Genomic DNA, 72,089 nt, shown 5'->3' with positions numbered 1-72,089 from the left:
GTGAGAAATGTCACTTGTGACACGAAAAACAAACAAGACAAGAGTTTATATACTTTTTTCAGAACACGTTTATTGAATGTTTTTTTTCAAACATGAATACGAAAGACAAAAATACATAAAAGCCAAAGGCTTAAGTACAAGGATAAAAGGCACATGATAACTATGAACGTGGAATAAACACAAGTGTCTGTACAACAACCACATCTTTTGGGTAATGTTCTAACCAGTTCTATAGTAGGGGGTAAGGTCACACAAGTGTCCTCCCGAAAGGGTCTTTCAGGTCTGTCCACGACAGTTCTGTCCTGGGCGACGGGTTCTTCTGGCACCGTCACTAACACGGGTTGAAAAGTAACTTTTTTCCTTGAACAACTCTCGTGCATACTGGGCCACTTCTTGGGTCCAAGCCTCAAAACCCCATTCTTTCCAGGCACGGACATCTGTCCAATGGGGATGTAAGTCACAAGCTACACACACATCGTCATACACGTCTTGGGTAGCTAAAAGTTGACGAATCTTTTTTTTCCTGTTGAGGTCGAGAAGTATCCAGATGAAACCGCAAGGCTTTGAGCAAAAGGAGTTTTTCGTGACCATTTAAGGCCATGGAGGTGCTAAATACTGATCGTAAAGAGTCCACAAAGAATCGGCTGGTAAACGAAATCCCAGAAAACAAGTCACTAAGACACACACCACTTGTCGTCCCAAATTGAACGGATACAGTTCTTGTAATAATTGATGGTAATGATCCACGGTTTGAATATGGTCATTGAGTTCCTTCCACGGAATCTGTTGAATGATATGTGACATAATCCGTGGCATGGCAACTTGATTTTATAGTGTCTTTGTTTCGGAAGCAATAAAGGTAATTTCTAACCAAACACGTTCGTTCTCCAGTAGGGAATTTAAATGTTACATACTGTAACTGAAACGTCAGAGTTTGTCTAGATGTTTCGTCTTTTTCTAAGCAGATTCCATGTAACAAATGTTGGTAATCCTTTAACTCGTCTTCCTCAATACGTTGCAGTAAGTGAATCTCCAAGTAACCAAAATTACGAACGTCTGGCCCATCCTCATTCATATACTGAAAGTATTCAACAAGGTCTGACCAGTGAAAAAATTTCTGACGAATCAGTCCTCTTATACCATTCAGGTACCAGTGGTTAAAGATCTGGTGACGTAACGGATGCAATTGTTCTTTACGTTTCACTTGTATTTTGACCAGCTCTCGATAAATCCTTTCTCTCAACTCCTCAGGCAAGCCCAAAATGTTCTCTTGTAAAGTATCCATAAGTATATACACTGTTTTTGGAATCGTTGGGTGGTGGCCAATAGCCTCGTTTAACTTTGTGCCTGATGTAATATCCACTCATAATCAGTCTTCTTGTATTTTGAAACATAGCATAATTTAAAAACGGACGAATCACTTTGAGTTTGCGTTTCACTTGTATTTTGATCAGTTCTCGGTAAATGCGTTCTCTCAACTCCACAGGCAAAGCACGAATGTTCTCTAGCAAAGTATCCATGAATAGGTCATACTAAATCCTCTTTGGTCTGACACAAGAAATGTACTGTTTGCACAAACATGGTTTTAATTCATTGTCGAATCTAAATCGTTTCACCACTAATTTACACATTACAATTCGTTCAGAAGTTTCCTCTTTCACCAAGTTGACATCGCGTGAAAGATGTTGGTAATTCGTTAACTCTTCCTCTGGAATTCGATGCAGTACGTTTACAATGTAGTAGATAGAATCGTCAATACCAAACCATTCCTTTTTATAACCAGGAGGTCGTTGATCAATGTCTGTCCAATGGAACACTTTCAACTCAATCAGTCCTTGTATAGCCTGAAGGTACCAGTGGTTCAAACACCGGTGACGTAACGGATGCAATTGTTCTTTACGTTTCACTTGTATTTTGACCAGCTCTCGGTAAATGCGTTCTCTCAACTCCACAGGCAAAGCACGAATGTTCTCTTGTAAAGTATCCATGAACAGATTATTATGGTAAGAAGTTACTTCAATGTCTCGGTCCCACTAAAGGTAAGTAATGACAATTCGGTGACCATCGAGCATGTTCAACGTAGGCTGAATCTTGCGGTTCCCAGTGGTGAAGTGACACACCGCAACTGAAGCACTTGACTTTATCTCCTTCGCCCAAGTAGAAAAATCCGGCTCTGGCTAATTCTTCGGGGGTCGGTCCTCCCAGATACTTAGGCCATTTTCCTTTGAACGATTGAAGACGATTTTCAAAGTCGCAGTATTCCGACAAACGCACAGGGAACGAATATTCGTCTTTCACAGGTTCGTTTCGATGAGGGTTGAGTGACATGGGTAGGAGTTTGCTCAGGGCTGGATGACATCCGTAGGGGGGTAGACGTGAAGGTGAACATTCCCCTTTAAAACGAAACCCAGTAAAATGTCCAAGAGGACGAGCGGCATCACTTTCGCATCCCACAGGTTTGACACGCACAGCATCACTTTCCATGATAGGGGTAGGGGCACTAAAGTTCCCATGATGCTTTACGGCATCGCTCAGGTCACAAGGTACAGCATCGTACCCATCGCAAGGCTCACAATCGCATTCCACTTCCGAAACCTCACACTTGAATTGTGCCCTTCTAAACAACTTGTTCTGTGTTTCTCTGAAAGTATTCATCTTGTTCGCTCGGTCTTGGTAGTCACAATGAACTATCGATCTTGACCATAGCCCCCTTTTTATACTAGTCGCAATGCAGTCTCCAGCTTGTACATCTTTCCTTTTTTACGTTTTTTATGTCCTGTTCTGGAAGGCACCATCTCTAAGGTACCGTCAACATTGTACCGTAGTGTGATGGGTGGAAAGGCCATAGAAAGGTAAGGACAGTGCGGAGACCATCGAGTATGTTCCAGAATAGCTGAATCTTTATAGATACATAGATCCATTCGTAACTTCAGTCCGCAAGCGAAACACTGTACCTCGTATCCCAATCCTGACTCAGGTCCCAAGTAGACAAATCCTGTTCTAGCTAAAACATGCGAAGAAGGTAATCCTTCCCTATCCGTAGGCCATTTCTGAAACGTGTCCAATCGACGGGCACAATCACAATAGTCAGGTAAGAAGACTGGAAAATGGTAGGGTTTGAACTTGGAGTTCTCATCGGGTTTCTCACTCGATTCTTGCTGTGGCGAAGTCATCTTTCTAGTGGGGTAACTATCCTCTTACAACCAATGTTTTATACCAACGTGTCCATACGGTAAGGTGAAATGATTGGGAAGTCGAACTCGCTTCTGGTACACGATTTGATAGACTTTTTCCAGGGGTCGACTGACGATGTGGTGAGTGGGTAAACGTACAATCTTGTTCGGTTGGTGAGTGGTCACTTTAAAGTTTCCATCCTCTCCCGATTGCAAGGCTTCTTTCAATACCCCAAAGTTGACCACACGACTGGTACGATAATTCAGAGTCAGTCCTTTCACTTTGCACGTCGTGTGCACTTCTCCTTGTTTGTCCCGGTATTCGTAGCCGTAATTTTTGGGACCGCCACTGACGAAACTTAGAATCTTGTCGTCGGGATGCTCGTCTGTCCAGGCTCCTAAACGGTCTCCTTCGATGTTAGGGTGATGTTGAATCGGGTGATGGATGTAAATGCAACTGTCCGTGTCAAAGTACAGGACGCGTTCTTCTAACAGTTCTAAAGCTTCGTACAATTTTAAGCGAGCATGGGCTGTCACGTAAGCCGCAATGATGACATTTCCAAAAGGGTCGTCTTGTACAAAGTCCAGATCTTCTTCGTAATTGACCAAGATCAAATTCTCTCGAACGACGTCCACGTGTTTCATGTATTTGGTTTTGTCGTGAATCATGTGGAAGTAGCGGGAAGGTTCTGTCAAATATTCCGTCTTGGGTAAACACGGTCGTTGTGCCATTTTACCCCACAAGCAATTTAACATCACTTTGGCAAACGATCGCCTGCCTTCGTTTTTCTCGATGTGGTCTAAAGTGATGCCTTCTTGTTCGTAGTATTTCTCTTTGAATTGTATTTGGTCTTCGGGAGTGTGACACCAGGAAGGATAGCCGCTGCCTTCTTGCTTCAGTTTCAAAAAGGCATCCACGTAGTCGGCGAAAATGCCTTTCTGAGTAGGGTCACCCTTGCGGTATTGTTGTGTCTTGGGAAAGTGGCAAATTTCGTACACTTCTAACAGTTGGTATCCCATGTCCAAAGCTTTGAACAATTCTACGCTGACCCAGGTTCCCGTCAAGGCCCGTTCTTCCTGGCTGTGCTGACAAGCTTGGTCTTGGTTGCACGTTTCGGCACAAGTACGGCACAAGGGAAACATCAGTTTGCCTTGACAATGGTGAGGTAAGACGGGATGGTATAGGTTCGTGGGAGGCAAAACTTTACACTTGATCAAGCCTTCGTATTGTCGAATGTTTTTCAGGTCGATGTGTTCCGTGAACAATTGCGGGTGCCCTACGGGAAAGCGACAATATTTGCACACGTAGGGATACAGCGAACACACGTCCAAGTATTTGATTTCTTCTCCTTTCTCTTCGTCGGCTTGGTACAGCAAACAGGTGGCATTGGTCCTTCCTCCGTACAAACTATCCCTCGGGTTCAGCGGGTCCATGAACTGGTAACTTTCCACGAGGCGTTTAAACTCGGGATCGGTTTTCATACGTTGATCGTACTCGTGTTCCCACATTTCCACCACTTGGTATCCTTGCTGTTCTAACTTTAGGCGTCGCTGACAAGTGTCCTGGTACAAGTCTTCCATGGTTCGTTGTAAAAACTGATTTTTAGTGCCACGGTCAGGGTAACAGACGGGACATCCGTGAAATAAGCAACCGTTAAACTCGTACACGATCTTGGGGTTTTCTAAGTCCCAGCCATCGACCGAATACGTTCCGATGGTCTTTTCGCCCCCTCCGTTGCGGGCATGCTGAATCCACTTGTCTTCCTTGTCGCACAAGTAATGTAACCAGCGTAAGGCTTTGACCGAGTATTGACGTTTGACAAAGTGGGTCGTTTGAGGGCTGATGACAGCCACGGTGTTTTCAGGCATGAATCGTTGTCGATACACTAGGGAACACGCTTTGGCAATGGTGCAAGCTTCTTTCAAAGGATCGACCCCTCCGTGTTCCATGAACAGTTCTCGAAATTTTCCACAGCAACGCCGTAAAATGTCCACGTCGGAACGACAATACTTTAGCATTTCTTCCTGAAAGTCGAAAGGGTCCGAGGCGTGAATCTGGTACCAAGCGTAGAAAGCTTCTCGTTGTTCGGTACGCATGTTGTCGGGGTCGTAATAGTGAGCCTCAGGCAAATGGGGTAGAACGGCATGTTGATTGGCTTCCGTATTGAAAAAGTGTGGAAAGTACCCTTTAGCCATTTCTGTCATTCCAAACGTTTTAGGCATTCGACTCAAAGGCATGGCCAAATAGCTCATCGAATCTTTAAACTGCACTTGTCCCACTTGCATGAAAATGATTTTGGCTCCGTTCAAAGTCACTTTAGGACGCTCGGTGCCTTGTTCCGTATAGTATCTGAGAAGAAACTGTCCATCGTATCCGGAAAAATTGTGAGCCATCACTGTGGCATGACGATGACAATCTCCGTAACGTTCGATGTCCTCTTGGCTCCACGTCTTGTCGACGGGGTCTAAGACCCATTGGGCAAAATCGGCTAACGTGTTTGGTCCCCGAAAGATTTTTTCACGCCCTCCGGGAATCTTGCTGCAGTGAGGGCAATGACTGAAGATAGGTTCTTGAATGCACTTCTCGCACGCTCGATGAGCCACGCAGAAATTAGGAATGTGAATGCCAGTCTCTTGCATGCATTCGAAATCGAAAAAGATGAAATTGCCTTTCTTCTTGTGACCGTCCTCTTTCTCTGTTGGGGGTTGGTATTTTTGCACGTAACATTCGTGTTCCAAGTCCACGATGTGGTGACAAATGTGACATTTTTTCTTTCCTGAACATACGTGTGCCTTGGTATTATTGGTACGTATGACTTGTTCACACGTAGAGCACAATCTCAGGAGTTGACAAGCGCATTTTTTCTGTGAACCTTGCGTCTTCAAATGTTGTTGGTAACAGGTAGGGCTGACAAACGTGCGCAGACAAGTTGAACAAGGCACTGGTTCTTCGCTCAGACAGGGTGAAGAGGCCAAACATCCTGTGCATTTCGATCCACAATGCTTGTGTTGCTCTCGATTGTTATAACCATGGTCACATTTCTCACAGTAATAACCGTATCCCAGGAATCCGGTGATACTGGTAATGGTATCGAAATGGTCATCGTGATGATAAACATGAATGTATTTTCCGTCCTTAAAATCTTGGCCTCGAAACAATAGAGGCCCGCGCATTTCTTGAGGGTGCACTTTCAAGGTGTATCGTGGAGCTAGGACATCTTGCAATTTTTGCATCTCAGGAATGCCACAGGGTGTGTCTTTGGACAGTCCGGATTGTTGTAACAGGAGTTCTGCTTCGTTTCGTTGTTTGGCTCGGTCGGAACGTTGAATAGTGTCCCAGGTTCTTTTCCATTCTACCGTGTCGTTCTTGTTGGCATAGGTTCGTCCCACCACGATGGCACGGGCTAAACACATCTGGTCATGAGGGTTGTTAATTCGGACGAGACTCTTTTTGGTGTTGCGAAGGTCGTCCACCAATAACATCTTTTTGCGTCCTGTCCCTTGAGGAGGAGAGACGTGGGTCATGTCCAGTGAGGCTTTACCATCGGTGATGTCAAACTGATCATTAGATTGTTGTACGTGTTGAATCTTGTCCATGACTTTGGAAGCAGTCAATTCTGCAGGGGTGCTAAATTCGATCCAAACAGGGGATTTCAAACCGTCGTGTTGTATGGAAAGTCTCAAGCGATCGTCTTCTTTGGGTTGACATTGTCGCTTGAGTGCAGTGAGCAAAGAATCCCACACCTCAGTGATGAACACTTCTGCTTTCTCTAACGACACTTCAGCCTTGAAATCTTTAAACTTCACTGTGTATTTGTAAGCCGTGGTTCTAAATTTTCTAGAGGAGCGCTTTTCCGTCTCTCGAATGGAATAGTACTTTTCAGGGTTGACTAAGGGTGGTGAACTTGGTTTAGAGGGTTCGGATTCTGGTTCACTCATGTCCTCTTCAAAATCACTGGCATGAATTTGTGCCAAGATTTCAGCCCTGGTACGAGGCGATAGATCACGTTTCTGCCTCTTACTTTCTTCTTCTTCTTCTTTCTTCTCGAATGAATGCGATCGTTTCATCTTGAAAGCAAAAAGTCAAATGACTCAAGTTCAAACACCATGAGCTACTTTATAGTCATGGCAGACCAGCGTATATAAAAGGGTGTGTGTCTTGTCCTTTCACTATTCATTTCACTCTCAAGCCGAGCACAACGATGGAAGAGACTAACCAGATGGAACGTTTCGTCAGAGCTTTGCGAGGGGTCATTAGAAAATTCTCTTCAGACCAGCCTACGGACTACTCTCCTTCCTTTAGAGATAAAAGTCAAGATACTTGCTATATCTGTCAGAAGAAAGGGCATTGGTCTTCAGAGTGTCCAGACCGTCAAAAAAGAACAAAAACAGGGACTAAAAAAGACAAAAGTCAAGATACCTGTTATTATTGTAAAGAAAAAGGACATTGGTCTCCAGATTGCCCAAAAAAGAAACAAGAGGAGTCAGAAGAAAAGAGGGATTCTTCAGAAGAAGAGAGGGATTCTTCGGAAGAAGAGAGGGATTCTTGAGAGGAAGAAGAGGAAGAAAAAAGACAATTCTATTTACAAGAGGCAAAGAAACAGGAGAAGAAGAAAAGAAGAAGGGAAGAAAATGAGGAAAAGACGGTGAAGAAATTCAAAAAACAGAGAGACTAAACAAGGAGAAAGAAGAAGTCAATGAACTTTTTATTAAAGTGTTGTGTTGAGAATTGTGAATTGGATTGTAAAAAAAAATGGATAAAAGAATAAATTAATGATATAAGGTAAGAGTCTTTTAGTTATGATTTTAAAATAAGAACGTACACTCACGCACTCATACACAGACAGGTACTATAAGGGTAAAACGGGTGGGTTTTTTGAGTTATTGGCAAATTGAAATTGTATTTCTTTTCGAGAAATGTGGGTGGCCCTGAAAAGGGCCTTTTTTATTTATGGTGTAGGGGTGAGTTTAAGCAATCAATTTTAACTGCCTTATGCCTTTGCCACGGCCAAGGCCTACTTCTGAACTGCGTAATGTTGATGATGATTGGGTTGAAATCACTAAGGGTGGTACGGTAGGCTTAGTCACAGGGTTGACGTGTTTGGCTCGGGAAGGTCGTATTCTCTTCGGTCGTGATAAAGAAGTCTGATACATTTGTTTCAGACTTCTTAACTCCGCTAAAATGTCCAACAGTACCGTGACCGTTTGATTTTCACCCTCTTGTTTCTTTGCTGCTACTTCTTCTTGCTGTTGTTGCTGTTGTTTTTTTCTTACCTCTTCTTCTTGCTGCTGTAGGAGAAAAGCTTGTTCCGCTTCCTTTTGTCGTTGTATAAATTTCTCCAATTCTTCTTTCTGTCTCTGTCTAAAATTCTCCACTTGCGGTAATGAAGAAGGTAACGAAGGTTCCGGAACAAATTCTTGCGAGGAGAGAAAATCCACAAAATCCCAATTCACCTCTTCTGAAAGTAAGTCCGGGTTCCCTTGGGTGGTCTCCCCTGTTGGTGCACCCCATTGGATCGTTTTCTGAGTTTCCGTCATGTTGAATCACTGTCGCATATATTGACTACACACAAGCGCTAGCGAATCTATATAGACTATGTGACGTCAAAGACTGCTCTCTTCGGATTGGATGAGGGCTGACTGAATTTTGTAACGCGTGTTCGGATTGGTGAATGAACTCAATCCGTTTCAATCCTACCTCTGCCTATAAATAAGCGCAGTTCAGTGCATTGATTCACCTGTTCTCGTCGCTTCAAGATGTGGACCACAGTTGAGTCATCCACCCTTGTGTCTTCCATGATGTTTCGGACAGACTTGCTCATGTATGTCCGATCCAAGTGGACCGTTGTCCACAGGACAAACACCAGCCTGTGGATACGTAGGATCTACGTTGAAAGACAAGGATGCCTGAAAAGAGTGCTAATTTACGGGCCAACAGTGAGACGCAGCCTAAGGACAAGAAGAAGACCAATGCGGTGCCATTTATGTTAATGAATACATTAACATAAACCCAAAAGGCCCTTTTCAGGGCCAACCATATTTCTCGAGAAGAGATAGCCTTTCATTGCCTACCCTTTTTTTAAATTTAAATTTAAAAATTTAAATTTAAAAATTTTTTTTAAAATTTAAAAAAAAATCCCATGTTAAATTCCCCTTGTACGTATATTGACCCACGATTTATTCCCATGTTAAATTCCCCTTGTACGTATAGTATCCCACGATTTATTCCGATGTTAAATTCCCCTTGTACGTATATGTTCCCACGATTTTTCGCCATGTTAAATTTCCATTGTACGTATATGTTCCCAAGGGGGTCTGTAATGCTAATTTCCATTGTACGTAATGTATCCCCCTTCACTACTGGCGTTATGTGAGCTGTGAGAGTCGGCAACTGACAGTTTATACCACGATAAACTAAGAAAAAATTAAAGTTAAACTCATATAATTGAAATTTCAATTATTCGTTATGTTATTTTGTTTGCATCATTATAAAACAGAAATCTTAGTTGAGCGTAGTAATACATGTTTAGGGTTTTCTGTTACGTAGCTATTCATAGCACTTGGGATTGTCCTGTTTATCGTAATTAGGTCATCATAATACCAGTCCTTCAACCATTGAAAACCAAATTATTCAATTTTTTAAAAAAATTGTTAGAATGTTCTTTTCTTTTAATGCTTACTTCGTGTCTGCCTTCACTGGCAGTGTTTATCTTATGCTGTACACGTGACTCTATTTATAGAAGTGGGTATTCTCTGAAAAGTAGTTCTCATTACAGTCCATACAGAAATAAACGCAATTCATTTTGATCACGTGGTAACATTCTGACCAATGGAAATGTTACTTTCCTTTACCAGCTACTGGCATTGCAATTATATAATAGTTAGGTTTATTTTATACTTAATTCATAATACTGAAAGATCCTCTTAAATTTGTATTTTATAACTTAGATAATTAAATTATTTTTTAAGTAGGCCTATTACAAAAGTTGTAGGTTTAGCATCTTTATGTTTCTTAGTTTTAGACCATGGGTGTGTGTGAGTGTGATTTTGATTTTTAACGTAGCTTTAACAATTTTTCAGTCATGTCGCTACAATGTCTGCAATGTGGCAGTTTATAGTGATGTCTAGCACTGGGGCATCATGCTGCAGACATCTAGCATGATACCCCACCCAGTCACATTATCCTGACACCAGGCCGACCAGTCCTAACACTAACCTCTTAATGCTGAACGGCAAGCAAGGCAGCTGTTAGTACCATTTTTGTAAGTCTCTGGTATGACTTGGCCGGGGATCGAACCCACGACCTCCCGCATCCGAGACAGACGTTCTAACCACTAGGCCACCGGAGCGGTTTTAGACCATGGAGTCGAAACACAGGTTAATGACACGTCTCGGAATTTTCTTCCGTGCTATGCATTTCTGGAAGTCAAAGTAAATCTCATACATTCTGATAACAACTCCGCATACGACGACAACGACAAACTCGGATTTGTTAATAACGGCTTCATGTCGTTGTTCAGCGACGCACGTTATTTAGCGACGGAAAGAAAATTTAAGCAATTCTCATCAACGTCTACGTCGCTACAATTATCAGACTCACAAATTACATTGGCGATTACACACGGTCTGCTGGCCGTTCCATGTTGTTCATCAAAGACACGAGCGAACGCCGCTATGCAGTACACGTCAGAAACGTGACAGGAGATGGACCAACACCCATCGTAACTGCCATCAATCGCACCATGGCTTGGTAATATGTCGAGGTGAGCTTAATGCGCTCGGTGAGTTTTTCTGCAACATCCCACTCGCATATTCGGATTTTAAGTGTCTTTCTTAAGATTATTTTCGGGTCAAAACTCATAACCGTGTTAAACCGTATGGGCATCGCCAACGATGGAATTTCTTGTGATATAGATGTCGTTCCTCGTATAGCTGAGTTATATTGATTTACGTTTTAGACTCGTTGAGTCCATTGCAATGACCACCTACGCAAAGCGGTGTCCCATGAGAATTTCTGCGTCAAATGTATACCCAATAACACGTCAGGGTTCCGCGTTATCTGCTTGTTGAATAATGTGAACAATCAACTCATCCTTAGCGTTTGGTGGTTGTAAGCATTTTGCATGGTTTTTAAGTTTAATGCTAGCACGAGCACATAATACTATTCCAGATGAAAGAAGTCAGGCTTATGTCTGATAGATGCTATGGTTACCAGCGATGATGGGTTCTTAAAAGATAGTGATTGTTTGCCTGCTTTTGCCCCTGCGTTCCTCAGACTTGTGCTGCTTGCTTGTCCCCTGACGATGAAAAGATTTAAGCTACCACAAAACAGAACGCCACAGAAAATAAGGTGACATCAAATATATCTGCTCCTCTTGTGTTGCAGTACTTGCATGTGTATCGACAGTCTCCACTTTTTTCCCACATCGACTTTGTTTCGTCATCTTGACAAGTCTTTTACCGGGAAAAACTCTACCTTCATGTATAACCCTAGTGACCCATGCCACATCCTGCATCCATCATCAGCTGTGTTATTAATTTCTTGTTGTTGCAAGTGTTTTGGTGTCCGAATTAAGGAGACGTACATCCTGGTAACTCACTTGCCCCCAAGCATAGATCTAGTGTGGAACGCCATCAATTGTCACCAACACCTTGTTGATAACATTGTTAAACTTTCGATATAATGAGTGAATTCAGGCTCTTGGTAGCATGTGCAAAGAGCGAAACCGTCGAGGTGATTCATTTTACCGTTGTGTTCAGGTTGATGTTCCATACCGATTCGCTCTTTTTCAGCACCATCTTGCGATGCTACAGTACTCGGAGGTAATATATAGCCACGTTTGCCATATAGTGATGAGTTTTTGCTGGCCATAACATCAAACAACAGAGGTATGCTAGAGATGGTAGAGCTGGCCCCATTATTAGTACTCTGGATTAACATGTAATCGTTACACGTCACCACAAAAGGGAGTTGGTCTAAAAGACCAGACCTGTAGTATGTTTTGTGATTGTTTAACAACTCACAGTCGAGCTGCACATAAAAACATCTGAGCATCAGCAACGGCATTGCCAGAGACGACATATATGGCTGCAATATTGGTGTTTTTGTATACTCGGATAGGCTGTGTTAGTCCGCTCTTTGTGTCGGTTGGCCAGAGATCTTTGCTCACACTCCAGACATCGGCATCATCAGTACAGGCCACATTGTTCCCCTCAAACCTTCCGGGGAAGTTTGTTTTACGATGATGTATCCTGTATCTTTCACGACTGTGCGCTTGGCGTTTGTCAGCGCCGAGGTGCTGTTTAGACCAAAAATAAACACCAACTTAGCAGATGTCGGACACAATGACATCCTTGCTGAAAAGATTTGCAAATCTGACGAAAAACAGCTGCTTTTTGTCTATGGTGCTAGGGTTATTAATCACAACGACGATGCTTCTCATTTCCTTCGCTCTGAGCGCAGGAGGAATACGAGAAGGGGTCTGTACTATGCATGGTTTAGCATATTGTAGTTCACGTATCCTTTCTTTAGTATGTTAAGACCTGTTGTGCCACATGTGTGTTGGCTAAAACAAGGATGTAGACTTAAAAATGGCCGACTTTGCTGGTCATGAAGGTGTTCTCTCGAAGGAAAAAGAAGATATCAGATTCATCGAACGTGGCGAGGCAGAAGAGTTACCGACGAAAAGTCCTTCTTGGGCAGGCAGATATTAGGTGCCATTTGGGTAGAGAAAATAATATTTATCATAGTAAGGGGACTAGATCATCATATATCCGAATTCGAAGAGTACCACATAAGAAGAGGCTTTGCTGAAGAACGCACCAGCCGGCTTAATTTCAAAACGACTCAGCCCGGTGCCATCATAATAACGTGGAGATGGCACTGGATCCTGCTAATTCATAAAAACAACCTGATTAAATTCTTTACCCCATTGAGACTCGAGTTCGTTAGCTTTTATTTTCTCCGTACAATAGGGCTCGAAGCACGAAGGCGGTTTAAATAAAAAGATACCGTCCAACGCAAGTTCGCTAACAGATATCAAGCTCTTTATGCCAGTATCGGAAGACATGGAAATCAAGAAGCGGCAGCACAGGTACCTGGTAGCTTCTTGATAAGAAAGATCCTGTGCATCAACGCGAAGCTTCAAAGGACTCGTGGCGAATTTGTAAATAACTTCTGAAAGCTTACAACGCTCGATAGAAGAAAGGAGCTGATTGAAGACGACCAGTCGTGCCATCAGTTACGTGCTAGTGACATCGAAAAAACTTGAACTTTGAATGTACTAAAAATAGTTTTTGTCGCTTGAAAAGTATTTAAAAAAAAACATGGACCTGAAGAAAAAAACCACAAAGAGATCTCCCGTGTTCGATAAAAAAGGATACAGATTTGATGGCAACTCAAAGTGCAAGCTATATATCATCTTTGGGGTGGGATGTTGCGGCATGTACATCAGTCCAAGCAACATGGATCTTCTCATAAACGCTTATGCGGGGTCGCCGGAATCCGTGAATTTTGACTTCGAAGGGCTTCTCGGTAACTGAGCGCTCGAAATCACTAGCCACGGTTGAGTTTCTCCTTGAGTTGCGAGGGCTCGTTTTAAGCAAAATATAATCTACTTTCCTTATAAAAGCCAATTTTAAATCATTTGCAATGAAACATATTCATTTTTTTCCCCTCTCCGCTCATCCAAACTCCCAACCCCACACTAACATCCACCCCTGGATCCGCTAATAAAGAAATGTAGATAAGTGACGGCCTAAACTAAATCCGATATACCACCAGACATTTTAAGTTAATGTGGGCCTTTTTTTGCCATAATGTCTGCATAAATTATTCATTTTCTAAGATTCTGGTGAACACTTAGCACTTTCAGTACTTTATCTCGTCTGTGAACTTTTGTTTAAATATGAATGTCTATAGAAATTACCAACATTGGTTAGCATGTCATAAATGTGACATAGCAACTCACAGCAGAGGCTTAAGCGAATCTGACTTTAAAATTATTCCAGTCCATATATTGAATAGTCTCCTCAAAATGGCTTATGTTATACCCAACTCGTATTTTAATGCTGTAAGCTAAATTTACAAGTGAAAAGGAATACTACCAATTTTGCATGTAAGAGAAAATTAGATGGCGTTCCCCTCTATACCTAAATGAATAACGCGGTGGCTATGTACTGGTTTTACCTATTTAAGAAAAAAATATTGCTCTCCAACAGAACCCGTTGAAATGATGCAGTCAACACTTGCACAAACAGGGATTCAAGGCCAACGTAAGTATTCTTCTGTCGTAATTGAAATATGTTATACTCAAACAGGATTATGTATTGTTACGTATATTACCTAAAATTAGTAAGCAAACATGGATGAAAATAAAATCCACTTACAAAAATGCCTACTTGAAACACCGTACAAGTATTTTTTTTCTTCTTAAACGACACATTTGAAAAACTTACATAGCATATACGCACTAGTCACCAATGTAAAGCTGATCACCATATGTTAAAAAAGTCAGATTTTCGATCAGCTTTTACAAATAGATGCAACAAAAAAATGTATATAGGAATCAGCGTGTCTCTAAGTTAGGAGCTCGTGAAAGGAAACACTTCACTTTTTGTACATCCGAGATCTCGGTTTATTAATCCGAGATCTCGATTTAGTAATCCGAGATCTCGGTTTACTAATCTGAGATCTCGGATTACTAAATCGAAATCACCGATTAGTAAACCGAGATCTCTGATTAAATAAATGTGAAACATGTCCATTCGCGGGCTCCGTATAAACAGAGCGTTCTTTAAGAACAAAAAAGCAATCCTCGAATCTTCCACGACATTGCATCACTTTGCAACAATGTAAACATTTTCTTTTTATGACAGACCCACCGAAGCTTAATGCTTTATTAAATGGTCACTTTTGCAGTGAAATGATGTCCTAGCAATACAAACTTAGCTGATGGACTTCGTGGTGCAACATAGCTTTCAACAATTTGAATCACATCGCTATGATGTCTGCAGTGTGGAAGTTTATAGTGATGTTTAGCACTGGGTCACAAACAAACGAGAGAATGCGCGAATACTATACAAGCAACTTACATTTGATTCATTTCAGTTTATTGGTACAAAATCAAATAATAAGACGATCAGTAAAATAAAATATTTTTACAGACATGCATCCAGTAAATACTCTCAAGCAGGCGACACAAATTTTATATATAAGAAAAATAATGAACGGTTAATTCTTCTCTTGGGTCGAAGCGGATTTTGGTGTCCCGGGTGCCTATTCTGCGTTACTAACTTTGTTTTCACCAGTTGGTTCATTTGGCCTACTTTTGCTCTTGTCCATTATGTATTTTGTTTTTTCGTATACGGATAATACTACCATATTCGTGGTAAACGAATATTTTGTCATAGAAAGTTGTAATACGTTTTGTACCGAAATCAACTGGCTTATTTGTTTGCGGTTTTGATAGCTGCCATCAAGACTAATAAGAACATAGACTGGATCACAGTAGAGACTGCAAAAACTAGGTAAATCGGTGGGATCTTAATAGCAAAAGGTGGTGCTGAACATGAGATTCGATCGCGAACACATATCTCTTTGCTCACAGTGTTGAAAAAATGTATATTTATCAGTTAGAGGAATCAGACATTAGAAAGGTTTCATTATCACCCACCTGTGAAAGACAATTTTGACTATATTGTCATTTGTAAAATAATATTTAAAAATGTTGGTAGGACTTGTTTTTGTGTTTTTTTTTTTTTAAATTTATTTACATAAGCTGTTTTCTTTTTCCACTTGACTTATTTCCCTGTAGTGAGGCAAAGCAACCATTTTTTTTATATACTTAATGATGAATCTGATGATTGATTTCAGGTTGACTGTATCCTCATACATATGTACACACAAGTTACATTAGTCCTACAATGTAAGACATGGCACATGTTGGTTTTGTTTTGACTCTCAAAACATAAATATCAGCGTCAAGGTCTTACATGTAGGACTAACACTTACAGATGCCCCAAACTATAAAGCCCCACGGTATTGCCTGGAACGCTGAATTATCTTGATGTTGTACCAGAAGCATCTGAACATTGTATATTCGTTAAAAATCTTGTTGAAAGTTTCATGTCATCAGACATAATCTAGACATATTTGACAAGACGTTTATTGTTGGCTATGTCTGAGTGGAAAGAAGAGTAAGTTTACATAACATCCACACAAAAATGTCAGAGTATGTAAATATGTTAATTACTAGCGAGCAGCCAAAATCTGATGAAAGATAGATTACGAGATAATTCCTCATCCGGTTGATCTCCACTACCAGAAATGTCAACGACAAAAAAGGTAAATATCTCACAACATACAGTAACAGTACTCATGCTTAGTGTCAACATAAGCAGATTATGATATAACAGTGCACTGTTAAGATGGTCTGTCAGTATGGATAAAGAAATTGTTTATGTAACAATAGATAAATTTTAGTGCATTTTATATCAGGTTTGTGGCTTCATTTCATGGTGCCTCTGAATTTCTCCATACCAAACCAATGGTTGTATATACAAGTTTAAACAGCCAACAATGTCGCCAATAAAAAAAATCGCCAGATGTAATATTTTGCCACCTATACGGAAAATAAAATCGCAGTTTGCAACATTGTCGAAGCCCTACATGATCGTAGAATAAACATTTTACACTTTATTTCACTTTATTTTTTGTACTTTTAAGACAAAAAATCTTTTTTTGTGTACGGGAAAAATACTTATAAGATTACAATAGCCACTCCATGATCGTCTTGTATTATTCATGCTCGATCTCTTCCCCAAAATGATAATAAACTTTACGGGTTTGTTTTGGTACTTTTTAGAAAGATTTTTTTGTGTGTGCGAGAAAAATACATGTATATAAAATTTTGGGAGCCATGCCATGACTGTGTTTCATCTAAATTCATGTTATAATGGAGCATGCTATAGCAGGGTCACGCTGTATATAGAATGAGTGAGCGGTACAGTTTGGAAAAGTAAAGGATATGACTGTTTGAAAGTGCTCATCAACATTTGTACTTGCTTTCTTGTTTTACAGATGCAGAGTTAATAACTGCAGTTAGGTACCTGTGAGAAAATTAGAATGGAAGAAGAATCAGTAGAGTTTAGGAAACTCTTTCAGAGAGTCCTCAAATATGAGATCAAGACTTTGGTAAGTTTTTCAGGTGATATGTCTGATATTTGTGCTGGGTAGAGATGTTTTCTCTTCCTGGAACTTTGTTGCTATATGTGATTGCCAAAACCACTACTAGCTATCAGAATTTCATATGGTGATTTATTTCAAGGGAAATAAAGATTTGGCGATTTGAAACATAGGAACATTTACCATCAAATTATGCTATTGAAAAGTATTATCTGCAAATTTTGGGTTTAAAGTTGCTGCTGCCCATTAATGAAATCTCTTTTGAGGTAGATTAAAATTATGTAAGGGACTTCATTTCTTAACACAAAAAGTTGCAGAAAATGCATTAGTTGTTGATTAATCAAACTCATATTTGTTTTAAAAGTATAAGAACAGAATTTGGACAAAATAGGTAGATAATGAAAGAAAAAGTAGTTAATAATGAGTATGGACTCGGGTTGATCAGGAGCCAGATCCAAATTGGAAATTAAAATTTCAGGAGTCAGATCCAAATGGAAATGGAAATTTTGTTAGTATAAGGTATTCCTTAAAATTGGAAGTATGTAATAAAGATATTTAATAAAAGGGTTTGGGTCTGTTGCCCCAGATGGCTGAGTGGTGTAAGTGCTTGCCTTGACAGGTCACTTATATCTCACCACTGTCCATGTGGGTTTGAGTCTTGTCTTGGCTAAATGGGTATATGAGAAAGTTTGCCAGTACTTTCCTGTGGGTCAGTGGTTGTTCTCAGGTGACTATGTATAGTCTCTATTTTCGGAATCCTTATCTTGATCTCACTGTCATAAGTGGGTGCTTATGTAGAGACATAATTTGGGTTCTGTAAGTAACACTTACGATCATACAGTTTCTGAAATCTATTAAAGGTTGCAACTGAATAGGTGTCAGCCAGAACTGTACTTGCCACTGAAAAAGTACATGTATTAAATTCACAGCTAGATCAAAAGGATTGTCAGCTTTAAATGAAGTGAGTGCTGCCTTTACAAGGCAACAGCTTGTGGATCCTCATGAACTGGTAGAAAACTTGTATATGGTAAAACGTTATCTGATAGCTCATATTTTACCTGGGTTATTATCTATAGGCAGGCACTGGAGTACCTTGATACCCATTCACAGCTCTAGTCTAAATATGAGTTTAAGAACATTTTGGATTTTATCATTGTGATACATGAAGACTGTTAGCACATTAACATTATTCCAGGCTATTGGTACAGCAGCACTTTCAAGATTGGAGTTCATTCAGAATACCACTGGAATTCTTTCAGAATACTATGTACTTTTGGACTTGAGAAGTAACTTTTAGGACTTTTTGGGATTCAATTCATAATACATTAAGTTATTTTTTAAATTTATACTTTGTATTCCAGAGAAATAAATTATTTGTTGAATGTTACAAAACTTCTTGGTTTTAACTCTCTTCTGTTAGTAAATTTAAATAGATTTGTAACAAAATGTCTGAATTCATTTTTAAAGTTAAAAGGGAATTGCTTTTGTTGGGAAAAAAATGTACCCTGATAGATACCAAATGGAAACATATAATATCATGTGTCTTTTTCTTTTGTATTGCAGTTAGAGAGACTGGCAGATACAGGGGAGGAGTCTCTGATAGTCCTGGCCAGTGCAACAGAGGGGTCCTCAGCTCACCTGGGATCAGTGAAAGGGGAGGGATTTGCTGGGATTCAAGATCTAGAAGAACTTAAAAGCCAATTTCTTCACTTCTGTATGGGTAATGATCTGACAGGTTTTGTCACACAACAGTTACACGTTTAGTTAGATGAAATTGCTGTCCATTATTTTCATATAGTTCAACTAATGTGACTTGGTAAAAGTTCCCTTTAGAACATAAATTTAAACTGAATGGAGTTTTTAGTTAGGTATATTAGTGTGAACCTTTTGTATGTTGGCATCAACTGCATAGTTTGTTAGTACTGTGCATGTAAAATATGTATTTTTAAAAATGTTTGACACAAGAAAATTACAGTAGCCAAGTCCTCAATTAACAGTTCTTTTTTCAGACTTAACTAATATTTGATCTGTTTCTATAAAGCTTGTATGAAGCGTGTAGTGTGCTAGTTATAAACAGTGATTGCAAATGAAGTAGTGATACAGATGAGCCTGAATTTTGTGAGACTGGTTGACACAAACAGGGACGAAGGCACTGCCTTGTCCATGCTGCTGGATATATTTTACATGGACAAGGAAACTGGAGGACAAATGAGTGTGTGAACAACATTGATCAGTTAGCATAATCTGATCCCACCATGAAGCATATGGAGATATGCTATAAAGTGATTATAGAAGACAATTTTAGAGTTTCACCAATTCTTGAGTGGATATCACTACCGTCTGTGAGCCAAACCTACAAAGTGAAGGCTTCATTAGATGAGGACCTAGATCCCTTCCTCCATCTACTGTTGCAGTTGGCAAAATTTAAAGTGATCTATCTAACAAGATCTAGGGCCTGGGAAACTCGAAGCATTTCTTTCGAGAAAGCCACCTTTCAGCATCAATCTAATCACACTGTTACTGCATGCACTCTGACATATACAGTACCCTTTGGCCTGCCAGCAGTAGAATTAAGAATGTGTAGAGGCAGGCATCACAAGAACTGCCTCTACAGCTTGCCTTGCTGCCTACCAGCATTCAGACTAAACAAGTCTCAGCTACAAGGGAGAGACAGTCAATGGCAAGGAGAGAGAAGGCTGAACACTGCCCAGGTTTCAACCTCAGTCTGTTTATTATGTGACTAGAACACTAAGATAATTACCAGATGAAACAGAAACTGATGGATCGGAACAACAAACTGTTTCTAATAGCTATGCTAAAGTGGGACAAGTCCAAGGTTAACATTCTACTTGATCTAGTGATATACATTCCCCTGAAAGATCTTGGCCAGGCCCTAGTAGCTTGAACAGATGTCTCACCTGTTGCATTCTTTCCTGGATTGGTTTCTTCTTCACTACTGGCTTTTGTCAGAAGAGCCTTGTGTTAAAAGAAATTTGAACTTTCAATCATGGAAAGAATCACACAGACAAGAAGGCCCTCCACTTTTAAGACTAGCTAGGAAAGTTGTGGGTTCTCAGAAACTGGTGCAAAGTCTACAATATCATCCCTTTGAATGCCTTATGCCCAAGTTGGCTAATTTTTTCTTTCTTCATTATGTGGAGACAAAGTTAACTATCAGTGGCAACTACTCATTGTTCTCCAAAACATTAATCGTCATGGTAGTGGGGATATTAGTCATAATAAGAATCTATTAGACCTGATGGTAAATTCTGGATTGAATAGGATAAAATCTTTCACACTGATTCCCAAATGGAATCTGTTGTGCATTTTGAAATGGCTTCACTCAATTCCATGGTAGAGGTTGTATGCTAATTTTTTTTCCTTTTAATATCCTAACATTCATGTGATGGGGAACATATTCATTTAAGAAGGTAATGCTTTTAGTAAATCATTTTTCATTAAGAGTACTTTTCTGATGACATTATTATTAAACCCACTCACACCTCCCCACAAGTGCCTGTGTCCACATTGATGTGTTGCTTCACTTAAAAAGGTAAACATCTGGCTGATAGGTATCCAGCTATTGTTGGTGTCTGTAGGTAAAAGATAATTTTTTTTAATAACTTTGTCTATTTGGTATACAGATAGGAAAGACAAAATTTTCAGCTTTCCAAGATTACTGAATTTGAGAGATAGCAGAGATTATTTCCTAATGCTAATGTGATCAGGTATTTTTTTTTATAGAGAAACCCAGTTAACTTTGAAAAAAGGATTTTCTCTTTGATTATATAAATCTTGTTTTTTTTTTTCTTTTTCAAATGCATAGATGTTTGTATATGTACTCTTTAATGTTGAGGAATCCAAAGGGATTTGGTTTATAAAAAACACCTCAAATTGATGCAAATCACTGATATGTGTCTCAAAATCTAATTGCACAGCACCAAGACATTCACTGATGAAGGTAGAAAGTGTAGGATTTATTATAGTATTTGTTATCCAGATGCCTGAAATACTTTTTGTTCCAAATAAATTAAAACAAATATGGTTCTCTTTATTTAAAGTATGGGAACCATTTTTCTTCTGATAGGACTTGTTAATAACTCCATTTTGCAACCTACATGATCATGAAACTGCTGTAGCAATCTTGTCTCTTGTCTACGCACCCAAAAAAAAAGTCACTGAGCCATTGGTTTTCAATAAAGGTTGCCCTGTTGATGATTCTGACACTGCAAAGATGCCTAAGCAGGAGGACACAGATGTACCAGTAATGTTCATCAAGACAGAGCCTGAAGAGGAGGATTCAGAAGTGGGGAATTTGGTCACAGTACAGGCAAAAATGTCAACCACTTTAGCCTTAAAACGTGCAAATGAAGGTAAATAATTCTTTTCTTATGATGTCAAAAGTTAAAAAGAACATCAGATTAGCCTCTTGTTGTGCATTTTTAGCTGGAGTTCAAAGAAAATCCAGCCATTGGATTGGTGCTGTCTGTCTGTCCATCCATTTGGCATCAACACTTTTGTTGATGTTTTGTTTGGCTCTGCCAGTAGCTTCTCATGGGTCGGTGATTCTTCCTGGGTTCTTCTTCCACTAAATGTACAGGGTGTCAGGTATATCTTGTCACGTGCTGAGAAAGGGCCTTATACCTACAAAAAGAAAACCAATGTTTGTTGGATACTGTTTATCACTGTTGCCTGCAGAGTTATTCAGCTTGATACATATATGCCATACAAAAATGCTATACAGTTAAGACTATTGGTGTCTTGAGAAGCAGTAAATTCTTCTTTTAAAAAAGTATGCTAGGCAATTTAACCACACTGCATTTAGTAGTTGATTTCAGTGGTTCCCAACCTGTGGACTGTAGACCTTTGGGGACCCATTGGGTTATTCCAAGATAGCCTAAGAAGAGTACAAATATTAGCATGTCATGGACTATACAAAATGTTCTTAATTTAAAAAGGTTGCCTTATAGGCAAGAAGGTTGCCTCATACTAAAAAAGGTTGGAAACCACTGGTCTTATTTAAACCATACTCTTATGTGGCACCATGTATTTTTTTGCGATATGAAGGTCTGGTAAAAAAAAAACCCACCAAAACAACAGCTTTTCTTGCAACCAAATAATGGGACTATCCCAAAAATTGAATAAAGCAATTTCAGATAAGATGAGGCAGTGTTTTATGTTATTGTAATGATAAGAGGATGCCACTTTTCACTTAAATATGGACATTTTCATTGGCTGATTGGAACATCCTTCCTGAATTGGTAGCATTGTTAATTTGCTCATTTTTTCTTTTAAGTTCTCTTTTTATGTCCATATTTGTGTTACAGTGTTTGTCCATCCATCCATAGATCCAGCTGTTCCTTATTTTATTGTCAGTGAATAACTCTTGGTATTGAACATGTACAGTTACTGAACTTGGGTGGCTTGTGCTTTTCTGCTTGGGGTAAGAATTGTATTGATTTTGAGTCAAAAGGCCAAAGGTAAAGGTCATTGTGACTGAAAAGAAGATAAATTGTTTTTCACATGACGTTAGTTTTTTATCACTTACTTGGACCAGTCTTTGTTGATGGCATGTACTTAAGGCAGACAAAAATGCCTGTTGATCTTGGGGTTAGAAGGTCAATGTTGACATCACAGACCTGGACCAAACATTGTGGAAGGCTTGTACTGGGGGTAATGGTTTGTTTCGTTTGTATTCACTAGTTTTAATGACACTTCTAATATCTTATTGGCTAAATTATACTTTGGAAATTGGAGCCAAGTGCCTTTCCTTTGACATACAGAGGTGGCCAACTTGGGCTGGTCAATGTGGGTATCAAACTCAACCCATGGTTTACAAGTCTGATGCTCATCCTGATGAGCTACTATGGTTCCCTCACTTGGAGTAAGGAAGAAATATTTCAGTTTGGTGATCATAAAGTCAGAGGTCAAGGTCACTGTGACTAAAATAATAAACTTGATTTCCAACAATAACCTTAGTTATACATGATAGATTAGACTTTGTGGATGGTTTGCATGTAGAGTAAGGTAGAATACTTGATTTTGTGGGTGATAAGATGAAAAGGCATGGTCACTGGCTGGAAAATGAAACATGGTTCTGCACAAAATTTCAGTTCTTAACCATGTCCTTCACCAAAGTTTATGGGTGACTTAGATTTTGGGTATGAAAGAAGCCGTTTGATTTTAAGGTAAAAAGGTCAAAGTTAGGGTCACAATAACTAAAGAAATTTTAAGGTCTTTGCACAAAAAACTTTAGTTCTAAACTGCATACCTTGACCAAACTGGAGGCGATTGTAGTTCATTTGGTATCAGATTCATAATCCAGGTGTTGCAGACATGAGACCTACCCATGCCAGGTTCCTTAGGGTGTCATTGGGAGAGGCACTTTGCTCCCCTTTTCTCAGCATGATATAGTGATAATGTGTTAAAAGTGTTTTTGACACCAGCAAAGGCAGTTGACTAATGTTTGTGGATGGTACGAAAGAAGCCCATTAATTTGGGGTTCGAAGGTCAATGGTCATGGTCATTGTGGCTCAAATAATTTTTTTTAGTGACTTCTGCTGTATGTTAATCGTGGTTGGAAGAGTTTGGTACAGCACCTATGAAAGAAGCTGCATTTGGAAAAACAAGCTCAGAAGGCATCTGGAAAAAGTGCATTTAATGACTATTAAGAAGAAAGATTTCTTCTTAAAGGAGACCAGAAACCAATGGAAATATAGAATAATAATAAAAGTACTATAGCAGGAAACCTTATTCCGAAATATCATCTGCGACCGTAATGCCAATATTAAAATATTGGCCTATCTTCTAGGAGCTGAATTTCCGTGACCTCGTATGCAAAATTTCCGTGCCTATTCGGTTACTTTCGGGATGTGACGTCATAGTAGCTACTCCGGCAGCACAAGTGGGAGTTGCCAGAGTAAAAGACAATACCGTTTTGCGTTGCTTACGGGTGTAATAGAACATTAAGAAAAGCCTGTGGACAACATTTTTTTTTTCTTTTCCGAAAGATAAAGGCATAATGAAAGAATGGATACATTATAACAAACGAGTCGATTTCATAACAACACCATACAGCACTCTGTGACCGTTAATTTCTCAAAGGACTGTTACGAGAGGGATTCTGAAAAAATGGCAGCTCAAGGATACGCAAATGCTAGGCCTAGACTAAAAGTTGGCGCTGTTCTAGACATAACGTTGAATATTTTAAATCCTGGGAAAAGTGTTAAACGTGCGAGTTACGAAAATAGGCAGAAGGCCGAGTAAGTGACCACAAAATGCAACAATCAATTCACAGATCTTTTATCTACACCAGCAGTGCTAAAAATAAATCTGATAGTCCGACACCCTGGGCCCCTCTGGTTTTAGTTCCGGCCCATCCTGTATTTAAAGTGAGGTGCCCGTCAGGCTTGTCGAAACAAAAATTGTTTGCCTGAGGAAACTTTGATCGCGCTGGTGAAATGAGTAAATGTATTTTCAGAATGTTGACATCCATGCCTTAACACGGCACAATCTAAATCAAATCACTACTGTCCAAGATGAAATTTAGATCTGATTTTAATCAAATGGAGGCTTTGCCAAAATAAGATTCTAAACCAGTCGTGTTTCGAGAAAATACAGTTTTCAGTAATCTTATAAAAAGTACAAATTAAAAAAAAAATCATTGTATACATGTAATATGTATAAACGGTAATCTGTAATGATTGGAACTGATATAAAACTATTCCTTGGGCAGTTTAAATAGCAGCGATTAAAAGAAAAGAGGTCAAAGTTTCACTTTAAATGGCTGACAATAGAAACTGGGGGGGGGGGGGGGGCTATTGACCCAACCCCCAACCCCTTGCCCCAATGTGCGAGCGCCCATGGGACGTACCTTTTCTCCATGTGATACGCCTTATTATTCCCCCAGGACAAGCCCATTTTGCATATTCTGGTCAGCTCTGGCTAAATTGCAAAATAGCTAAAGTTTTGATTTAAGTACGCAAACAATAAAGCCGGTGTAACTAATGAACATATTCCTTATCCTTGAATTGATCTTGTAAAAAGGACTGCCCTTCGGACATAGTTCAAAGAAACCATGTTCGACAGTGTGTGTATGTGTAAGCACCAGCAATTGATTGCCAAATAAACGATGCCTATTTTGTTGTTACTTACGATGCCATGGACTTCAGGTTTAAGTCTTAATGCATGTAACACTGTTTGCTGAACAAAATATTTATTCAGAATTAGTTCTTTAGGGCCACATATACTGCATGGTATATTTTGTTTTATTCCTTGTAATTTAATCATGGTAATTAAACTTTATATATACGGTAGAGAAATGTCAGGTGTTAACTGGCCGAGTTTCTTTGGCGGAAATGGAGATGGGATTTTGTTTGCAGAGAAAATTTCACAGTGATCATTCATTTAAGCTAATTGGTGACAATTTTATTCTTTTTAATTTTTTTATACTATAGTACTGTTGTAGTTGTCTAAAACATCTGAAATTTACTTGAATAATATTTAATTTTCACGTTCTATTTACTGAAGAAGAAAATAAGAAAAAACTGTTGTGTGATATTAATTATTTCGTCCAGTGCCGGATTTAGACGTGTGTGCGTGTGATTTGAATTTTTAACGTAGTTTTAATAATTTTTCAGTCATATCGCTACGATGTCTGCAGTGTGGCAGTTTAGACTGTGGATTGCATACGTTATATCTATTTATAAATGGTTCAGGGTTGGGTTTTTTCTTCTGACAAATGAAAATTGACAGACATAATGTAATAATCGGGAGGTTTTTCTCCCGGCTTGAGAGTTGACAGGTATGTACTGTCCGGGCTTGTGGAATTTCAGTCAGGGCTTGAGTTTATTTAAGTCACCAGCCCGGGGCCTGTGCCTAAAAAAATTTCTTTTAGCGCTGACCAGTACAGTACATAAACTATTATATCAGACTGCAGATTCAAGTTTTGAATGTGCAACCCAAATGTGGTCTCCTTTAATCTGCCTCGCTCGCCAATGTTTATGTTTGTATTCGAGGACTGGCTAGTAATGCGTCACGGTACCATGTGATCTGTTATCTTATCAAAACTCGGAAAAACTCAGCAATTTACGGAATCGTGGTATCTTCCATGCAATAAAATAACTACCCGCTTATGATATTTAATTTATAAACATGACAGTCGAATTAAAATCTGCAGAGAATTACATACGTAAAAGGAAAATTTTGATTTCTAGTCTCCTTTAAGAGAACAGATGTACCCCTCTGTTAGAATATGTGCACTGCATGCCAATACAATCACCAGCATGAAAGGAGAAAGGCTCTCATTGAGAAGGAAATGAAATGATTGCATAATGAACCAAAAACGTCAGTGGTTGGAAGTCTAAAGAAATCTTTGCCAAAGCCACAAAAAGAGCTTGACTGGCATATCAACGGGTTGTGTCCATTGGAGAAAAAGACAAATGAATGTATGGGATTATTTGTTGTTGTTGTGGGGTTTAATGCCATTTGTCAGCACATGATAGGCTATGTATGGCGGCCAGTATTAATGGTGGAGGAAGAACCCAGGAAAACCCCGGGAAGAACCACCAACCCACGAGAAGCTACTGGCAAGCTTTCTCACATACCCACATTGGCCGAATCCTAGACTCGAACCCACGCAGACAGAGGTGAGATGGCAGTGATCTGTAACGGAGAGTGCTTTCGGCCAATCGGGGTCCCCGGGATTATTTGTATATAGTTGATATACTTGGGTATTTATTTAACAGATTTGTTATGAAAAATGAGGATTAGAATACATTTGCTGCGTAAATTGTGTTTCTCCGAGAATACTTACCCAATCACATTAACGTTAGGATATAAGCCTGCTACCTCTCGAATCCAGCCCTACTAAAAGACGAAAATTCGTCTTTTCTGCCTATCTCATATAGACCAAAGGGCAATAACTCTTGCCCCTTACCTCCCCTTGCCACCGCCAAGTGTCACTAGTTTTTTAAGCTGAGTGATATATATTATACGAGGATGCTTGCATAGTGGGGTGGTTGGGAGGGTTTTTAAGTAATGTGATCGGGTAAGTATTCTCGGAGAAACACAATTTACTAAAAATTTGCTTTCTCCTTCAAATACGTTCCCCAATCACATTAACGTTAGGAGAATAAGTAATAGGAGGAGGGAATGCTGAGCATCCTACCTCCACCCCGGGTACCTTCTAGGGAATGATGGCTGGATTCCCCATTTGAACGATAACCTGTTCTCCTAATTTCATCAGCAACACAGCCTAGGGTCCCGTGATATGTGACCCCTATATACGGTTAAGAAGATAGTTATTGAAATATTCTTACCTACGAAATTTCACTGGCGAATCCAGCGAAGCTGATAGGCTGTGCTGATTGTTTTAAATGGGTCTGGTGGCCATCTGGGCTGCCGACACTGGACCTACCAGATTCAAGGTTTGCCTCTGCGAAGCCAAATATCTGAGATAAAAACTGGAGAAGGTTGACTCTGCATGCCAGCCAACAGCTTCTATTATATCTCGGATCGAAACATTGCATTTGAATGCCAGGCTCGCCGAGATTGCTCTAATCTCATGAGCCATAATCTTAATGAGGCGACTCTGATCTTGTGAGACCTCAGAGTACACTGAGCGTATAACCCACTTTAGCCATGAAGCAAGGGCTTGAGGGGTGATATCCCATTTACCAGCTTTGACCGGAAGAAAGAGGCACTTACGTGTGTCCCGACATGCCTCTGTGAATTTTAAATAGTGCTTGAGTGCACGAACAGGATCTTGCATGGCTGCTGCTCTTGACTTATCTTTGGAAGAGAGCGAGTGAATGATGATTCTTTGATTGCCAATGGATGGTAACCTATTTTTGGCTACAAAGCCTGGTTGCGTCAGGAGGACCACCGAACCATCTGATCTGAACTGAAGAAAGTTCGGGTCACTGGAAAGGGCATGTAACTCACTCACCCTGCATGCTGAAGCTAAGGCTATCAAGAAACATGTTTTGTGTGATAGTAGCTTTAACGAAGTGTGGGCTAAAGGTTCAAATTTGTCTGACTTGAGCCATGTTAAAACCCAGGACAGATTCCATTTTCGAAACAGGGTGAGGGATTTTGGTTGATTGAAATCAAAATTGGCTAAAAGATCTGATAGATCTTTGTTATGCCCAATATCACATCTACCATGATGGCAGAATGTGTCTGATATCATGGAGCGGTAGCCTTTGATAGTAATTGGGGCCAACTGTTTCTCCTCAAAAAGCCAGAGAAAAAAGTCGGCCAGTTGATGGATTGGGACACTCAAAGGGACGATGTTATTGATATGGTACCAGTCCCTGAAAACACGCCACTTTCCCTCATAAGCCTTCAGAGTGGAGGTCCTTCTTGCTCTTGAGATTCTCTCCACAATCGAAGGTTTAAATTGTTTGTCTCGCAAGGCTGCCCGGACAAGAGCCAAGCATGAAGAAGAAGACGGTCCAGGCAGGGGTGGAACACCTGTGACCGCGGTTGTTTGAGAAAATTTGGGCTGGTTGGAATCTTCCTGGGTAGATCTATCGCTAGATCGAGTAGATCGGTGACCCAGGACTTGTTCCATCTGAGAGGGGCAACCAGAATCATCCGACAGTTCTGACCCCTTAACCTCTGGATTATTTTCGGTACCAAAACCGTGGGAGGGTAGGCGAATGCCCACAACCCCTCCCAGATGATTGACAGAGCATCCACGGCCCAAGCCTCTGGGTCTGGAACCGGAGAGACGAAGGTGGGCAACTTGCAATTCCACCTTGTCGCAAGAAGATCGATCATCGGATGCCCCCAAAGTGTGCAAATCCGAAGAAAGACTGATTGATGGAGTGACCATTCCGTGTGAATGACTTGACCTTTCCTTGATAGAGTGTCGGCCAAGACATTGAGTCTGCTGGGAATGTGTCTGATTTGTACGTTGATGTGGAGGTTGTTGCACCAATGTAGAAACTGCCAGATCAGAATGCACAGGTCTGGTGATTTGGTGCCCCCTTGTTTGAGGAGGTAAGTCACCAGCACAGAGTTGTGTGACATAATGAGGACAGTTTTTCCTGAGAGTTGATCCTTCCAGAAATGAAAGGCATTGATGACAGCCCTCATTTCTAAAAGGTTGATGTGGAGAGGCCTCTCCCCTGGCTCCCACGTGCCGCTGACTGTAGCGAAGTCCGGCAACAGGTGGGCACCCCAACCGTAGGTACTGGCGTCAGTACATACCGTTATCTCCGCTTGGGGCATCTCCAGAGGAATCCCCGTGGACAGCCAACCGGGGTTGTGCCACTGACGCAGGGACGATCGTATCTCGGGCGTGATCATTATTGTTTGATTGAGGGGACTTGAAAAGGGGCGCCATTGTGCCAGTAACATCATTTGTAAGGGACTCATAAAAAGATTGCCAAGCGGGATCAAGTCCGCCGCCGCATTGAATAATCCAAGGAGTTGCAAGAATTCTCTTGCTGAAATCCACGTCCTGTTGGAAATGGACTTGACGAGTTCGACGATCCGGATTACACAAGCGCGAGGAAGCCATACCAGATTCAGATCTGTGAGAAACTCCATACACAGATGGACAAAACGCTGGGATGGACGGAGATCGGACTTTTTCCAGTTCACGAGAAAGCCTAGATGATCTAAAAGCACTAAAAGATCATTTCTGCCTTTGAGCAGAATAGAACTTACCATATGTTTCTGGAGGATGTCGTCCAAGTACACTGCCATCCCTGTAGATGAAGTCGAGCGGAACAGGGTGATAACGCAATCCATAACCTTGGTAAAAGCCCAAGGGCTGATGTTGAGGCAAAAGGGTAATACCTGGAACTGATAAACCGCATCGCGGTAAGCGAATCGGAGAAATTTCCGTGACGCGGGGTGGATAGAGACGTGAAAATATGCATCGGTCATATCTAGGCTGACTGCATACTCGTCCCGCCGGATGGAAAGACAGATTGATCTCGCCGTTTCCATCTTGAATTTCGGTGGTAAAATGTATTGGTTGAGGTGACTCAGGTCGATGATCGGCCTCAACTTGCTGTTTGCCTTCTGGATAAGAAACAGCCTGGAATAAAACCCCGGCAATTGCGGTTTTTTCACAATCTCCACCGCCCGTTTTTCTATGAGGGACCATATCTCCTGTTGTAGAAAGGTATCCTTCTCCCGATTGGACGGTACGTCCATGAAGAGGGGAGAGGAGGACAGGGGAGGGGGTTGGATAAATGAAATCCGAAGTCCCTCCGAAATGACCTGGATCACCCAATCGTTCTGAGGAAAAAAGGTGGTCCAGTGGTCCTGAAATTGCAGGAGGCGGCCGTCCACAGGTAGGCTGTCCGCGGGTGGTGGAGAGGGTATGTCAATTTTTTAGAGTTAGGAGGCTTGAAGACGGAGAAACTTCGTTTCTTACCGCCTCTGTATGGTTGCCTCCTAGCTTGATTAGACTGTTGTCTCCTGGCATTGGGTTGGGATCTATACTGCACATTTGATTGTAAGGATCCCTTGTCCCTGGTCCGCCAATCATCCCTCCGCTGTGGCAGGGGCTGATTTTTTCTAAACGCCTATGAGGGTTGGGCGGCGAGTTGGAGGGGCAGTTCCTGAGCTGCCTGCTTCCGAACTTCTTCAATTTTTCCTCCAAAGAGTAAAGGTGACCCAAATGGAGTCATCCGTAAAGCCAGAGTATGATTGGGCTTGAGCGACGTGGACCGCAGACATGCGTCACGTCGTATCAGGTCTAAGTTGGCAGAAGCAGTCAGTGCATTAGCCATGGAATGGTGAGCTGCCCTGTTAATAACTCTAGCAATCTGGGCCGTCGCTTCCCAAGCGTGGTCATTGTCGGATTTTTCTGCGAGTCGGAAAATGGCTAATGAAGCCAAGTCTAACATTGAAGACATAGCGACTACGTTCCGGACTAGCTTTGACATGGCATGGAACACATTTTTGTCCACTTTGTAAAACAGTGGAGCGGACATGTGAACTGCTGCCATATTTTTGTCCAGGGCCGGAAGATCAGTACTGAAGGTGTCTGAATGAGTTTTGTACCAGCGACACGAGAACGTCACTGGTACTTGGCTTTCTGAAAAGAACGCCTTAGCATTCCCTGGATCACCTATTCGTCCTGATAGACGATCATTGATCTCCTTAATTTTTGCCGACTGGGGAAGGAGCCAGAAGGACGGTGTCTCTTCCTCCCCATCAAGATCTACAGACGCCTTAACTTTGTAGTCTTGAGTGCCGGTAGGAGGTGGGGGACATTCTGAAGTTGCCAACACCCTATAAATTTCTTCCACTGCCGCCTTGAAGCCAAACTCAGTCCGTTCCATGGTTGGATCTGTGTACGGCTGATTTGCAGGAGTTTCGTCACCCTCACTGTGTGCCGAGTCGTGTTCTGTAACAGCTTGCGTTTCTGGATAGAGCATACCAGGTGGCATAGTTGATGCGATTCCGTCATCCTTAACACTGTCACTAACTCTCCCTTGTGGATAAGCCGTGAACATATGGACGGCTGACCCTGCTGGCTGGTTTGTCCGGCTTGTGGTCGGTATGAATGTTGGCAACGGTCCTGCTATCACCGGTACCGGCTGCTCCAATGGCCTGGCTGGACACACAGATTTCTCACTAAAATCTCCGCCATAGTATTGGTATGTTGCTGGCGATACAGCTTGACGGACGGATTTATCACTAAAATCCCCGTAAGTCATGTTTGGTCGGACTGTTTTAGCAATAGGGTCCCCATGCTGGGACAGGTGGACGGCCGGTGACGTAGAGGTTGTATAAAGAAATGGATCCGATGGATTGGGTAAAAACCCCATGTGTCCTGACTTACAGGCCCGAAGGCCATGCTTGGACATGCGGGGGGACTTACGCCCACTGGGCAGCCTAAAATTGGGGGAACATTCCCCCAAAGAGTCAGAAAAAGCTGTGGAAGCGAGCGAGGGAAATAAGGGTATTATCTGGCCTGATGTCAATAGCTGCATCGTCGTTTCCTGGACCAAACGACGCATCTGTTCAAAGTTGGACTGTTGTACCCTGTCAACATTATTTTCCTCCATTGCCGCTGATGTTACTGTGGCTGACGGTTGCAAATGACGAACTTTAGGTGGAGGGGGGACCCCAACGTCCCCCACAAGGCTCGCAATGGAGGCTGTCTTATGATGTATACTGAGGACATCAATGCTAACTTTCTTCGACTTATTCTGTCTATCCCTCCCTTTTGCTGCCTTCTGGACTACATCAGCCCACGTTTGCTCTGTCCAAGTATTACACACACTGCATGGTATAGATGATGTACACTTGGTACATACAATACAAGAGTCATGGTTGTCTTCTTTTGCTTTGAACTTTTTGCATTTCATGCATTTGGTTGACATTTCTACTGAAACGACAAGAAAAGAAAACAAAGCACAAATTATCAATTCAGCATGTTGTTAATTCGCTAATACCACAACCGTTACTAATGGAGTAAGCGAAATTAGTCAGTGTCGCGTTAACTCTTAATTGACAACACGAGTTCCACGATAGCGTGTGTAATATGGTCTAAAGTAAATGAAATCCGTAAGGGTGACAAAGTCACTCAGTTTTGAAAAAAATTGTTAAAATAATGTATACAACCTGTAGAAGAATGATTGTCCAACGCAATAAATCCAAAATTTAACTTCAGATGGTCCAATTTAACGCTAAGATGGCTTGGATTGTTTGGAGGTATAATGTACATGTTATCAGTACAGGCGAAGCTTAAAAACTAGTGACACCTGGCGGTGGCAAGGGGAGGTAAGGGGCAAGAGTTATTGCCCTTTGGTCTATATGAGATAGACAGAAAAGACGAATTTTCGTCTTTTAGTAGGGCTGGATTCGAGAGGTAGCAGGCTTATATCCCTAATGTTAATGTGATCGGGGAACGTATTTGAAGGAGAAATTATTGTTACTTAATTACAGTGTGAACACTGACATGCATATGAAATAACTTCAGCATCAATAGTATTGGAGAACAAATTCATTGTGACATTACTGAAGTAAAGTTGAATATTTTTGGTAAGTTTATTAGTTTTTCAAATGATTATTTTGGTTTATTTTATGATCATAAGTTGCACCAGGAGCAGTTTTTTTATGAGTGTATAATGTGTTTTTGTATTGAGGGCCCTGACCCTCAAGACCCCATTGTGGGAAGTATCCCCAAATCCCCCTTAAAATATTTTTTGCCTTTTTAATGGATGAATAAATCATGTCTGATATATATATTGAAGACAGTTATCATGATACATATATGATACATATATGGAATACAATTACAGTAGAACCTGTCTTGAAAGACCACCTCTTTTGCCAAAAAGTTATGGTCTCTCATGACATGTGGTCTCTCATAACAGGTCACAATGATATATAATGAATAAATTAGTGCATTGAGAATGTGGTCTCTTGAGACAGGTAGTCTAACACTGCATTAGTCTTTTAAGACAGGTTTTACTGTATCATGATACACATGATATTGAAGACAATTATCATGATACATATATTGAGAGTGTGTGAGTTGGAGTTTTAACGTTTTAACAGTTTTAGTCTAATCACTATGATGTCTGAAGTGTGCTAGTTTGTAGCACTGTCTAGCATTGCAGCATCATGCTGCAGAGATGTTGCATCATGTCCCACTCAGTTACATTAACCTGACACCAGGCGGACCAGTCCTAACACAGACCTCTTAATGCTGATCACCAAGTGAGGCAGCTGCTAATACCATTTTTAGAAGTCTTTGTTATGACTCGATCAGGGTTCAAACCAATGACCTCTTGCATCTGAGGTGGATGCTCTAACCACTTATGCCACTGGAGTGGTTATATATCATACTGAAGGCAATTATTATGATAAATATATTGAGAACAATATTGATGAAAGATACATATCACTGAAAACAATTAACATGATACTTATCACAATACAACATTTCTGGTGATACCCATCCCAAATATTGAAAATTTCTTTGAGAGGACAGGCTGAACCCAGTTGGTCATTTGCATTAAGAGTGAATTCTGGACTATATCATTGTGATACAGTAAGACCATTGGTACATTGGCACATTCAAGACTATTGGTACATCAGCACATTCAATATTGGAGTTCATTCGGAACATTCTGTACTTTTGTAATTGCGATAGAACATCTAGGATTATTAGAGTTTATTTCAGGATACTGTAAGTGCCTCTTAAATTTTCCTTTTTTAACTTAGAGAATTAAATTATTTGTTAAATTTTACAAAACTTGTAGGTTTTGCTTTTTCTGTTGGTTAGTTTAAGACCATAGAGCCAGAACTTGACATTGTCATCATTGTAAATGTTAAGATGCTATACTAAAGTTTTGTGTTTTGCAAGTCAAATAGCTGACAGGCTGCATTCCACATCTTATTTAGCATATCATGCTCTGACTTAACACATGTTGCAGTTGAGACACTTCATTCCATGAAACCTTTGTCTTGTTTAGCATATGGTATTGTGTCTTACACAGGTTGTAGTTGAGATGCTACATTCTGTGAAACCCTTGTCATATTTAACATATTATGTCTGGCTCAGGTTTCATTTGAGACACTGTATTTCACAAAACCCTTGTCATATTTAACATATTGTGTCTTGCTCAGGTTGCATTTGAGACACAGTATTTCACAAAACCCTTGTCATATTTAACATATTGTGTCTTGCTCAGGTTGCATTTAAGACACTGTATTTACAAAACCCTTATCTTGTTTAGACTATCTTATTGTGTTTTACACCATCTGGCAGTTGGCTTCTTGATGTAAATTGTTATATCACATCCTGACTTAAGATCTTCTCTCAAGTTGTATGCATGTTTTGAAGCAATTAATTGATTTATTTCATGCAAACAACATTTAATGATATGAATTTTGTTATTTAGAATTATTTTTTATTACCCTTGCATTGCTCCACTTAGATGAACTTCTCTCCAGTCTGACCTGTAACCTCCACCTCACTGCCATTGAAGTCGGTCTTTATGGCCAAAATATGCAGATGACTTGAATGTCCCCCAAAAATTAATTCTACATAAATTTCTATGTTTTCATACTTAATTTAACATAGATGTATCACTTTTACAAACATGATAGAGAATATATATTATAATTTTGCATTGATGAACTCCTTCTCAAAGGAATTAAGAGAGTGACATTTTTCCAATTTGAGTCCATTTATTGAAACTCTTCCCAGTGGCAAACAATTTTTAGTTCATTTTGATTTCCTTATTTTGACTTGTTTCTATGTAAACATTTGATTCCAGAGAGCTTCTTTTGTCATGGATTTTTTCCCAAAAGTAAAGGACTGGGCCATCTCTTTAAGAATGGTAGACAAACTTCTAACTAGCACATATTTCAAATTTCAGAGCCAGCAGAAAAAGGGAGGTTACGAAAAATCAAGCCAAAAATGATGCAGGAGAAAAGGCAACATAGACAGCAACATATAGGATGGCCATATCTGTCGAGTACATCTTTCATAAGGCAGGGCAGCTGTACTTCCAGGAATGAGAGTGTTAACAGTTATGTTTCCCAGGTATTGCCAACTGGCCCACTTATACAAAACCAGTGCCATATACAAGACAATTGTGATATGGGACAAAGAACTGAATCAAAAAAGCAGTTGGATACAAATGCAAACTCAAATGTAAAATTGTCTACAGAATCAGCAAAATTCAAAGAACCCTGTCAAAATAAGGAACCCCAACCCATTATGTATATAGAGGATACTCATGATGAAAAATTGTCTACCGTGAACAAAGAATTTCACCATGAAGGTTCAGGCGAAGACTTGAACAGAATCACAGAGTTATATGCACACATTCCTGGAAATGAAAACCCTTGTCACTCTTTTGGAAACAGAGATGCAGATGGAAGTATATACCATTCTGGAATAGGATCTACTCAGGATCCATCTCAGAGTCGGTCTGTCCTTTCAAATGCCACACCTAATGTTAGTGTCAAACTGGAAGATGTTATTAACAGACTAGTGGAAGTTAGGGAGGTTGGTTTTGTGGATAAAGTTGCACAATTTCAAATGTCCCATATTGAAACAGGTTTAAGTAGCTCACAGAGAAGGAGAGGTACTGGTAGTGAGCCTGGTTTGTCAGATTTACCTAAGAGTTCACAGTATGACATTAACATATCTAGATCAAGTCAGCCAGAAAGCACTGATCTGACAGGTTTATCAAATAAAATAAACAGTAATAACGTTAGGGTTTCTGGACCCAGTCTTCCAGGAAATGGCAGGTTGTCTTATTCATCAGATCTATCAAAATGTTCAGAAAATGATATTAACATCTCCGAATCAAGGCTGACAGGAACAGATACAGAATTAGATGACAATACTGCCGAACAGTTTTCAAACAAAAGGACCAATAGGCATCAAAACGCTTCCAACACAAATTTGAGCAGTGCAGTTATAGATTCCTTAGAGCAGGAAATATCTAAGAAAAATGCTTTTAAATCCATTGGCAGATTGTACAAGTGTAAGCTTTGTCATAAGATCTTGCAGTGTAAAAGTTCCATAGACACACACTGGCGGTTGCATACTGGAGAGAAGCCATTTGTCTGCCAGGTTTGTGGGAGGGCTTTCTCAAATTCTTCTAACCTTCAAAAACATCGTGTGACCCACACGGGAGAAAAACGATATCAGTGTAACATATGTGGCTGCCTGTTTTCTACATCATCCAATATGAGAAGACACAAGTTAAAACATACCACAGTATTACAGGGCCAGGATTATGATGCCCTGAGGGCAAGTTTTCTTTTGATGTCTAAGTGATCACTACATAATCTACATGAGGAAAAATCGTTTGCATTTTTCACATGGGACAATAAATTGAATATAAGCTTACAATGTAAACTGCTTCAACACTTTGACTTTATGACAGGTCTGGTAAGATAGCTTATTGTGCTAAAGTATATGGCATTGAAATTCCCATGGTCTGAGCTTTATAAAAGAAAATCACATATCATGGCTTGAAATTAGCAGTACTCTGCTATCCTGTAAATTTCCTGTCTGACATGTACTTTTTATTATTTCAATAGTCCAGTGACTAGTATATCACATGTATCTGACATTGTTTTGTGGGAAGTACTAGTGAAGATTTAGCATGACTTAGATTTCCCAGTCTACTAGTCCTTCTGGCTACAGAGAAATTTATGTGTTAATTTCTTATGCCGGCATACTAAAATTTATTGATTGCAGTACTTTGAACTTAATTGTGAAGTATTTTCTGCCAGCATATATCATTTACTTGTATGAGATAGCGTTGTACATTTATGTGGGCAGAAGGTGAAACTTTGCAGTCATAATGTTGTCCACCATCTATTTGGTGCCTGTTGTTTGTAATACGAGAAGCCCTTTTTTTCTTCAACAAAAGCATATCAAATGACAGAATTGTGTGACAGAAATAATACCATTAATTAAGGGACATCAGCTTGTAATGCCTAAAGGGATATAGGAGTTTTTCTTACAAGTGACTTGATGCCTGCAGCAAAGATTCATCAGTACAATTAAGTATAGAATTTTTTTAGTTATTCAGAAAGATATCCACAAAGGCTAAATGCCATGCTTTTCACATGTTTATATCTTTGCTTTCAAGATGCATATGCAAAGCTTGTTTTGAAAACCATTTTTAATCATGTACACATTTTACTGTTAAATTTTACAGTTCTTATTATATATCTGCCCCCCATTAGATGCTGGTGTCACATGATATTCATGAGTGGACTTTTCAGCCTGTGAATTAGCCCCAAAAAGGCCTATTAAAATGTTAGTACATATCCACAAGTTACTCAATGATGTCAGAATATGGCCAGTGTGACCCACCTTTCATGCTCATGTTAATGTTTGCTTAACTGGCCATCGACCAGGAAAACTTATTTGTTGTTACTATTCCTCAACTATTTGGAGAACTGTCTTTAAATTTTACACACACATTCAGTCCAGGGTCTTGTTGGTCCTAAATGAAAATGGTTGTGCTCATACATCCAGTATGGCAGCTGTTTTAGACATATTGAAAAATATTGCTTCTCCTTTTAAATGGTTGGTCATGTCAGCTTGAGGTTTTCTCATGTAGCAGCCATCTTGGAAATCTTGTGTCGTGATCCTCCTGAAACAGAAAGGCATATCAACATGGGGTTTTCACCAAAAGACTTATGATATCTAGTGGGTTTAAAATAAAACTAGTGCCACTTGCACTTTCAATATGACAGACGCAGTGACCATAAAAAAAATGTTGTTATCATTACTTCTCATGCATGGATGGTCATATCAGCTTGGGATTTTGCTTAAAGTCTTATGATGTCTAGTTGGTCCTAAATGAAAATTGTGCCACTCAGGCATCCAATATAGCTGCCACAATGACTTCTTGAAAATTTTGTTATCACATCACTACCTCTCCTTAATTAATAATGGTCATAACAACATGGGGTTTTCACTGACAGGCTTTTTCTGATGCCTAGTTGATCCAAAATGAAAATGGCTCTGATCTGATGTCCGTTTCAGTTGCCACTTTAGCCACATTGAAAATATTGTTATTGTTACTACTCCAGAATGAAAAGTCACACTGACATGGGGTTTTCGCCACAATGTATGTAGTTTGTCTGAAATGAAAATAGTGCAACACACACACACAATATGGCAGCTACAATGGCCATTTTGAAAATCTTGTTATCATTATATCTCCTGAATTAATGGTCATATTAAAATGGTGTTTTCACTTAAAGATTTCTTATGATACCTAGTTGGTCATAAGGGGGCGCTCACCAGTTAATATGTACTTTTGAGAGCGTGACGTATGTAAGGTGAAGTAGTTCGCATTTAAAACATGCACAGTGGAGAGAATGTTGGCATACCTCTATGCTACATTAATGTAATGGGGATGATATTTCTTTGGATATTGTACTTTTGGAAATTTTACATGATTTAAGCACATTGCTAACTAAAATGACTGCTCCCTTGTGTTAAAAAATCAGCCTGAATTAGCCTAAAGTACACTATACATTGCAGCTATTAAAATAGGGAAAATGAATTTTGCCAGACTAGACAATACCAGCTTCTGAAAGTGCAATGAATGAATTACCAAATATATGAAATGTAAAAAAAAAAAGTTATCGGCTCTTTTTTTATACAATTTACCTCTGAAGTTCAGGAAGTGAAAATGACCAAGTAGAACTAGCACTTTTTTGAAAGGTGCACATCTGAAGTAAGGCCAAGCTGTATACTCTATAACCCATATTACACCCATCAATCATACACCAAAATAAAGGGAATTAAAGGTTCTTTGAATTATACCAAAGATATACAAGGTATTTTTTAAACAGCCAATATAACCAGTGAGGAAAGCTGGGGAAATTCTTTTTCTTTAAAATCCTAACCCAATGCAAAATACGAAACTGTAGAGTGCCACCTAAATGAAAACCTCCAATATGGATGCCATGATGGCCGTCTTGAAAATCGTGTCAGACTGATATGGTGCTATTCTGATATCTAGTAGGGCCACATTGCAGTCAAATTGAAAATCGTGTTCCTCACCAGAAGACTTATTAAGATGTCTTGTTGGTCTAAAATGTGGCCACCCATGGGAACTTTCTTAAAAACCTTTTTCTTAAAAGGAAAGTAATTTTGCCATGGAGTTTTCTCAGGAGTGTTTTTGGGTCTCCATTTGGTCCCAAAGGAACATGATGCAACCTGATCTTCAAGATGCCCAGTATGGAAATATTGCCTTCATGTCCACAAAACTGATGGACATATCAACAAGTTTTCACAAATAGACTGCTTGTATTACCTAGTCTGTCCTAAGTGAAAATGGTGAGTCATGCATCCAATGTGGCTGCCATGGTGACTATCTTGAAATTCATTGTCATTTCTTCTCCAAATGGATGGTCATATTGACATGGGGTTTTCATCATAAGACTTCTACTTATGTTTACATGGTCCTAAATGACAGTGGTGCCAATCTGACATCAGATATGGTCACCACTCAACTCATTTGAAAATCTTGTTATTGCTTATTTATTGATTAAGAATGTTGGCGATACTTTCAACATAAAACACTTAAAAGGAAGAAATGGTCTTGAATTTCTGATAATTCTTTTTAGCCAACAGAGCATCAGTCCCTTTGAGGCACTTTTATTTTCTGCAATCTGTTCATTACACCTGCAATATCAAAATATATTTTTCTTCAATATTTTAGACCCTTTTCACCATCAAATGAATTTTTGTATCTGTGGATGCATGTCAGGGTGAGCAATCATAACATAAAAACAAGGTCATTGTGACCTCATTTTATCATATGAGTGTTTTTTTTTTATAGCTATTTGTTCATCTTTGAACCTATTTTGCTAACCCATGAAACTTGGCATCTCAAAGAGGAACTCAACCATGCACAGAAGTAGGTCACTGACCTAGTTTTCATGGTGTAGTGACCCATATGCCTTTCGGCTTTTGTTACGCCCTCAAAGTATTGGACTCTGTTTAACTTACACTCATCATAATGTTTATATAGAAACATCTTAAGAGTATTTGAACCATACCAAAAATAGGTAATGGTAACCTAAATTTCTAAGTTTAGTGACTTTTTTACTTTCAACTTTTAATTCATTTACATCCTCAGTATCTTGAACCCAGTTTCATCTATGCTCAGTTGTGTCCTAATATCCGATTTCAGTTGTCTCTTTTATTCTTCTCCATACCAGTCTGTATATTGTCAGATACTCTAAATGTACTGCAGGTGCTATGGGGATTTTGTGTATATTGGAAATGTCATGTTTTTGATGAACGCCAAGCTGCCCCACGAATGCTTCTTGTAGCCAATAGTTTATATAATAAAGATATATTACCCATTAGTTGACAGAACAAGTTTCATGCATTGTCAATTTGGCATACAAAACATTTTCATTGGAGTCTCTAAATGAAAATGGTGGTAAGTGTGTACCTTGCCCTGCAAGACTTGTATCCTTACCCTTCATCCCATGAAATGCCCTCTGTCACAGTGGTTCCCAAACCTTTTTAAGCCATGACACTAAGATATTTTGTTTCTCAATCTCATGACTCAGTTTCCGCATTTTTATAAGTTTTTCCATCCTCCCAAAAACTCCTGGTGACCCTCTGTGACCCTTCAGAACATACATGTGACCTGGATTTGGGTTGCAACAAGGGGGTTGGGAACCACTGTTCTATCACAATCTGTGGAAATACTAAAGTCTTGACTTGCAAACATTGTAGCCTTTCACCCTGCCTTCTATCAGAACATGGAGAAGTGCTAAAACCATGCCCTGCAAAATATATGTCCAGACTCGTTCACTTCCTACCCTGCTCTCTATCAGAATTGGGTTAAACACAAAACATATATATATATATATACACATATACATACAGGGCCGGCGCCAGACCCGGCCAGACTATCTCGTGCCCTAGGCAAGGTTAGATTCTGGCCCCCCCCCCGGGGAAAATATCAATTTCAAAACTTATAAACAATAATTAATAATTTTTTTTTAAAAATGTGCCCCCTGAAATCGGCGCCCTAGGCTGCCTAGTTTGCCTATATGGTAGCGCTGGCCCTGTGTATATATATGTGTGTATATATATATATATATATATATATATATATATATATGTGTTTGCAACATTATTCTTACTGCTAACTTGAGTTAAGCAAAAGTATACAGAAATGTATTTTGGGGATTTTTTTCTTTGCTAATGTCAATAAATACTTTCACTCTTGATTAGTGGTCATAGAAGGACATTATATGTGGAAAACAGATGGCAGTTCAGATGTAAAAAGCAAAAACACATTTTGTCATCTGCATGAATCATTTAAATTACTCTTATTGGTTGGTCTCTTCAGTCACTTTAGAATATATATTTTTAAAACACCCATTTTAATTAGATATACAATATTGCTTTCAGATGACTGTAGAGATTGATGATTGTTATTTCAATCTTTTTTAGTACTGAATTTTTCAGTTAAAGATGCATAGATAAATGTTATTTGATTTTATTCGGTATTTTGTATTTGATTGTATATTTATGCTAAGTATACAGCTTTAAATGTGCAACTAAGGTTGAATATAATCTGATGATTATTGTTTTTCTTTTATTGCATCAGTTCTTCTGCAATGGTCCTTAGGTGTAGCTACTGTATATGCAGGATTCAATAAAATAATAGTCTTTTTAGCAGTTAAATATATCGTCTTTCTTTTTTATAACCCTGTCCAAAAAGTTTAATGGATTTTGTTGAATATAATTTGTTCAGTGTTTATTTGCAACCAAGCATCGTGAAGTAAAGTATGAGACTGTGTAAGCATGTCTGTCTGTCTGTCTACTTTAATGGATATGCCATGCAAGACATAGGCTTTAGATCCAGTGCCTGACTGACAGTAGAAATCTAATATATTGCTTTCTCTTTATAACACCATTCATAGGAACCATAAAAGTGAGGTAGCCTTAGGCAGAGAGATTTTCCAACATAGCTGTCATATAAGAACGGACCCCAGAAATATGGTATTTAAATATGAGAATTCACATTGTAATTGACACTCATCAAAAACAAACTAAATGGCAGTGAAATGAATTGTTGTTGTTGTAGGGTTTAACACCATTTTTCAGCACAAGATAGGATCATGGTGGCTAGTATAACTGGTGGAGGAAGAACCCATGAAAACCCTGGAATGAACCACCGACCCATGAGAAGCTACTGGCAAGCTTTCTCACGTACCCACTTTAGCTGAGCCTGAGACTTGAACCCACGCAGACATAGGTGAGATGGCAGAGATCTGAAATGATGAGCACTCTCGGCCACTCTGGGCCCCAATTTGTTTAGTAGCAATGATGAAACAAAACCTTGTTTTAAAAAAGGGTTCTTTGACTATGCCCGTTTTATGAATGGGCCTTTATAGTGCGCAACCTGTATAAAACAGACTGATGGAAGGACAAAATATTATTTTTTAATGAATACTCATTATCAGAGGTTTTAACAAATTCATTTACCAGGGATTTTGTCACTTATTGCACAGTTTGTTAAACAAATTTTAATGATGCAGATTTAGTGCTCCAGTAAATGTTTGTCAAATCAAGGCTTACTCTGCAGCTTCAAATGGGGTATTACGAATATGTTGTCACCTTTTACCCAATGTTAAGAATTCTTTTGCAGAAAACATGTGATCCCAGTAATTAATTCATACTGAAAATTTCCCCACCCTATGCTTTGTGTATTTGATAAAAGGAGTCTGCTTTTCATCTGGTACAAATCTAATAAATTTTTTTAATCCTCATTCAGCTATAATTTTATGGACAATTAATGGGGTGGGTGAGTGTATGCATGTTGGGCAGGGGGAAGATATTCAAACAAGATTAACACACGATCGAACCCATACCTATGTAAAAACATCAATTTTTGAACAGCTAAATATGCAAGCAACCATCCTTAAAAGAACAATTATTTAAGCTGCAGTATTTGCTGTTAACACAATATGTCGGTCTGTCAGTCTACCTCAGTGTTGCACCTACGATCCAGAGAAATGGGGTAAAAGTATTTCATGTTCCCCACATCGGTGGGAAGACACAAAGGGACAAATACATGTTTGTATTAAAAGTAATGGCTGAAAACATACACCTAATAACATAGACCCGATCATACTTTTATGCTGTATTATGTGCTGGTAGATCAGATTAACTTAATAATATATGGTAATAGTCTTTTTAAAGGACAGTTTGATTGCATTTCAAATTAATATACATGCATTACCTCAAAAAAAAGCAGAATATATTTAAACCTTAAAGAATGTTTTGTCCAATCTCAGTCTGGTACACTGAAAGTAGCATTTATATGTTTAGGGTATAAACCATAAACTTAGTTTTGACCAGGGGTAAAGATTTTGGGGGACATTTGGACAAAATTACAGGAAAGACAATATCATGCACTCAATGCAACACTTCTTTACTTTATACATGTATCATTATTTGAATGAACAGCAAAGATCTGATCTGCCAGTGCATTTTGTAACATATCGTCTTGGTCTGTGCTGTTTGCTGTGTGTGCATGTGTGTGTGTGTTTTTGTGGTGGTGTGCCATTTACAGGGACCAGTTCATGTTGTTACTTAAATCAGGTGCAACCAAAATATGCACATTTCTGTCTGGCTTATGGGTAATAGTTCTCCACACATGTGATAGCAATCATAATATTTCAAATTTAAATGAGTTTTGGGGGCTGAATTGCGTTCTAATTATTATTAATTTATGCATTACTAGTTCCAGTTAAGGTAGCTAACATAGTTTAGCTTAGAACTAATCCTCTGTAGTAGCAGCTAATGATAAAAGCCTTTTCATGAAATTCCCAATGTTGATTCATAAAACAAGCTTGTTTATAAGATTTTATAAGATTAGATAATATTTTACCAAAATATGGCTTTATTTCAGTTTCACTTTTTTTTCTCCAGATACCTACCTTAAAGAATTTATGACTATCTTGCAGTCTCCTTTCTCACTCCTTGAGTTCAGATTCTCCCAGAATATTACATTTATCCTATGCTAAGATATTCCTGGTGATATTTTGAACTAAATATCCATACCCAAGTTTTTTCATAAGTTGCTGCATATTGGGTGAACATGTACATGCATTAAAATAATAATCATTTCAGGTTTAATTGTTTGCATACATTCTGAAACTTATAATTATAGTGTACTCACATGACAATTTGTCATCATTTCAAACTAGTTCACATGCATGAACCCTGAAAACATTCAGATCTCACAATATGTTTAAATCAAGAAGAATATTTTGTCAAATTAAGTCTGGTACTCAGAAAGTATTATGAGTATGTTTACTAAGCAAACCAGCAATTATGTTCAGAACAATTAGTTTCTGAACCATTTCATGTCTGCCAAGAACAGTTCGGTGGCCTAGTGGTTACAGTGTCCGCCTCGGATGCAGAGGTCGTTGGTTTGATCCCCGGCTGAGTCATACCTAAGACTTACAAAACTGGTACTAACAGCTGCCTCGCTTGGTGCTCAGCATTAAGAGGTTAGTGTTAGTGTTAGGACTAGACGGCCTAGTGTCAGGATATTGTGACTGGGTGGGACATCATGCTACATGTCTGCGGCATGATGCTCCAGTGCTAGACATCACTATAAGTTTCTGGAGTAGATATTGAGATGAACCAGACAGAATTGAGTTACAATAGTCCAGTCTTGAAAGTACTAATGAACACAAGTGTTTTAGTGCATCAACTGAAAGATATCTGCGAAATGAGCTGATGCATCTCAGCTCAAGATATGCGGCCTTGCATATGTTCATGACATGTTGGTGCAGTGTGAGAGTACTGTGCAGAGTAACACCTAGGTTTCGTACTGATTGTGTGAATTTAACGTTGGCATTGGTGATATTTAATGTTTGAGGTAAAGGATGTGAATGAGAAAGTCTTTGTGTTGTGATCAGAATGGCCTCAGTTTTATCATCATTCATCTGCAGCTTGTTACATGTCATCCATGATTTCACACCAGAAATGCACCTCTCTACACCTTGGATGGTAGCATCAACTTTAGTTGGGTGGCTAGATTTGTATATTTGGGTGTCATCAGCGTACAATTGGTGAGACACTGGATGATGATCTATGACACTTGAGAGCGGCTGAGTGTACAGAATGAAGAGAACAGGTCCAAGAACAGACCCCTGTGGAACACCACAACATAGATCAACTGGGCTGGAGTGTATTCATTTGCAGATACAATTTGTGTCCTGTTGACCAAGTAGGACTTAAACCACAGTAAGGCTGTATCATGAATGCCAACTACATGCTGGAGACAGTGAAGTAATATATCCTGGTCTATTGTGTCAAATGCTGCAGACAAATCAAGGAGGGTGAGGACTGTAATCTTTCTGCTATCCAACGCAGAGAGAATGTCATTAACTACTTTTAGAAGAGTAGTTTCAGTACTGTGGCAAGGGCGATATGCAGATTGTACATTGCTAAAAAGAGATGCCACAGACATCTAGCATGATGTCCTACTCAGTCACATTATCCTGACACCAGACCGACCAGTCATAACATATTATATATATATAATCCTCATGAAAGTGGTATATGATTGTTGTCATAAATATCTGTCAATAATAGAAAATGTAAATAAAAGAAAACCTTTCCATTTCTGAAAAATCTCTGCAGCTTGCCTAAAGCACCCTTTCAGACTTCAGATTTAAAGCATGCATTGACACATGTATCATTGTATATGAAAATTCATCATGAGAATACATTCCTTTCCTCTAAATACAGTGACATGCATCAGTTTAGTCCTAATCATTTCTGTTATAAATTATGTGAATGTTTTCAGCATTTGCCTGCAGAATGCAACAAAAATATCCAAGCATTCTGAAACAGATACTGCAGTGTTGGGCTTCAATATATCATTAACTATTTATAAGAGAACATTTACAACATGTATTTTACATATTTCTAAGATTGTAATTATTTGGTACCAAATGTAGGGTGGTTAATCTGTTTGAGAAATTTAGCATTTCCTATAGGTATTCCAGCTTGACTGGGGCAGTGTTAGAAGTGCTTTCCTACTAACTGCATGTCTAAAATGTTAGGATTTTAAGCATAATATCTTTACATTGTTCATTGTTTATAAATTATTCCCTTAGTACAATAGATTGCCAAAGTTTAATTGTAACTGAGGCATTTCATGAGGGTCTTGGGTGCATGATCACAACTCAATCTGTTTTCAAGAAAATATATTATTATAGTTTTTTTTAAAGATTACACAGGGGGAGAAGATATTGTCGCAGCCCATGTACCATTCTGTCAATCCATCATTCTATTAATAAATGTACTGAATATCCTCTAACACTGCTGAATATAATGGCATGACACTATGGAATATGACTGATGTTCATCAGAAATGTTCATAAAAGTTTTAGAATTTGATATTATCTTTTATGTGCAGAAAAGTGGATAAGACACTGTTTTTCAGTATCTTCAAATTTGTATGCATCATAATTGAGAGCCATTATATTACCTATATAATGGATTTTAGGACAAATCCATTGGACCATGAACAATGTGTAAATACATTTTTCTCCTACATTCATAATGTTGCAAGTTCTAATTAACTCCATATTGTAACATACTGAATGCATGTAGGTCATAAATATAACACTGATCCAAACACTATATACATATTTCCATAGCATGAAGTTACTCCCACTGACATAGCTGGGAAGCACAGGCATTTGCAATTGTGAGATATATTGAAACTTCTAGTGCACTTATTGGTAGTACTCAAACTAATAAATAAGTCTACAGTCTGGACATATCCATTTCTCCTCCTGAAGCTCCTGTTCATCTCTGAGCAAACCAATGCACTCATAATGATGCAATGTATCACACATGTCACAACAAACACTATCAACTATACAGTCCTCCTGACATCTACCACATGGCCACTTAGCTGTCTTTGATCGTTTCCCTTTTCCCTTTCCCGTCTTTTTCTTTACTGCTTTCCTTTTTACTAGTTTATTCAGGCTTCTTTGCGGTTCTGAGGTGGAAGAATCATCGGCTCTGTCTTTCCTCAACTGACTTTGCTTAGAGCTTACTTGTGCTTCTGAAGAAGAAGCTTTTACTTCACTTCTCATCTGAATTTGCTTCCTGTGTGCTTCTTCCTTCCTAGCCTTAACTTTTCTCTTGAATTCTTGTCTAAACTATGCAGATGACATTAACAAATACTTACTCACTACCTCCTCTTTTAACTTCTAAACTTGTACAGAGAAATATTCATCATCTTCAATGTTAAAGATCTGTGACCACTGTTGGTTCAGTGTCTCATTTAGCAGAACCCTTGATGTTACAAAGTCATAAAAGCTTTTGCCATACAAATTTACATTTTCTACTGTTGCAAGTTTTCTGATGACTTTGTCTAACTCTTGGAAGAAATGAAAAGTTTTATCACTTACACAGCACAGACCACTCCTTACATTTTGCTTTCTCTGTATCTCAATCATGGAAACCTTATCTTCTGATGTTTCCATTAGGTCACTTTCATATTGGATGAGTGTATCTAACATTGTTGCTTGGTAGTACAACTGGTTCACATAATCTCTGGAATTATTGCTGTACAAGTTTTTTCTCACAGCACTTCTTTTTCTAAGTCTGAGTGATGCAACACACCAACCTGTTATATATCTCAATTTTACTCTTCCACTGCTTGTATCTTCAAAGACGTTTCCTTCTTTCTGTGACTGTTCTATTACTTTTGCTTTTAATGGATCAGAGATATCAGCCACAAGTTTTGCTCTCAGCTTCATTAATATCTTAAAAGCAACTCTATAATGGATACATCTGAGATCTGTGCACAAAAAAAGCTGCCTTACATAACTTCTGTACTCTTCTGTACTGATAAACTTTGTGACTGCAGCATAAAATGAAGTCTGTGTTTGGTTCCTGATGTTTCCTTCTGACACAGTGTCTTGAAATAAGCATTTAAGCTTGAAGTAAATATTTCTGGCAAAAGACTCAGAGACATGCTTGTTGGCTTTAATACCATGTATTTCTGTATTCAAGTCATTCTGTTCCTGAGTACGTGGGATCTTATAAATAATCATATCTAGCAGTTCATCTATATTTATTGCTGCAGGCATTGGACTATCAGAAGTTTGTTTGAAAGTACTTTCAAGTATATCCATTGTTTTTTTCACCTCTTCATCACTGTTATTTTCAATATCTTTCTCTTCCACATCATCTGGATCATCACTGTTGTCAGCATCTCTGGTACACTCCTGTTTATTCTCAGGACAGTTTGAATGGTCTACAGAAATAAGCTTCCTACAGCATGTTTCATCAACTGGACAAAATCGAGACTCATAAAATTTCTTGATAAACTGAGGTTGACTTCTGACTAGACAGAATCTGAGGTTCTTCACTCTTAGTCCCTTCGTTGATTTTGCCCTGCCAACAGCCACCCCAATTTGTCCAGGCATTGTCATGTTTCTGCAATCAATTTCAAGTCTATTGTCATTCCTTGTGCTTTATGCACTGTTAATGCAAATGCAAGCTGAAGAGGTAACTGTTTCCTACAGGCAATAGTTTTTCCTTCCTCGGGTGTACAGACTGTAAAAATGTATCTTTGTATTTCAGCTGTCTTATCAATTCTATGAAACTTCACTGTAGCACTGTCCTTATGCATCTCAACAACAATCCCTGTGAGTCCACTTACAAGTTCATCGGACAAATTCACATTCAGAATTATAGGAGCTCCTACTTTAAGGTCCAAATGCTTCACAGCTAGACAAGACAATAATGCTGCTATATCACCTTCATCTGTGCTGTGATATACCTTGACTTCGCCTGGATAAAAGAAGAAAAGTTTTGACATACACACACTTTGATTTTATGTGCATACTTTAAAGAATGTTTTACTGTATCTGAAAAGCCATTTTCCACTTACACTATATGAAGACTGAAATGTATATAAATATATATTTAATAACAGTGTTATGTACAAGTCGTGCTTAAAAATTGTTTGGAAAACGTGCCTAACTTTTATCCATAACTATAATTTGTAACTGTATACAAGTAGTTTACATACAATTGGATGTCAGGGTTGCCAGGGTTGCTGTTATTTACAATTAGATTGGTTTTTCCATTAGAATTACGTGTCAAGTATGCATTTTCTTTTTAGAATATTATCAGGTGATTGTGTTTATATATAGGTAGTTCGTTAAATGGTAAACACCAACTCATTCTTTTCTAACAATCAGTATATAAAGGAATTTATTTTAATAATCCGATTTTACAGTTGTGTTGTTCTAATCAAATAATATAATCAGAGAGGAATTATTTATCAGAAATATTCATTGGAATTATTCAAGTGTTCCATTATTTTTTTGGGTAATTCACAATTTTTGGATGTATGTCCACTTATTTAAAAGATATTCTGGTTTGTATCACTCATATATGTCAGGACATTCTTCTTACTGTAGGTTGAAAGAAAGACTCCAAGAAGATCAAGAGGGGACTATAATATTTAGTGACCTAATGAAAGACTGTAAAGGTGTAACATCAAAGGCACTTTCAACACTTTTATTAAAACTTTTCCCTCATATAAAGAAGGTCAGACGATGCAATTCAGGCAAGAAGGAAGTATTTTATGAGGGACTTTCTTACATCTCAAAAGAGAATTATCCGAATGATGTAAAGATAACTTTTGATGAACTAAGAACTTGTATTCCTAGAGATGTGACAATTCTACCCTCATTGAAAGATTTGATAATTGATGTCGTATCTTCAGTTAATGTCAATGCCAGTATTATCATGAAAACAATCAATATATCAGAAACAAGGTGGACACTTACTGTAAGAAACAAAACTGTTGACCTGAGTAAATTAGGTATTAGCAATGAATTTTCATGTACACAAAGATGTCTGCAGAGGATCATAGACATTGTCAAGAAGATGTCTGTATGCAGTGGTGTGTCAAAACTGGACTCCTCTATACTGGAAACTTCACTGATAGTAACTGAAAAGGTGAAACAGCACAATTCAGATAATTATATATGGGTGCTGCGTTCCAAATTTTGTCATCAGATTGTTCCGTGGGGATTAACCAAATATTGTCGATGCTGTCAGAGTCACAGCACATTGAAAGAGCCAAGCACACATGATAATGACAAAGGGGAGACAGTTGAACTAAGTGATGAAGATAGCAAAGACCTTGAGAAACGTTTAGAACAGTGCTTTCCCAATGCAACTGAGGATATGAAACTTTTACTTAAGTCTCAATCTGCTGCTCTAAAGGCAAATAGTCCAAATGGAAGATGATGGAATAAGAGAGTGATTAGCATTTGCCTGGCACTATGGGTAAGGAGCCCACAAACATACCAGGATATAGTAGACAGTACCATGATGATCCTTCCAACAGGTCGGCATTTAAGAAGGTACAAAAACAGAGTTCCACAAGAAGCAGGACCACAGGATGAAGTTTTTCTGTGGATGTACCAGGCTGCAAAAGATGCAAATGTTCCTGAGAAGGGATGGGCTGGTGGTTTGATTCATGATGAAACAAAAATTCAACAGGATCTTGTACTGGATATGAGAGGTGGCAAGCCTCATTTAGTTGGATGGGTTGACATTGGGGATGAAGGCAATGATCTGAGAACTGTAGAACAGGGAAAAGTTGAATAAAAGCTAGCAAAAGAAGTAATACAGATATATTTCTTGGGATACACTGGTTTCAGATTCCCAATTTGTCATTATCCAACAGGTAGGGTAAAAGCTTCTGAACTGTACATCATGATATGGAATGTCATTGCTAGGTTGCAGGATTGGGGATTTTCTGTAGATTACATCTTACAGGATGGTGGTGAAGAAAACAGGCGATTTATAAAATCTCATTTCAATGGGAATCCATTAGATAGTAAATACATGGCTGTAAACTTAGTGAATCCAACTAAATCAGTTGCAATGTCCCAGGACTTTTCGCATAATATGAAAAAAATCAGAAATGGTGTAATGAAAAGTGGTGACTTAAAGGGTCTTCATACAAGGAAGCTGAAACTGAATGGAAAGTACATTTTGTGGAAACACTGGATCAGTGCAGTTCACTGGGATCGGGAGGTGCACAGCCGACCAATACATCACAAAGTTTCAGATGCTCACTTGTACCCAAATTCAGCAGAGAAGATGCGAAATCATCTGGCAGAAGAAATGTTGGATTCTAATGCTCTGTTCCTGATGAAGAGTTATCAGGCAAGCTTACTAGATGGATCACACCTTAACAGTACAATAGAACTGCTAGAAAATACCAGTAAAATGATATCTATTTTCAGAGATCATAGGCCTGTCAAGATTGTTGATGATCAGCGTCTGCAGTATTTGTACCATATTTTGCAATGGTTTACAAATTGGCGTATTTCAGCTAAGAATGATGAAAGCATAGCCAAGGGTGAAAGATCAAAAGGTTTATTATCGATTCAATGCTGTGATGTGGAATCTCTGTTAGTAACATTTCCTGAGATATGCAAGAGACATCTTGAGGACTTCCCTCATGGTGGGGTAGTGCCATCAAGGTTTAATACTGACATATTGGAAAATCACTTCTGTCAAGAACGTGGCCTTCACAATGGGAATGCTACACATCCTTCTTACTCAACGTATTGTTCAACGGTCAATTCTGTCATACTGGGACAGTCACTGAAATCTAGAGGCAGAAAATCAAATAGTTGTATTGCTGCAGCTAAACCATTTACTTTTTATGTGAATGAACCTTTAACAAAGAGGAGAAAAAAGCAGGAGTATCTAAGAGTTTAAGTTTGCTGCTTTCATACAGTATGCACCTTAGAAGAATATTTATGTATGCTGTTAAATGTAACCTTGTTTGTGAAAAGAAAATAGGTTTAAGCAGGGCTGCTATAGTGTGTGTCATGTATGTCTGTGTGATTTGGATTTTTAACGTAACTTAAAAAAAAATTCAGTCACATCACCATGATGTCTGAAGTGTGTCAGTTTATAGTGATATCTAGCACTGGGGCATCACACCGCAGACATGTAGTATTAGGTCTCACCCAGTCACATTATCCTGACACCAGGTTGACTAGTCCTAACACTGATCTCTTAATGCAGAGTGCTGAGTGAGAAAGATGTAAGTACCATTTTTATAAGTCTTTGGTATGACTCAGTCAGGGTTCGAACCAGCAACCTACCACATCTGAGGCAGATGCTCTAACCACTAGGCCACTGGAGCAGTCAGGACTGATGTAGAAAACATTTTCAAGCAATTATTCTTGATGCTACAGCGATAGTATAACAGCAGTGGTCTGACTTTAATTGAGAACTTAACGAAGAATTTAATGTGACTCATACCTGATTTCAGTGGCATATGGAAAGTTGGAGTCCATAAATAGATAAAGAGAAAAGCATATTTATGGAACAGTCCCTGTATGGCAGCAGTCTTTCCAAAAAGTTGAAATTTATGACGGGGACGATAAAATGCTACTGCAAGCAACTGACATTGAAAGTTAATAAGGGATCTGCATTTACCTTCCATGTCCAGTAAACTGTCCGAGTTGCACTTTTCAACATCATAATTTAGGGCAAACAATTTGATGGGCCGATCACCAGATGGTAGTGGATGTTCCAATCTTTGCAGCAGACTTTCTGTGTCTTTAGATAACGGTACACCCTCACATACTTCATGTACAGCTTTGATTAAGTCTCCTGTAAGGTGTTTAGAAAACAAGTATGTGTGAACTCTGTATTTTGTTTGTTTATTTATTTCACAAATATTTTGTTTATTTATTTCACAGGCAAATTTAAACATGTCACCTGTGTAAAAATAGCAATATGAAAATTTTGCTGCAAATGTATTTAGAAAAGGCTGTGTACATATGCATGTGTTCCCATGCTTACCTGCTCTGACCTTCATCCCAAAGTCCCAAGTTTGAGCCTATTGCCTCTTGAGCAGGTCCTTAAAGGATAAAGAGCTGGATGTGTGACTTCATTTTTGCATGCCCATATATATGTGTGTGTGTGTGTGTGTGTGTGTGTGTGTGTATGATCTTAACAGTTATTAAGATATTATGGGGGGGTAGAATAAGAATGTACCCCCTTGGTCAATTTCATTTGCATGCATACATTTTTTCTCAATGATCAGTCATTTTATATATAGTAACATAGTCTGAATCTCAATAGTTTATAAGTTCTGACATAAGGGATATGATCCTTGGGTACATACACTGACCTATTCATACAAGTCATCTGCATGTTTTTATTTGTCTCTAAATGGCCATAAACTCTATATATGGTTATATGATGGGGATTTCATTGTCATGATGAGGTTTGTATAATAAGCATTATATATGACACTTCTTATGCAAATCTGTACTAATCCATTTTGATCATATCTGTAACCAACTACATAAATCATAATATGTGTGAATGTTTATGCATATATATTAATTTGCATCCATCCCCTCTCTCTGTCTCTCTCACACTCACACACATGTATAAGTTCTCTTCTGAATTGTGTCTGAGTTGTTGTGGATAACTTGGTGTAAGACACTGAATTTCTGGTGTGAAAATCAGAGAAAGTAAAAGTATGGTATGAAATGAAAACGAAATTACTGATTGAAACATGTGTTGTCTATTCCAAGTATCTTTAAACAGGAGTGTGCATATAATTTTTTTTTATAGTTTATTGTTAAAAATGTGTTCAAAGAAAAATGGTATTGTCACTGGTGATAAACTGATAATATCATTCCTATGGATGGTATCTTAAAGAAAAACTGAGTGATCATGACTATTCATTGACTGCCCAACATGATGCAAAATGTTACAAATTTAGGGATTTCAGGACTACATGTATTGTCTGAGAACTTAGTATGTTTAGGTAGCTCCTCTCTCTGTCTCTGTCAGTCTGTCTCTCTCTCTTTCTCTCTCTCTCTCTCTCTATATATATATGTGTGTGTGTGTGTGTTGACGTTTTCACACATATACATCCAAATATTGGTGAAAATAATAGAAAGAACAGAAATAAAAGATTTTCAAAGAGAAGGAAGATTTTTTTGTTTTATCTTTTCGTCTGTTTTCACATCAGGTCTGTTGTTATTAAAATATAATGTTTAAATTACCTTCTGTTTGTCTGTGTACTTGTGACAGAACATAATGATGTGGAATTAGGCTGTGAATCTTCTCATAACTGATAATGAGTTCTCCTCTATCATGGTACACATCATTTCGCACAGGCTTCAGTTGAAAGAAATCATCACAAACAATGATCTGAATGCCACCAAATGGGAAATTGCTTTCCTGTACTGTTCTGAACACCTTTTCTATTTGCAGAAAGAATTTCAGAGATAGCATGGAGATTTCATCAATAAAAAGAGTGTCAACATTCATAATCCTTCTTTTAATATCTATCATATCATCATCATTTTTAATCTTATCTATCAAAAAAATCATCGGGGAAACGACCGTTCTGAAGGCCCGAAAACTTGTGTATTGTCATTCCTAGTCCTACATGTAAGACATAGCACATTTTGATTTTGTTGAGGTGCCCACAACATAAATATCAGCGTCGGGTCTTACAGGTAGGACTATGTCATTCCGTGCAACTGAGAGGCAGCTATACCTGTACCGGCTGTCAAGTAAACTGTTTTTCCCATTTCTTTCAGTCGTTTGCTTAAATTGTTAACTAGGAAGCTTTTACCAGTGCCAGCCTGCCCTAATATGATGATATTGTGACCTGAAATTGCGGCGTATACGATATCTTCCATCATGCAAACACGTGCCAGCATCAGCAACACTACGATCCCAGTGAAAACACCCGCCATATGTCAATGTATTTCAGCCAATCAAAAAATTAAAATTAAAAATCTAAGCCATCATGCGTTATTTTCGGTTGGCCAATGAGAGTGCAGTATTCCATTCAGCGCGTTGTTCTTGAATATTAAGCAGGCGCGATCAGGTACATATCGAGCCGTACCGTGGGAAAATGATTTGGCATTCCTTAAAGGTATGATATTTAGTCAAACTTTTGACAGGGATACACAGTCGAATGCCTGAGCTAAATATCGGTACCAAATTTATTACGCTACGCGAAATGTGGCTTGAAATAACAGCGTTTATTCTTAAATGGGTCGCGCGAGAAAGGAGAGAAGTGTCCTCCCTTGTATTTATTATATAGTACATGTATGACTGGTCGATTGTAAGCAATGATACGAGACCCTGTCTGCTAGACGTCACTAAAAACTGCCATAATGCAGACATCGTACTGTAGCGATATGACTGAAAAATTGTTAAAGCTACGTTAAAAATCGAAATCACACACACTCGTTACTCTTCTGACTGACCTATCACTTCCGTCTTTACTTTATCTTTGATCACGCACCATCCGTTGCTTAATCGCCGAGTGTGACTGCGTCAACATATTGACAGATATACAGACAGATGTTTGAAATTTACCTTTCCGTCGAGGTGAAATCCCTGATTTTCTATTATGAATAAAAGCTTCAGTTATTTCATAACAACGGCTCGTTGGTCTAGGGGTATGATTCTCGTTTTGGGTACGAGAGGTCCCGGGTTCAAATCCCGGACGAGCCCTGTACATTTTTATTCTTTTCTTTTGTTTCGTTTATTTGCTGGAAGTGTGTGATATGCAATTAATATATTACCATTTTTGTAACCAGTACTATATATTTTTTATTCTTTTATATTTAAGCAATGTTCAGCTTTTCATGCACGGGATTTTATATTTCCTGTTGCAAGAAGTAGTCGCCTATTTCTCACTTCCGGACACTTATAAAAACGATAGCAATAGAAACAATATCTTGTTGTTTTATTTGAATGAACGTACATTAAATAGTAAATGCATAACTTCATTAACAGAGTTGGTAAATTAAAAGGGTCTACGTGCATATTAGTTTCATAAAAACTGGAAAACAGAAGGAAAACCAAATATATGGAATTTTTGTTAAAGCAAAAAGGTTTATAAATTTCCTCCAAGTTAATGACCCCTCCTGGTTGACCACTTCCAAAGATTTTGACGGAAGTATGTAAAGATTTTCCCTTTAACTATTTCTCGCGGAATTTGTACAGTGATTTTCCAATCAATTTTGATTGACAATTCCATATATTTGGTTTTCTTTCTGTTTTCCAGTTTGTATGAAACTAATATGCACGTGGACCCGTTTAATATACCAACACTAGGCTTACGAAATTGTTACTGAAGTTATTCATTAATTATTTAATTAATTGTTCGTTCAATCAAATAAAACAAGAAGATTGTGTTTATTTTGCTATCGTTTATATAAGTATCCAGAAGTGATAAATAGGCGACTACTTCTTGCAACAGGAAATATAAAATCCCGTGCATGAAAAGCTGAACATTGCTTAAATATAAAAAGACATAAAATATATAATACTTAAAAGAAATAATGGTTGTTACAAAAATGATAAACGAAAGAAAAGAATAAAAATATACAGGGCTCGTCCGGGATTTGAACCCGGGACCTCTCGTACCCAAAACGAGAATCATACCCCTAGACCAACGAGCCGTTGTTATAAACAGTTTAAGCTTTCATCTCTACAACATAATCATGGATTTCACCTTGGACGGAAAGATAAGTAATGACTATCTATGTCTCTATTTATCAATATGTTGACGCAGTCACACTTGACGATTAACCAACAGATGGTGCTTCGTCAAAGATAAAATAAAGACGAAAGTGATAGGTCAGTCAGAACAGTAAAGAGGGCAAAAATAAGTTGTTTTTTTTTAAAGTATCAGCGTACGTTTTCGTCCCTTCATACTCAGACCAATCCAGCTACCGTAGCGGCGATGAGATAAAAATAATATATTTATTATAAAAAAAAAAACAAATCTAGCAGCTCTCCGTTGAACCATCTCTCACTTATTTATTAGGTCTTTATTTATACATTAAAAACGAGTATATTATTCACAGCGTAGTATAGAGATTGTTCTAAATTTACCAATCGGTCCAAGATTAAAACCAAGACTAACCGAATGAATACTAACGGCAACTTACGTGCAACTTACTGGAATTACGGTTAAACTGAAATCGAAAAAATTGCTTGGTAAATACTGTAATTATCGTCTCAAACACTAACACTGCAGTCATGAGTTTGTCGGGTTCTTTTCATGGTATTCATCCGGTCAATTTTAAGACCATAGCCCTGTGTATCAGTCTACATACATGCCTGATATTATTATGTTTTTGTGACTGGAAACTTTTGGTGCCGTTGATAATGACAAATGATCAATTGTAGAAATTCAGTGGCATCTGTTAATTATTTGAAACCTACTTATGAGTCAATCCACACGTATTTGTTTACATAACGCATTATGTCCACTAACTTGTTTCGACTGCCCCTTTGATCGTTTTTATATATACCCATTTATTGTTGATGTACCTATGTTAATATTTATGTGATTTGAAAAATTAAACATCCGTATTGTTTTGTAGCTGTTTATGTGTTTTGTGTATTTGGTTTGTTTTGTTGCGGGGGGGGGGGGGGGGGCGGGCTAATTTGGTTTTTGTTGTTGTTGTTGTTTTGTTTCGTTCTCGTGAGTGGTATATAAACTTACTGTACTTCATTTTTGGAATTATTATGCCACACTGCAGACATCGTAGCAATGTGACTGAAATATTTTTAAAAATCCAAATAGCACACACACACACACACACACGAACACACACATTTTAAAACAGAAAACAAACTTAAAAGTAACTTTGGAAAAAGTATGGAAAAACTTGGTGAGTAGTCAGATACACGACCATGCAGGTTCTTACTTATAAATACCTGCATGCGGGGCCCAAGACAGCAAGCGATGAGCGAGGCCCCTAAGCAAACAAATTGCATCATGGAGTTGATTTCCTGAAAGCGCGGTGCCCAAGGCGTTGCCATCGTGACGTGTTGATCACAGTGGTAGAAGCCTTTTGATGGCATATCCTAATTAGAATATCAGTATGCCCTTTATCATCTTCGCTAGCCAAGGTTCCGATGTGATAACCCTATCTACAGGATTATCATATCGGAACCATGGCTAGCTAAGATGGCCCGTTATGTAAACGTGGAGTATACTCCAAGAAACATTTGATCATAGATTGTAAAGAACTGAAAATGAGACACGGTTATAAAGAAAATTATGGATAAAATAGGAACATGAAGTGTCAAGTTCTTATTGTATACGAGCCATGTACAGGATAAAATTTTATATGGCGAAACCATGAAAAATAGTGTAAGCTGTGTGGTCAAATATGAACGGCTCAACAGAAACTGAATTCTGCGAGTCATAATATATGGCCACCATGACATCGACACAAAGACGGGAACTACTAATAGAATATTAAAATACTAAAGTAAATAAAGTCATATCGCAGACACTTACATAGCCAAACAACACAATAAACATATCACAACGTGTCGCATATAACCGACAATAAACAATTCCACACACGTGGGACATGGTTTAGACCCGTCGAGGCAGATTATAATGAAGGTGGGATGCTGATGCTATTGACTAACACGAGGTGGTATGGGTCAACTTGCAATATCCGGAAAAAAATGAATTTAATAGTATTTTGCACAATGAATTTAATAGTATTTTGCACAACAACACATAAAAACCGGAAACCCAAACACATTGTCTAAACTAACAACTGCGAGCGTACCGAATAAAACGCACAACATGCATATATAAACTTCAAATTAATTTTTTATATTTCTTTCCTTGTTTATATTGTTTCTTTGGAGTGAATGTAAAGGCGACTTTGAGGGGAGCGGTGGGAATCATTAGTCCCCCCGAGGCTGGTATTGCTTCAATCTGATAAATTAAAAAAAAAAATCAGTTCGCCACTATACTGGATGAAGATCTTACAGCGACCGCTTAGGGGCCATGTTCTGGTGACCTTTGCGTTAGCCAATGGAAATGCAGCTTTAAGAAAGTTCAAAATGAATGAAATCGATAGGCACACACCAATGTTTTTCGGCTATACCGCACAGTCTCCCAAACGCGAACATAATACTTCTTCTCACTGGCTTATAAAATTAGCGATTATGGCAAAAACATATGTCATCAGAATACGACCCTTACGCGGTCGCTGTCAGATTTTCACGTAGAACAGTGGATATCTGATTTTAATCAGATTGGGTATTCCTTAGACTTGCCATTCTGCCACTCTCAACACGCCAGGTTATTTCCACTCTAAAATGGAACACTTTGTCTTTTACCATAAAGGCCACTCAGCAACATGCTCATAACTATTTTTTTCTTCCATATCCAATAAAAACCATGAGAGAAAACTGAAGAACTTGATTTAAAGCCAATCCGAGACACCAACACTATGATATTGGTTACAAACACGAAATACAACAATGCAACATAACTAGTACCTATACATACACACAAAAAAAAAACAAAAAAAAAAAAAAAAAAAAAAAAAAACAACAAAGAAACAATCACTGATCTCTGGCAAGGATCACTAACAGTAAAGACCATTCTCAGAATGAATTCATGTATTCATGTGATCCTAGGACATCGAATCCAAAACGAAGCTAAGCTAGGCACCAACTTCGTTTTACCTCACAACCATGGCTGCTACAACTGATACTGGCAAAGGAAAGAATCGTGATGAATATTGTTATGGTCCGTTGTGCAACGGTAATACTAGAATTCACATAGATTTAAGCTTCTACTATATTCCATCAGTGAAGAAGATGGAGTTTCGTAGAAAATGGATTGATGCAATGCGTCGTGATGAGGGGCCGAATTGTAAGTTAAGAAACTGAATGATTGTTGGTGTGTTTGTACTATCTTGCAACATAAAGACACTAAAAAAGAAGACATTCTCTTGTTTGTTTGTATTAGTTTAATGGTAGTTTTATTATAATTTTGTTTTGTATTTTCTTTCTACGTTTAAATCTATATGTGTACTTCTATGTAAATCTGTTTCAAAGAACTTTGAAGTTTTTCAGACAATTCCAGTAATTTATATAAATAAAGAAGTATTTTTATTTCAATTCTTTATCAATGTAACGATAGGGGTTTTGGTGATTCTATGTTTTGGAATGGTTTGGGGTGTTTCGACTGACTGCCCAGCTACTTAACCGGTATTCGAAGTTGGCCAACAGATGTCTAAATTTCCCCAATAACTCATGAATTGAACGAGGTCTGTTGAGAGTGACGAGGAGTCGAGTCTTCCCTTACTTTATTTTGTTACAGATGTGGACCACTAGCCTTCTGTCCATTGACTAATATTCTTAACTATTAAAGTGCCTCTGTGTCTCGAACAGACCAAAACCCATAGTTACAGAGCCTTCCAAAGCCACGAATATGAATGCATAAGAATCCAAATAAAGTGCATACTCGCTATTTAATGGTATGTGAGTAGTAATAGGGGACGATTCAGCGTCAGTGGGAATTAGCATTACAGAACCCCCTGGGACTGTTTAGCGTCAATGGAAATTTAACATTAACCACCCTGGGACTGTTTAGCGTCTATGTAAATTTAATATGGACGAAAAACCCTGGGACTGTTTAGCGTCAAGGGAAATTAATATGAGAAATAGATTTTGGGACTGTTGAGCGTCAAGGGGAATTGAACATGGGAATATGGGACTGTATAGCGTCAAGGGAATTTAAACAGGGTGGGACTGTATAGCGTCAAGGGAAATTGAGCATGGGAAAAATTGCTGGGTCACTCTAGGGACAAGGGGAATTGAACATGGGAATAGAGTGTGGATCTGTCTAGGGACTTGGGGAATTTAACATAGAAATTGAACATGGTGGGTCTGTATAGCGTCAAGGGGAATTGAACATGGTGGGATTGTCTAGGGACAATGATGGTAGAGGGTCAAACACAACAGAGACAGAGACATACATGCACTAGTACAAGCGTGAGATTTATATATAAAGCATTACCAAGACCTGAAATCTTGCTGGGGTGTTCAAAGATTTGCATAATTGTAATGATGCTATAAATAGCTATAATCAAGGAAGTGCTCAACGACAAAAATGGATGTGACTAAAAGTAACGCTAAAATGACGAAATTGTCCGAGAATTTAAAGGAAAATAAACATATCCCCGAAAATTAAGTTACAATGGTTTAGACTAAAATGGATAAAATTAGTAACTACTTACAATATCAACTTGTGTGACGATCGTGGATAAACACCCATGTATCTATTTATAGCTATAATCAGCTAAAATTCATATGAAATCCCACTATCTATTTATACTACAACTTGTGGGTTATTCCTTTGGAAAACCCCACTATCTTTTTATAGCCTCAGCTTGAGTGACGTTCCTGTTTATGAACTCTAGTACATATGTACAGCTACAACCTGTGGAAAACCCCAAGTCCATATTTATAGTATCAAAATTTCCAGCGTCAGTGACGTCACTGTACTGGAAACTAGGGGATAAATGGCAACAGTGTTGCAAGTGGCTGACCTGAATACGTGCTACTGTAAATAGGTAGGTAGAATGTATTTGATAGGGATAAAGGGAGTTTTATAGGGACAAACAGAGACCAATACACACACACACACACACACCACAGAGGGAAGAAGAAAAAACAAACCCAAGATATACTATTCACACAGGGAAGAGGAAAAACCCAACAAATATACTATCCAGACGTTCTTACACAAACACACACACACACACACACAAACACACAACAGATCGAAGAATAAAACCAAAATTAAAATAAAGTATCCAAACGTAAGCTAACGCATACAAACCCCAAATATTCTATCCACACAACCTCGCTAACGCATACAAACCCCAAATATACTATACATACAAACGTACGCGAACGCATACAAACCCCAAATATACTATCCACACAACGTCGCTAACGCATACAAACCCCAAATATACTATCCACACAACGTCGCTAACGTGTACAAGCCCCAAATATACTATTCACACAAACGTACGCGAACACATACAAACCGCAAATATACTATCCACATAAACGTACGCGAACGCATACAAACCCCAAATATACTATCCACACAACGTCGCTAACGCGTACAAACCCCAAATATTCTATCCACACAACGTCGCTAACGCATACAAACCCCAAATATACTATCCACACAAACGTACGCGAACGCATACAAACCCCAAATATACTATCCAACAACGTCGCTAACGCATACAAACCCCAAATATACTATCCACACAACGTCGCTAACGCGTGCAAACCCCAAATATACTATTCACACAAACGTACGCGAACGCATACAAACCGCAAATATACTATACACACAAACGTACGCGAACGCATACAAACCCCAAATATACTATCTACACAACGTCTCTAACGCATACAAACCCCAAATATACTATCCACACAAACGTACGCGAACGCATACAAACCCCAAATATACTATCCACACAACGTCGCTAACGCGTACAAACCCCAAATATTCTATCCACACAACGTCGCTAACGCATACAAACACCAAATATACTATCCACACAAACGTACGCGAACGCATACAAACCCCAAATATACTATCCACATAACGTTGCTAACGCATACAAACTCAAAATATACTATCCACACGGAAGGGAGGGAAAACAAAACCAAATATACTATCCATACAAACGTACCCGAACGCATACAATTCCCAAATATACTATCCACACAACGTCGCTAACGCGGACAAACCCCAAATATACCATCTACACTCGGGAGGAAGAAGAAAAAAACAACCAAATATACGATTTACATAACGTACGCGAATACACACACACACACACACACACAGGGAAGAGGAAAAAAACAAACCCCAAATATACTATCCACACAGAAGGGAGATAATACTAACCCCAAATATACTATCTACACATGGAAGAGGAAGAATACAAATCCCATACCTACTATCCACACGGAGGTGAGATGTAAAATAAAAATCCCCATATCTACAATCTACGCAGAGGGAAGAAGAAATAAATAACCCAATATACGCTATCCTCAAAGAGGGAAGAGGAAAAAAGCCATAATATACTAACCACACAGAGGGAAGCAGAAAAGCATTATACACTATCCACACGGAGTGAAGAAATAACCCTTTATATATACTATCAACATAGAATGAAGAAAATAACCCATTATATTCCATTAACACAGAGTGAAGAAGAAAAAGTTTTTTGAAAGCGCCTAAACCCTCACCTGCAATGACCAACTCTGCCAAGCACCTACACCCCACCCCACCCCCAACACTACAAAACCCATTTAACCCGTTATTTTATGGCATCAGTGTGTGATTTAGGAAACATCAAGACACAAAATGATGGATGAATAGACTGACTATTGTTTACCGACTTGCATGCCTAAAGAGCGTGCGTGAAGGAAAACATCCTTTCATTTCAGTTCTAACTAAAACATGTTCCAGAGGGATAGAGATAGGTGAAAGAGTACAATTTCATAAAGTGTGAGTAAAAAACCAAACACGTCATCCTTATTTTAGAATGTCAAGACTAAGAGACACTTACGTTTTCTTTCTGGTCTATTCTCTTTTAGAAGGTATTGTGAAATTTCACATCAGGGCCAACGCATCGGCTCACATTGTCAATTTTTCCATTTCCATGTCTTTACTGTCACAAGTTCTTCATCATCTTCAATTTCTTCTTCTTCTGAATCCCTCTTCTCTGTTTCGTTTTGTTTCTGTTTCTTCTCTTTACTCGTAGGGCACTCTGAATCCCAGTGTCCTTTCTCCCGACAGCGATATTAGGCATATTGACTTTTGTCTCTCTTTCTTAGACGAAGCAGGTATTCTGGAGACAAATACCCATTTACCTTTGCAGATATAGCAAACTTCATCAGCACTTACACACTTTCGTATGACTCTCATCAAATCAACGACCAAAAGAGTAAGTTTTGTTGCCACTTTCGCCTGTGAATTATGCTTTCGTATGACTTTTAGCAAATATTTGACCAGCAGGTCGATCTGCGCTGACTCTTCCATCTTCTTGATCGTTTGAGAGTGGAATGAATACTCTGACGCTAAGACACTCTCCCTATGTACAGGGACCTGCTGCGTATGAAGCCTAGTCAAATGTAATTTTGCAATAAGATGAAACGATTTCATTGAGAAAGTAAAAGGCAATGACGTGCCGTGTCGCCTCACACAAGAGCTGAAGTGCTAGCTCAGATCCGTGTCAGCGATTTCGAAGACGACATAACTGAGCTTTCATCAATGTTCTCCACATATGCCACAAAACCACGAGTCCTGCTTCACGCCAAAAGAAATTTCGTTCAGTCCGTAAAATATAGTATCACATGTGAGAAACGCAGAAAACTGAGAACGACGACTTACACCTACAACGTGAAATGTATGAGTTCAAGTAGCGCGTAAAACTTAGTCAAATTAAATTTTCATAGTCAAGACGAAACGATCTCTTTTCGAACAAGAAAGCAGACACCAAGCGACAATGGCGATCCGTGTCACACAACACTTTTCAAAATGTATATTATCAGAGGTTTGTTCTAGCGATCTGCACGGTAAAATTAAATGTTGATGTATTTTGCAATAAGACGGACACAATTTCCATGGGATCGCCCATGGTACCATTGTTCGTGCATTAGTTTAATTTTTAAAAATATTTTTTATATATAAATCGCCTATAGGATAGACTCAGTAAAGCATGGCCATTCTCGTCACTGTCTGAATAGCTACTCAAGTCAATTCGAAGCGAACGCGGTAAGAAAATAAGTATAGCCAATGAAATGGCTTACAACGGGTGATGCATTGTTTTGTTCTAGGACTGTGTGGCATAATAATCCCTATGTTCTTGCGTTGTTACCATTACAGTGCAGACAGACTGAAATGTGAACTTACAAGCCCTCTTTGTGTGTGTTGTACCATTTCTTCTTACCACATCAAAATACTGAGCGTCACAGTATTGGTTCGCGTTTTCAAGCTGACCATTTTTTTTATATCTCACTTAAACATTTTAACATAAACACTCACACTCACATCGGTAGAGTCAGAACAGACGTGTTACAGTATTGAGGGGCATGTTATCTTTTTTCTTTCAAACTAATAAATTTGGGGTTTGTATGAAGTAAAGAACCGAAAGTACAGTGAAACTCAAGGATGATGACCCAATCTGTCTGTCTATTGATACGTGTATTTACTTAAGAAGAAATATGACCTCTAAAACACAAAGAGATACGGCAAGCATGATTAGATTAAACACAACGATGTTTTCCTTCACGCCCGTGTAATTTAGAGTTTCAATCGTCTTTGAAGACAAACTTGGTCTCCTTTTGTAGGGCTTGAAATAATAAAATAACTGAAAAATCTTAAGCACTTTGCTACAGATAATTTCATCAACAGACTAAACAACATAAATACCGTTACAACAATAGAAAGCCTTAAATCTTCTATCAAAAAGAAATGCATCAAAAAAATTAAAGATTAACGATAACTAACCAATGAAACCGAATTTAACAAAGGCAATGACATGTGAAGAAATGCCTCTCACTTTGGAAAGGTAGGCGAATGTACTCTGTCATGCACCATCAACTTGAAAAAAATTATAAACAGAGAGAAACCTGAATTCAAAATTCAGTTGTTTTTTTCTTCAAAATTGTTTCGTTTCTTTTTCTTTTTTTGGAACAAATCTAAGCACTAATATAGAGTGGAAAAGGGAAAACGCACATACAAGCTTTGATATTTCTGAAAAAATGAGGGGATATTCCTAACGTTCATAACCACCTATATATGCTTGGACTTGTCTGTGACTTATCCACAAAACAAGATGTACATATTTCTGGTCAAGCTGAAAGTGTGTGCGTGTTTTTGAAAATGGTAAAAATTGGATATACAATTTTCTCGTGACACTTATAAAGTGAAGAGTCTGTGCAAGTGTCAAAAGCCAAGGTCATATAAGTTTTGTATTTTGTACGGCTTGTAAAGATTTCCACTTTAGAAAATGTGAAGTATCACAAGTTATTATCACAAACAGAAGTGGAACATAGGGGCTTGCAAGAAATAAAATAACCCAGACAGTTGGTGTCATCAAGAGTGCTAGAGACGGTACCCGAACTTGCTTGCTTGCTTACTTTAATTAAAGTGATTTTCGCTCTAATGGAGCATGTATCACTGGTTTAATAACGCACCGCGTGATTTTTAATTACTCCTGGGGAAGGAAAGAGAGCCTCATCCCCCAGGCTTTTATGTACTCACAGACTATTTTTAAATTTAGCCACTTAGGTGTAGGACTAACTAGTCCTTAACAACCTGACTGAAAGGCTTTAAACATGAGTGGGAATTGTCTCACCACACACTCATTTTTCTGTTTTAGCATAGTAAAGGAGGAAAAAGGTGCTCAGCAAGACAGCCGTGCATGTTAAGTACTCACCAAAACGCTAGCCCGTATTTATTTCAAATCAAGTCGTGTCACCAAAAAAGACGAGGTGTACGACATTAAAGGCATTGTCAAACGCAGAAACCGTAAAGTGGGCAAACGACGTGTCAAAGAAGTCAAAGTACGTTGGAAAGGATATCCGCCCAGTTTTCATTCTTGGATCGACGCTTCGCACGTCATCGACTATAAAAAGAAGTGACCATCATTCCCTTTCACACAGATTCAGCTACTGCGATCACTCCTTCACCCAATTCTTCTCTGCAAGATTTACAAAAACAACCCTTGTGGGTGTGGTATGGAGAACGTGTGCCTAAAACGCAAATCGTCTTTTTCTGCCAAACCTTCGTGGTATATTGTGTCATCGGTGCAGCCATTGCCAATTTGAGTTTGCGACAAGGAGACAAACAATTGTGGACCATTGTATTGAGCAGTTGCATCGGTTACCTGCTTCCTAATCCCTCCCTGAAATTCTCCTCGAACGGGAACAACGGGAACCTTGTGTCCAGTGTCAGTGCCAGGTCACCACTCCAACAACAACCCCATTTTGGGCGGAGACACTCCTCTGACTTCCAGTAACCCCTCGGACAGCCACAGAAACTCTGGAATTATGAGCAATAACAACCAATTTTACTTAACCTTACCCAGTGACAGGTTAGAAGGTGTTTCCCAAGAACACGTTGTGCTGTTACACGGTCAAATTACCTCAGACCATCCAGTTAGATCACGAAGCCCATTGGGAAGTGGCTTTAGTGAAATCATTCACCCAACACAAATCAAAAACATCACCGAAAAGCAAAACACTTTCGAGGTGGAAATCCTGAATGCCCAATTGGAGGAAGAAATCAATAAAATCGGGTTTTTAGGGGACACACGACCAGCCAGCAATCCAGCCTTCATTATCTACACCTTGAAAATTCCTTCAGGTTATTATTTTAGTGGTGAACATTTGGTGGACACTATTGCGGACAGGTTCAACTTAGCCTTTGGCAAAGCACTGAACAGAGCCAAAAAAAGTGTGAAGATCGAGTACCATAAAGTGGCTCATCGTCTCATGATCAAATTTCAAGATACGGACACATTGTCCCTCAGGTTCAATGGTAGTTTGTTTGAAATTTTGGGTGGACATGCAGAAATGGTCGCAAACAATTTGAGCCCCAAGGTCAACAGTAATATGGATTTTTACAGAGCTTTTGGAAACCCGGTAGAACTGAACCAAGGACTTAATTTGATCTTTGTGTATTCCGATGTGGTGGAGTACAACGTGGTGGGACACACCTCTGTGCCGTTACTGCGTGTCATTCCTTTCAAAGTGGATAGTACCACAAACAATGACCAGGAAGGTGCAAACACCTATCACGTACACCGTGAATTTGTTGTTGTTGTTGTTGTTCTAGGGTTTAACGCCATTTTTCAGCACAAGATAGGCCATATATGGCGGCCAGTATAACTGGTGGAGGAAGAACCCTGGAAAACCCAGGAAAGAACCACCGACCCACGAGAAGCTACTGGCAGGCTTTCCCACGTACCCACACTAGCCGAGCCTTGGACTCGAACATACGCAGACAGAGGTGAGATGGCAGTGATCCGGAACGGTGAGCGCTTTAGACCACTCGGCCCGTGAATTTGTACATCCTCACTATTTGCCCGTCAGTAAGTCGTATTTAGACACTGTCAACATTGCTATAAAAGGAGATCTGGGACAAAATATTCCATTCTCCAAAGGGAAAGTTACAGTGAAACTCCATTTTCGAAAACGGTTCTCTAACGAATTGTAAGTCAAGACAGCGACGAGTGACATTTTCACCCTATAAAATCCGGCCAGATGCGTGTGGAATTTCAGTTTGCAGAAAATCTACGCGCAGATAATACGGTGAACGTCATCCAGTATGCTGAATTTGACAATACGATATAAACCAACAGTTTGAGAGAAGTCATTCTACACTGTTAGAAGTCATGGAAAACTTTTATCAATGTTTATATAGTAGGGATTCTGTGGACATGGAATGTGAAGATCCTGAGGAAGGAGAACCCCAAGACAAAGACGAAGAAGTCATCATGATGAAGTCTAGATGGCCAGAACAAGAATCACATTTAGTTTCCTGTTATGCTATAGTCTTGACAGAAAAAAATTAAGAAATTGATCAAGAAAGATTGCTATGGATGTCATAACGATCATCCCAGTCAAATTCAACACGATAAATGCCTGATGTTGAGTCAAGAAGAAAAATTGGACGAATATCTGGACGAAGCTTGGAGTCTCATCTCGGAAGAAGACGTGTTACAACAGTGGTATAAAGGCTTGCGTGAACATTATTGTCCTCCATTAACAACTCAAGAGATCCATCGCATCGAAGCTCTCTTGGATCAGAGTTGGGAGACAAGGCGAAGAAACGGTTACTTTTCAGGCAAAAAGTCAGGATCGAATTGATGACTTATTATTACCTGTGAAGAATAAAACAACACACAAATGGATACCTGGGAACTTTATTACCTTTTGAACCACAGTTCGTACACTGCTTCTTGGAATCCTGTCGTCTGTGCTAAAGATGAACTCCCTCATCGCAAACCTCAAGGCCATCAAGCTTATGTGATCAACACGGACGACAGTCATCTCCCAGGAACCCACTGGGTAGCAGTCTACTTTCCTCAAGAAGGATGTGTGGAATATTTCGATTCGTATGGATTGCCCCCTTTGGAAGACGATATCATCGACTTTATGAGAAGAAATGCTCAGACCACACGATTCAATAATGTGAAATAACAAGGCACATATTCCTTGGCGTGTGGACAATATTGTGTGTATTTTCTGCATCATCGTAGTCTGGGCTATTCTTTAGAACATTTAGTGACTTATTTTGATCGTCATTCTTCTAGAAACGATGAGAAAGTAGATCGATGGTTTTGTGACCAGTATGCTTATCTTTTGTCTCTAACTAGGAAACGTAGTGTCCATCAATGGCCTAATGACTTCCAACAGTGGAAATCACAATTTCATTCACAACGTTGTCAACCCTGTCCAAAATAATGTGTGAGTTGAAAAAAAAGTTTGTGATTAGAAAAAAATGTTTGATGTTATATTGTTGGATTATTGTTAAAAAATGTTAGAGTTGTTTGTTAGTGTTAAGTAATTTGGAATAAAAATGTTGTGTTTTGAAGAAAAAAAAATGCCTTTGTGGTTTGTTTAACTATAGGTATCCTGATTCATGCTCTTTGACTTCTCTCTATCCCTCCCATAACACTATTTGAACGGTTCGACTCGAAAACCGTGTAGTAATGATTTCCTTCACGTCCGCGCTTTGAAAATAAAAACGGGGCAGTCTCCAGTCTGCCCATCCATTGTCGACTCATCTTCCTACGAAGATGTGCTCAAGATTAGCCAAGTTGAACGAAGCCTATGTGAATTTGCATAGGGACATGACAAGTCTGATACCGAGACCTGAAGAGATAGACAATATCATAATGTTGAAAGTCACTGAAGACCTGAAAGAAGAGCTCTTCAAGGAGGAATTCAAGAAGGAGAAAGAAGAATGGACGGAGAAGTACAGACTTCATAAACAGTAGAGACAGCAGCAACAGCAGCAGCAGCATGAACCTGACAGATGCTTTGTCAACAGTTGTATCGATACCAAAGAGTTCTTCTTCTCTTTCCGAAGAAGCAGACCTTATCCTGTGAGAAAGCCTGTCGTCAGAGGAGGCCGCCATTTATAACCTAAGCGATCGCCATAGCTTCAAGTTCCCCCCCCCCAAAAAAAAAAAAAAAATTCAGGGCTACCCCATACTCTCGAAAAGAAATAACATTCCATTGCATATGATATGTTAGTCAGTTAGAAGAAAAAATACAGAAGTGAGTCTATCAGCACATGATTTCTTTATCTTGGTTAGAAAGTGTGACTCTTAAGTTGTTCGTTTCCGTCGCTTATCAGAATTTTAAAAATAGTAATGTTCTGTAAAAAGTGAGTGAGTGTTCCTTTTAGGTCTGTGCGTTTTTTTTTTGTTGGTGATAATATGGATAATGTAAGTTCGGGTACAACGAAATTAAAAGAATTAGGCCCAGAACTCGGTGTGGAGGGAAGAAATATACGCAACAGCAGCGCGAGCAAGAAATGCAGACCTAGCCAGTTAGCATTCCACTCACCTCGAGAACACAAATAACATCTAGTCAACAACCGACTATACCTAACAAACAACCCGCCCCGGAAAGAGTGGTGGCAAAACAAAGGGCCAATTATGTTAGACAAACGGTATGGCAAACTCAAATATAATTATCGGAGGCACTACGTTCTTTTCTCACTTCGATACTACAGGCAATCTCAGCTGAAAAAACAACCACAACAACAATAACAGCGACAGACACCATAGCGGCGGATTTGAAACTATCTACCTCAACTGAAGAATTAGTATCAGAACCAGAAGAGGAAATTGAGGCGGTTGAGGAGGAGGAGGGGGACGCTGAACCTCGTTGAGAAGTACACCGAAATGGGGCTAGATCAAGCATTGCATGACGTCAACAAAGCAGGGCAGTTTATTAGAGCCATACAATACGTTGCCTACAAATCTCTAGACACCTTTAAACCAAGACCTTCTCAATGGGGATTAGGGGTCAGAGTTCTTCCCCAATTCTACAGACAAGCCTACACTGGATACCCCCTCAGTCAACTGGTAGAAGCCGCTGCTTACATTACCGCCCATCATGGCTACGCATTTCCTGATATCAAGAATCATGAGACTAGGAGTGCGGGAAAGAACGTGAAAGCAAAAGAGAGACGTGTTACCTTCTAACAGAAAAAAAAGATCTTTTTAGGGCTCCAAAAGATTGCTTATTATTA

At 38.9% G+C, this 72,089-nt stretch overlaps 2 protein-coding genes, 2 non-coding genes and 1 pseudogene across 5 annotated transcripts; 3 read left to right on the top strand and 2 right to left on the bottom strand.

Annotated features, from left to right (window-relative positions):
• The first annotated feature begins 15,532 nt into the window (after positions 1-15,532).
• LOC149802864 (uncharacterized) lies at positions 15,533-42,547 on the top strand. Its single transcript, XM_089952308.1, has 5 exons — positions 15,533-15,701; positions 17,254-17,367; positions 18,922-19,078; positions 21,561-21,731; positions 35,724-42,547. Exons 2-5 carry the CDS (start codon positions 17,299-17,301, stop codon positions 37,136-37,138), a joined length of 1,812 nt encoding a protein of 603 aa, XP_089808434.1. The 5' UTR covers positions 15,533-15,701; positions 17,254-17,298; the 3' UTR covers positions 37,139-42,547.
• Positions 42,548-44,740: 2,193 nt separating this feature from the next.
• Positions 44,741-54,842, bottom strand: LOC149802862 (uncharacterized; annotated as a pseudogene). Its single transcript, XR_016420102.1, has 2 exons — positions 53,393-54,842; positions 44,741-49,702 (listed from the first exon to the last, which is right to left on the bottom strand). The product of XR_016420102.1 is annotated as an uncharacterized LOC149802862 (transcript).
• On the top strand, positions 50,351-51,576 carry LOC149802863 (uncharacterized). The gene has a single exon (XM_089952309.1). The coding sequence runs from the start codon at positions 51,257-51,259 to the stop codon at positions 51,536-51,538; it is 282 nt and encodes a 93-aa protein (XP_089808435.1). The 5' UTR covers positions 50,351-51,256; the 3' UTR covers positions 51,539-51,576.
• Positions 54,843-56,380: 1,538 nt separating the features above from the next.
• Positions 56,381-56,452, top strand: Trnap-ugg (transfer RNA proline (anticodon UGG)). Its single transcript has one exon. It is a non-coding gene; the product is annotated as a tRNA-Pro (tRNA).
• Positions 56,453-57,333: 881 nt separating this feature from the next.
• On the bottom strand, positions 57,334-57,405 carry Trnap-ugg (transfer RNA proline (anticodon UGG)). Its single transcript has one exon. It is a non-coding gene; the product is annotated as a tRNA-Pro (tRNA).
• Between the last annotated feature and the right edge of the window lie 14,684 nt (positions 57,406-72,089).

The sequence above is a fragment of the Sinohyriopsis cumingii genome, chromosome 3 (assembly GCF_028554795.1).
Source record: "Sinohyriopsis cumingii isolate HCF-2022 chromosome 3, ASM2855479v2, whole genome shotgun sequence".
NCBI lineage: Eukaryota > Metazoa > Mollusca > Bivalvia > Unionida > Unionidae > Sinohyriopsis > Sinohyriopsis cumingii.
Note: the sequence above shows the minus strand (reverse complement) of the source record. Positions and strands in the feature narration are given on the sequence as shown.

Excerpts from the sequence above, each read along its gene's own strand:
- LOC149802864 (XM_089952308.1), top strand. The coding sequence starts at position 17,299 with ATGGAAGAAGAATCAGTAGAGTTTAGGAAACTCTTTCAGAGAGTCCTC. Across the intron at positions 19,079-21,560 it reads ATTTCTTCACTTCTGTATGG|GTTGCCCTGTTGATGATTCT; the intron begins GTAATGATCTGA and ends TTTTCAATAAAG. Across the intron at positions 21,732-35,723 it reads CTTAAAACGTGCAAATGAAG|AGCCAGCAGAAAAAGGGAGG; the intron begins GTAAATAATTCT and ends TTCAAATTTCAG.
- LOC149802863 (XM_089952309.1), top strand. The coding sequence starts at position 51,257 with ATGATGATCCTTCCAACAGGTCGGCATTTAAGAAGGTACAAAAACAGA.